This window comes from Buteo buteo, chromosome 26, assembly GCF_964188355.1.
Source record: "Buteo buteo chromosome 26, bButBut1.hap1.1, whole genome shotgun sequence".
NCBI classification, from domain to species: Eukaryota; Metazoa; Chordata; class Aves; order Accipitriformes; family Accipitridae; genus Buteo; species Buteo buteo.
Genome location: NC_134196.1, coordinates 12,486,911 through 12,549,656, shown reverse-complemented (window position 1 = coordinate 12,549,656; position 62,746 = coordinate 12,486,911). Strand labels below are relative to the sequence as shown.

At 45.5% G+C, this 62,746-nt stretch overlaps 3 protein-coding genes across 4 annotated transcripts; 2 read left to right on the top strand and 1 right to left on the bottom strand.

The window, feature by feature from the left end:
* Positions 1–2,470: 2,470 nt before the first annotated feature.
* Positions 2,471–8,891, top strand: LOC142044877 (glioma pathogenesis-related protein 1-like). The gene is made up of 6 exons (XM_075057825.1): positions 2,471–2,858; positions 4,841–5,086; positions 5,494–5,606; positions 6,378–6,460; positions 7,754–7,780; positions 7,869–8,891. Exons 1-6 carry the CDS (start codon positions 2,679–2,681, stop codon positions 8,153–8,155), a joined length of 936 nt encoding a protein of 311 aa, XP_074913926.1. The 5' UTR covers positions 2,471–2,678; the 3' UTR covers positions 8,156–8,891.
* A 1,855-nt stretch (positions 8,892–10,746) lies between these two features.
* On the top strand, positions 10,747–21,536 carry GLIPR1 (GLI pathogenesis related 1). The gene is made up of 6 exons (XM_075058250.1): positions 10,747–11,146; positions 15,844–16,089; positions 18,028–18,137; positions 19,363–19,445; positions 20,595–20,621; positions 20,706–21,536. The coding sequence occupies exons 1-6, from the start codon at positions 10,967–10,969 to the stop codon at positions 20,855–20,857; spliced, it is 798 nt and encodes a 265-aa protein (XP_074914351.1). The 5' UTR covers positions 10,747–10,966; the 3' UTR covers positions 20,858–21,536.
* KRR1 (KRR1 small subunit processome component homolog) lies at positions 19,531–31,366 on the bottom strand. Of its 2 annotated transcripts, XM_075058249.1 has the most exons (11): positions 31,263–31,366; positions 30,506–30,681; positions 29,859–29,993; positions 29,503–29,628; positions 29,324–29,407; positions 28,631–28,687; positions 27,968–28,138; positions 27,721–27,798; positions 27,504–27,597; positions 25,721–25,873; positions 19,531–20,472 (listed from the first exon to the last, which is right to left on the bottom strand). In XM_075058249.1, exons 1-10 carry the CDS (start codon positions 31,333–31,335, stop codon positions 25,734–25,736), a joined length of 1,134 nt encoding a protein of 377 aa, XP_074914350.1. In that variant the 5' UTR covers positions 31,336–31,366; the 3' UTR covers positions 19,531–20,472; positions 25,721–25,733. The 2 variants fall into 2 exon arrangements, with proteins under 2 accessions (XP_074914350.1, XP_074914349.1); XM_075058248.1 differs by lacking the exon at positions 19,531–20,472 and having other exon boundaries at positions 25,227–25,873.
* Positions 31,367–62,746: the final 31,380 nt, after the last annotated feature.

Sequence of the window (62,746 nt, the reverse complement as noted above, 5' to 3'; positions counted from 1 at the left end):
ACTGCAAGATCACTGCACTGCTAAATTAGTGGTGCAGTTTTAGTGTGGTGATAGTTTTTGTGCAAATTGCATGTAGTTGTAATATAATCGTGGCTTTACAGTAAGTCTAGCTGACCAGAGGCTTTAGATTCTGATAGATTGCATGGGCATTATTAGAAAAGAAAAAGAAAGAGAAAACGTACTTACTTTGTAGTTTCAAGGGAATATTCAGCTGGAGAAATAACTGGCAGCAAACTGCCCTCAGCTGCCCTGGTTTAGGAAAGAGGCAAGATGACTTCCAAAGGACCAAAGCGGTGGAGAAGCCGCCAATGTTCAGTTCAGAAGCAGGGGAGAGAGTCATTCACCATAAATTTTCACAATTTCATCTAAGGATCCACCCCCCCACCACTGCCAATGGCACCTGCATGGTGCCTTGTGGGTCTCAGGAGTGCCCGCGGTGGATCGGAAGGTCCTTGTACCCCCCGAAGCAAGCAGCCGACAGGAGAGACCAACCTCTGTCCTCTGGCAGGACAGAAGGTAACGGCACCCACGGGAAGAAACCTCCCTCCCAACATCCCCTTCGCCATCCCAGCCTGACCAGCAGCCACCAATGCCAGCAAGAGGCCATCCTCCCGTACATTTTAAAATGTCCCACCACAGCGGAGGGTCCCACCGCCTTCGCCAATGTCCACACGCAGTTTCTGGGCTAGAGCGTGACAGCGGAAGAGAAGAGAAGAGAAAAGAGAAGAGAAGAGAAGAGAAGAGAAGAGAAGAGAAGAGAAGAGAAGAGAAGAGAAGAGAAGAGAGAAGAGAAGAGAAAAGAGAGAAGAGAGAAGAGAAGAGAAGAGAAGAGAAGAGAAGAGAAGAGAAGAGAAGAGAAGAGAAGAGAAGAGAAGAGAAGAGAAGAGAAGAGAAGAGAAGAGAAGAGAAGAGAAACAACGTCTGCTGGACGAGGGACCTTGGCGCTGTCGGTGGTACACCAGGAGGCAAAGTCAGCGGGTGGATCTTCTAGATGTAGGTGAGATCATGACCATTGCATACGTGTTCTGGAAGCAGATGGAGCCACGGCCGACCCTTGATAGAGGAACGGATGAAGCGATTAGTGCTAGAAGTCAATGGCTGGGCTGCAAGCGTGTCCACCGCCTTGGACTGGGGTTGTGTCGGCGTTGGTGCTTCACCTCCTGCTTCCCTTTACTTGCCAAGGGAGGCGAGAGGTTGAGATGGCTGGTAGTGCCTCCTGCGCCTTTTCATCAAGGACACGATGGGACCAAAAGCGTCTTGCAGCCGGCGTGCTGTGCCTACGGAGAAAGCGGCCGGTCTCCTCCCACTGACCGCTTCGGCTTGGTCTTTTTTAAACAAATAATTGATTAGAGAAAGAATTGGTGATCTTACTGGGAGAGTTTCAAAGCACAGGAAGCCTTTGTAAAAGAAAAGGAGAAGAAAAAATACTTGCTCAGTTCCCTCTCCATCCAGGTCTCTTGTGCCTCTGGGGGCTGTTTATTGGTAAAGGCCGTGTTAAGCCTGTCCAACAACAATAATTGGAGACCCCCTTTTTGTTTCTTTCCCAAAAGATCCAAAACTCCCGGTGTGTCCCCCCACCCCCAAACTTTGTTGCCTTCTACAGCTGCCCCTACCTTCATGAAATTGGTCGGCAAATCATGGCAGGGCTAAGAGGAGGGTATGGAGAGTTAGTAATGCATGGAAATCCTTAAACACGTGCACACAGAGAAATACTTAATTATATGCTTCCCGTTAATAGCCTAGATAGGTACAGCTGTGATGGTGTTGGAGGGCTACAGCTCCTTCAGCCTATCTGAATTAGGTGTACAGATTGTTACAAGACTCTGAAGCAAATCAAGGGTATTATTTAAGAGGGAAAAGCCATCGTGCAAACCCAGAAGGCAACACCAGCATGGTAATTTCTACAAATGTTCAGCAGGGTAAGGCCTGACCTGCAAAACTGAGCAGGGAATCAGACCCATGAAAGTTGTTTACAACATATTTTCTCTGTAAACCTACGTAAATCTGAGTTACAAGACCTTAGCTCTTAAACATATGGTTGTTCTTACACTCTTGCGTACTTGTGTTACACATCGAACCAGGTCAGAAGGTCTGTTCTGCAGCAAGCTGCTGTTCAGGGACTTTTTTTTTCTTGGGGTGAGGTCGAATTTCAATATATGCAGTTTTCCTAATTCTGTTTATTCCTAGAGTAATTCTGAAATGGAAGCAAGGTCCTGCAAAGTAATTTTAATTGAGCTGGTATGACTAAGCTATACTGTAGGAAAATCAGCTGAACAGCAGATTTGTATTTTGTCAAAGCTACGATTTTTGTTGTTGACACGGGTTTTAGGAAAGCTGTTCTGCAGCATCTCTTCAGATAAGACCTACAATCACAGCATGGTTTGGCAGTCAACCAGAATGGAGCACACTCAAAGAAAAGACAGCACTATACCTGGAGTGTTGCTCCTTGCTAATATGCATGGCAGATGCCTGTTTCACACTTTACCCTTTGATGGCCAGTATGATGTCAGATAGAGCTGTACCTTATGAAGCAATTTCACTTCCTTTTACTTTGACACTTTCAAGTGCTTCCACACCCAGAGGAAAACCTCTGAAGAGCTGCTTGCCAGTATTATCTCCACTTCAGAGATTTTTCTTTTAAAAACTTAAAAAAAAAATACTGAAAGCATTGAAGGATTATGAAAATCACATTTTTCTTTGCTGCATTGTTCTTACTGGATCTCTTCACTTGCTGTCATGCTTATCCGCAATATCCCTTGCCTGACATAGATGATGCAAAGTTCATTGAAGACTGTGTGAGAGCTCACAACACATTTCGATCCAAAGTGAAGCCACCAGCCAGCAACATGCTTCGCATGGTAAGGAGGCATTCATGATCTGTTTGAAAATTAATATAGATTGTGCTGCTGATTTAGCCCATCTTATTCTTCATTTGCTTTGTGCTTTTCTTTCCCTTTCTGTCAATGATTTCTGTACTATATATGTTAGTTCTTTTTAGGAAATAGAAAAGACATTAATTTTCACAATATTGTTTAGTTTTAATAATTTGAAGGGAATTCCTTGTTTAGGGATGGATTGCTACTCTAAACTTCAGCCAGAGCAAAGGGCTGTATTGCAAAAAACAGTATTCAGTTCTCAGCGTTTCATTTACCTCTTTCCAAGAGAGATAGTAATCTGTTTTATGTTAGTCCAGGTTTCATACAGGGAAGCTGTTTGGTATTAAAAAGCTCCTGAATAGGCAATCTGCACAATAGGATTTGTTCTATCATCTCACCTTGTTCCTTCCAATCTCGAACACGTGTTGAAGAAAGGGATTTGCCAGGACGTCTGTTTAGATACCTGATCTTCGTTTGCTGTAGCAGGGTTTGAAGAGTAGGGATACTAATATCTGGGCTGGAAAGCAGAGCTTCCTATAAATACAGTGGGTATCAGAACAGGCTGTGGATAGGTCTCAGCTTGTTTGGTGGAATATATAAGGAAAAAGCTAGCTAGCTGAGGGAGGTAACCCCCCTCAGTTCATGTCATTACTCTGAGCCCTCCAGCAGTGCTGCATAGCTGGAAAGGAAGTTAAATGCGCAACTGCATGCACAATATGAATCATTTCTATGAAAGGAAGTCATGGTAAAGGGGTGGTAAAATTCAGACTGCTCGTGATTTTACTTTCTTGCCATTTTAAAAAACAATGTTTAATTTAAAATGCAAGCGCACAAGAGCAAACTCAGCTGCTCAGACCAAATATCCAGCAAGCCTGGAATAACGGCAGGACAAATATATAGAAACCTTTGAATCAAAGGTGTTGCATTGTATTTAAAGGCTGTTGAAGGATTTTTCTTGTACGCCTTTTTTTCCGCCTTGAGCTCATGCAAGTTTTTATCGTCCCTAGCATCGTGTAGCAAAGAGGTGCACTGCCTAACCACAAGTTGTGCGAAGATAACTCCTTGCGTGTGATTTGGACCTGTTATTTCCTAGCTTCGTTTGATAGCCTCTGGTCTTTGTCTTGGAAGGAGCAAGTAATTATTGCTCATTTACCTGCTTCACAGAAGATGTCCAGCTGTCTCTGACCAAGGCTGCAGAGCACTCTGTTGCTTTATGAAAGCCCTCCAGTTCTAGTGTCCCCTTCTTGAGGTGGGCTGCTGCGCTGCACGCAGCTTTTAACAGGACTTCTACAGCAGTCTACTTATATATCTGGGTTTATTCTCCACTCCTTCTCAAGGAACTTCTAACACTTTATTTGCTTTCTAGACTGCTACTAAGCATTGATTTACAAGTGGTAATAGCCATCTCCAAAGCTGTCTTTATGAACACAAAGTTAAAATTTGGTTTTTTTCTCACATCCCTTAACTTACATTTCTCTGTACTGAATTTTACCTGCCATTTTATTGCCTGGACATTCAGTGGCATAAAATCTTTCTGCAAGTCTCCCAGGCTGGTTTCTCAAATTATCACTTGAGCCCAGCAGAGATGAGCAAGCCTTTTATTTGCTTTGGCCGACAGCTCCGAGGCACAAAGTCCCTCAAGCCCCTCTACAGCTGGGGGTTTCACGCAGTTACCTCCTCTCTGGCGTAGGAGCTTACAGACCGCAGTCCAGCTCGAAGTATTTTAACAAGTCAGATACCACAGGACAGTGGATAGATACTACGTGTCCTGCAATATTTAAGGGAGAAAGAAGAAACAAAATTTGCTATGGGAGTAGAAATGTCAAGTCAGAGAAGGAAACTGAATGCAGGGATGGGAAGCAGAAAAGGGGGAAAGAATCCTTAAAAGAGTCTGTTTAAAAATGTTTGAATTCAGCAAAGTCACTGCCGTGCAGGTTAGATTATGTTTTCTTCCTTTCCTACAGTCCTGGGACGCTGCTTTAGCTAAGACTGCCAAAGCATGGGCAAAAAAGTGCAAGTTTGAGCACAATAGCTACCTTAAAGTTGCAAGGAAGGTGCACCCCACCTTTACTCCTGTTGGAGAAAACATCTGGACTGGCACAGCCACCATCTTCTCTGTGGATGCAGCTCTCAGTGACTGGTTTAATGAAGTCAGCAGCTATGATTTCAACACCAATAGCTGTACTGGCATGTGTGGTCACTACACCCAGGTGAGTCTTACATGTCCAATGGTTTATAATGTAATGGTTTCACAGAAAGTCCAAGGGCTTGGAACAGACTGCTTTGGAACAGGAATTACAGCAGGAGTTTTCACCCCCCAGTTTATTGCTACATGAGATTGGAAAGAAATATTCCGAGCCCCAGGGATGTCTGAGTCCTATTTCCAGTAATGGAGGAAAGGCATTTTCCCCTGACAATTTCATGCTTCCAGGGGAGCCAGATAAAAAACGCAAAACCATCTATCCATCAGTCGTTTGTCTCAGCTGCCCTTGGGATGTTGCTCCTGTATCAGCTGTTTTAAACTTCCACAAGATCCTTCCCTTCCCCTCCCTCCCTTAATGCTGTTGCTTTCTCAGTTTTTGAACTCATGGATTACCTATTTCCCTTTGCCCTCCAGGTCGTTTGGGCAGAGAGTTACAAAGTTGGCTGCGCCGTTCATTTCTGCAATACCGTTGAAAATTTTCCTGGACTTTTCAGAGCAGCACATTTTGTTTGTGACTATGGGCCAGCGTAAGTTAATTATGGCATGGGGGGGTGGTATTTTTTAAATACCCTATAACTGGCCTGGTATCAGATGCCAACAAGCACAGGAGCAGTTGTAATGAATTTCAGAAGCAGCTGCATCCACATGTCACCAGTCCAAGGGAAACTTCCCCCGGCCATTGAGAGCAGAAGCTGCTGGACATAGCCACAGCTGCAGAAAATCCCTTTCTAAAAAAAGCAGGTGACCAAATCATAGCTGAGAGCACTCACCATAAGCAAGATGGTGGAATAAAATCTGTTCTGGCTTCAGTCTCTGCATGAAAAGTGGGGAAGGTGCAAGCTTTCCGCTTGAGAAAGATTACATCTCCCTACAGCCCCACCCAAACTTCAAACAAAACATTTTAGAAGACAGTCCTCTAGTTTATCTCATACCTTGCAATTTCTGGACTTACCTTTTACAGATTTGTCTTTAAAATACAGGTGGGTAATGAGGGACTAGAGGCAGATTCCTGTATGCTTGTAGTGAATAATTACACTTGAATAATCAGTATTGCCTGAGAAGTCTCATTAATTTCAAGTGGCGAGAGTCACCACGTAGCTGCTCCCCATGCCGGTGAGAGCTTTAATCTCATCTAAAAGGAATTTCAAACAATTGCAATGATCAAGTTTGGGATAAAGGGACTTCCCCTCCCATAATAGCTTTTCATGATAAATTATTCTAACAATCTGATGGAACTGTGTATTTAAAATGCTTTGCAAATGACCGAGCTAACAAAATATTGTTGTTCTACTTTGCAGGGGGAATTACCCAAGAAAACCATATAAAGCAGGAGAAGCATGCAGTGGGTGCAGTAATGAGAAGTGCGTGGACAAGCTCTGTGGTAAGACCAAAGTGACCAACTAAGAAAATTGCATAGAAATAGAAGTGGCGTAATTATCAGTAGAAATAAAACAACGAGTCAACTTGCACTAAATACATAGTGGGCCTGTAGCCCACCACACAGCAACAGTACCAAATCCTGGTAAGAATAGTGTACGAAGGAATTAATTGAAATACTTTGCTGTTGAAGGCTCTCAGAGGTAGAAGCCAGAGTTTCTGATGAAGAGAAGTACCAGTTAGACTTCTTCCTGCCTTTTATCTGAGCAGGAAGTCAAATCTAAAACTTTAGCCCCAACAAATATTCCCCATCTGTTTCTTCTTTCCTAGCAGAAATAGTATATTTAACTTCTGCCTTCTTGCTTGTTTAGTATGTCCTATCACATTTTCCAGACAACTATAGTTCTGAACTAATAAGAAGACTATACTGAAAAGCACACTTATTTCTAACTTCTGCAATTTTCTGAAATACAGCAGTGAGAACTTGTTTTTTCCACAGCAGTTTGCAGCTGTGGACCTTTATGTCATTACAGCTAGTCCCAAATTAGTCAGAAATCGTGTTTTAAATAAAGAGAGATTAAAGGACATGCAACAATGTCTTAAATCAAACATGAATTTTATACAGAGGTTTAATGGGGATGGTCTCTACTAGCCAAGCTCTACATAGCTTCAGCTGTAGAAATAATTGAGCATTTCGTACTCTATTTTCCTTCTGTGATATCCTGCCTGACTCATCTTGAAGTCTCAGACTGACGCATCACAGGAAAAGTAGAAACATCTCAAAGACTAGGGGGCGGGAGAGGAGGAAGAGAGCTTTTAAAAATTAAGTGCTAGATCCTACAACCCATTTTACCATATTGTCCCACAGGGCAAATCAGCAGTTCCAATAGGATGCACACAGGCAATCCTGCAAATGCATCAAAGCCCTTAGTAAAGGTGTACTTCTGTGATAAATTTAGTAGTTATATTTGTCTGTAATTACTTAAAATTGGTTTGTATATAAATTTTAAATAAATTCCATGTTTTGTTTTTCTTTGCTATTCCCTCCTCCCGATGACACAAATTCTTCCTAATACAGCTGCTTCTTTTCTGCTTCTCTTTCAATTCAATAAAAAATACGAGCCCCACACCAGTTGGGAACCTGCCCTTGCTGGCCTGCTTCCCCTTGCAGGATGTTTTAGGCACTGACTGGTATCGTCACTGCAATCAGCCAGGCACAGCAATGGCTTACCTCTTTATATTAAGAACCACCACTGAATGATACTCACATTTATATCCTCTTCTGATCTCTTTACAGAAAATACAGAACGCGAGAAGCTGCTAGGTACGTATCAAATTGTTCTCAATTGCCTTCCTATAAGCATGGCTAAGTTTGATGGGTCTTAACACCTCTTTCTTCACTGTTTTTTTAGATTATACCTACTGGTACCCGGACTGGGATACACAGCCCCAGCCACCGCAGCCCCGTCCCCCCAAGCGTCCCGCGCCGCAGCCCCGTCCCCCCAAGCCTCCCGTGCCACGGCCCCGTCCCCCCAGGCCTCCCACGCCGCCGTACATCCCCCCTGCCGAGCATCCGCATCCCTCTTGTGACCGATACTGCCTTAGTGTTTCCATTTTAAGGCCACTGCTTCTGGTACTGAGTGCTGGTGCTGTTCTTTTAGTACAACAGCGGTATCCACACACATTTTTTTATGAGTAATGATCAGTTCAGATACTGATAGTGATCCCACCGCTGTCTTACTCTCAGAGAATTGCACACATCTGAAAAAACATTTGGTCATCTCGCCATTATCCTCGTGGTGTTTATCCAGCAGAGAAAAGGCTGCGTCTTCACTCAAGGCAAGATAAAAGTGACTGTGCATAGAGTTAGTGTAATTTATTGGCAGTAGCTGCAACACGCTTCTATGTCTGTACGAGCCTCTCAGCTCTGGCTCAGGGGTAGATTGCTAGGGGGACCACGTAGACTATGTATTACTATAGATGCTAACAAGCCTCCTGGAAACCTGGGGCATCACAAAGACATGTCTGAAGCAGCACACTGTACCCAAAAAAAAGCAATAACACATCCCCGTTAACCTTCAATTATCCCAGACATTGTTTTCCCCAGACAATGGAGATTTAACTGTATGTATTCCTTTTTATGAACAGAAGGAGTAAAGCTTATCCTTTACTCTATTTATCCTATGTGTATCAGTCTCCATTAAAGTTACTCTATTGTCAGTTGTACTATTCTGTTCTCCTCTCAGAGTCAAGCTTTGTCCTCCATAGCTAGAAGAATACCAGGGAAGGTTGATAGAGCAAGGATTAAGATGGGGTGTCAGTGGGCAGAGCTTAATTTTAGGATGTGAAATGGTGACCAAATCTGAAATGCAGAGTAGAGAGATGATGGCCATCCTGTGCTTGCAGGCAGGGGAAGGGGGGAGCAGGGAGGAAAAACAGGAGAGGGAAGATGAAATGGGCCCAGGGCAGATTCTGGTTCAGAAATAGAGGATCTCAGCCTCATTAAAAAAGCCTAAACTGTTGATGGATTCAGTTTGTTTTTAGAGACATTGAGCCTTTGACCCCTATTGTTCTTATATATATTTATTAGGAAGGGAAACAAACCTGTCTTTCAAGCTAAGAGATACCACCTGATATTAGCAATGCATAACTGTGCTAGCAATATTTAAAGCTGTTTCTCCTCCTTTATCTTAATCCTAATGTTTTGAGAACACAGCGACTCAAATTCTGAGCCACATTGCAGCTCTGAAGGAGCACGGCATCCCACGGGATAAAAATGAGCCCCAAACGTTTGGGCTCTTGTCATACGCTGCAAAATGTCACCACGTAAGAAGATACATATTTAATTTCCCAATTGTCAGTTCTTGTCTGCTGCTATCCTTTATATGTAGCAACAGCGAGCAGGCTGGGGGTGGACAAGTGGCTGGGAGGGCACACAGCAGGGACAGCTGACCCAAATTGACCAAAGGGATATTCTATACCATATAACATTGTGTTCAGCAAAAAAAACTGGGGTAGAGGAAGAAGCAAGGGGGGGGCTGGCTTCCAAGGGTGGCTGGGGCTGGCTGGGCATCGGTCTGCCATTGGGGAGGGTGGTGATTGCTTTGCATCACCTGGGGGGTTGGTTTGTTTGTTTGTTTCCCCCCTCCTCTTTCCACACATATTAAGCTGTCTTGATCCTGACCTGTGAATTTTCTCACTTTTCTTTCTGTTTTCTCCCCTCTGTCCTGCTTGGAAGGGGGAGGGAGCGAGCGGCTGGGTGGGTGCTTGGCTGCTGGCCGGGGTCAACCCTCCACATTATTCTCCTCCAGAAAGCGGTCCGTAGGGGAGTTGTGAACAAAGTGGTTCTCATCCACGATTCCCTCGGGGGGCCTTTTCTCCTGTAAGCAGCCTCCCCACGAATAGCCGGAGGTGTGCGACCCGCAGGACCTGATGTGTGCTGGTGGGGCTGCGGTTGCAGGCTCGCAGAGTGACCCCGGACCACCAACCCGAATGTGGCTTTGCCACCAGCCCCAACACCTACAGGACTTGAAGCGAGAGCTGGGACCTACACCCAGGCGCTCAAAGGATGCAGATTCCTAAAACGGAACCTGGAGTGGGAAGAAACCCAACCTCATTCCCACAGAGATGTCCAGGTTGGGACTGTGGGGAAGGGTCTGAGCTTGACGGGCAGCTGAGAGGTAAGGACAGCGTGAGGAAGAGGGTGGTGATGGTGGTGGGTCTGAGCAGGGAGTGTTGGGCACCCGAGGCAACGTGCGTGGGACATCAGCTCCCAAGTCCGGGCTGAGAAACCCAGTGTGGGTGCTGGGTGCCCGGCACGAGACGGCACCAACCTTCACAGCACCCAACGCTGCTGGGGGCTCGGGTGGCAGGGAATGAACCACAAATTGCTAAAGCTTGGGAGGAGAAATTGGTAGCGACACATAGCACAAGGGTGTGATGACAGGAGAAACCCATCCATAACTGCAGCGTATTTAAATGGCAGTTCTCAGCCAAATTTACCCCTCCAGTAACTCCATGTACAAGCAAAGTGACTGTTCATACTGTAGTAAAAGTCACAGTTCAAATCAATTATTTCTCACAGCATCTTGGCTCAGAATAACAGCCTTAACAGCAATGCTATTTTCACGAAAAGCAGAAAATTTATCCCAAACTTTACTGCAATCCATAGTGATTGCTACGGATGAGATGGTGGGGGCCAAAGACACAAAACCGAAGCAGCCCAAAGGACAGGAGAGAAGCAGCTTGCCCACCACAGTTAAAGAAGCGAAAAAGAGAGACAAAGCTGCCACAGCTCCGATGTGAACTCGTAGCTTAATTTCCTTATTCTCATAGCAACGCTCCTGAAACATGACTCGTTTCCTGTGACCAACGCCACGCTCAATTAGCACGGCTAAGATAAGTCCAGCCCACAAGCCCTCCAAGAAAAAACGCTGCTGGTGAAGCGAAAACTATCTCGTACAGCTGAAACGCTCCGCTCTTAAAGCTGGAAGATCAGAAGCTGAGAATCATGACAAGCAGATTTGCTGCTTGTGTGCTGGCTTTACTGCACTTCTGTCGTTCCTCTGACTCCTATGAACCACCGACGTTGCCTGATGCTGGAGATCCAAAGTTTATTGAGGAATGTGTGCAAACCCATAACAGATTCCGGTCTGGAGTGAACCCACCAGCCAGCAACATGCTCTACATGGTAAGGGGATCTTCCCGACTTACGTGCAAGTGTGTAGTACTGTGATGTTGTTTAGGATTCTCAAAGATTGTTTTTCTGATCAAATGCAAAAAAAAAAAAAAAAAGAAAAAACACCCCAGCTGCTGGGATCATAAGAGCTACTTCTTTTTAAAGCAGAGAAAAAGGCTGTGATTTTCAGACGGTTTTATACAGTCAGGTACGCGGATAGTTTTGGCTGGCTTAATTTCCTCATTTGAAACCCACGATTTCAACCCTCAGCCTAACGCTGTCGTTTTGCGCCGTGAAAAGCCTCCTCGTTCCAAGGCACCGCAGCTCAACATGCCGGAGTGTAACTGATATGCAGACCTAAGCGCAACCTTTCGTACTTGAGTCATCGAGGGCAGAGACCGTTGCCAAACGAGAGCTTTCTCTACGCTTTCTTGGCAAGGCGCTCTCAGCCTGAGCCAACAGAGCGGCTGCTCCTTGGTGCTGGGGCTGCAGGGGAAGCCAAAAAAGCAACAAGTGCAGCGGGAGCGAGCGCTGGAAGCATCAGGTCCCGCGCTGCTCTGTCCCTGCCTTCTCCCTGGCCACATCACGGGGAAGAATCTGCACCCACCGTGCAAAAGATAGGCTGTCATGATTCAAAATACACCCCAAAGCGCCCACCTCTCATTTCAAACGGCTCGTGGCGCTTGTTTCCCTGCTGGGTGGCACATGGAAAAAAAAGCAACGGGGAAGCCGTAAATGCGTGCCCAACGCTGGGCTTACGGCTGAGAAGCCCATCTCTGATTTGTGACACGTTCCATTCCGGTAGCTTGGGAGCTCTCTCTTGCAACATCCACCACCTTTTGTACTTTGCGTGGGTAATATTTGGGATATTGTGTTTCTTCTCGGGATAATCTCCACAGATCTCTCAGATGGGCCATAGCAATTGCCCTAATTCTGCTCTCTTTCCATTTGCGCCTCTTTCTTACTGTCTTGCATGGTCACCACCAGAAAAGGACATAACCATGTCTGTCATTAGCAACATCCCAACCAAAGTTCTCCCCACCAAAAAAAGCTAATTTTCTATATTTGGTTGTCAGACATTTAAAAAGAAGTGCCTATTAGTGAAGGGGAAGTGAGCAGTGAGCAAGCTCGAGTTGCATGCCTGACAGGAAACAGTTCAGTTTCTCTTCTAGATGTATCTTTTATTTAACTTTCTTCAGCCAGGAGTCCTGAACTTCCAGTACATATCACTCCAGGCTCTGTTTTCTAGATTGCTTTACTGGCCCTTCATTAACAAAATCTTGCTATGATGTCTTAAAAAAGCAGTATTCATCTTTTTAAATTATGCCTAATTTTTCCTTTTGAAAAATTAGAGAACTGAAACTTGAAAAAAATGGCTTAAGAAACAAAAAAACAAATAAAGATGATATACAAATAAAACAAGAACATGGTAAGTTTCTTCTGAAACTCTGCAAAACCCCTACTCTTAAGTAAGACCTCTCCCAGGAAGAATTTAATGTGGGGAAAGCAGTACAATACATGATAAAATCTATTATGCAAGTAAAAGCACTGGAATTGAAAGCAGCATATTTCTTAATTTTTGAATGGCCTTTAGCACTCCAGAAATGAGGAAAAGATGATGATTTATTTCACAGGGAACTTCTGCTTGCTGTAGATAACTGTCCACCTAGATATGTAAAAATGAAGAGTATGAACTCAGGGCATTTCCACCTTTTGGAAAAATAGTTTTTAAAAGAAAATACAAGACAGAAACTCCTTTAACTGCAAGTAACAAAGCCCACAACCATCTATATTTGTAATACATTTATTATAAAATGAGAATGCTGATCTAACATTTTTTTACCTGACAAATATGACCCCTTCACCCAAAGCCTTGCTTAGGTCTGTTCCACGGCTCTTCAAAACCAGCAGAAAGAGTCTCACCATCAGGGCTTCACAACAGTGTCCTCCGACTTACTGCTGCTTTGCATCACTTTTCACTTATTATACGTTCAGTTTTCCCTCCCTAAATCAGCAAACAACTCATCTAAGTTATAAAACCAAAACGGAGAAAGAGTTCACGGGGAAAAAAAATTGTAGTTACTATTTTCTCAAACAGCAATGATATCTGTATGCAAACCTCCCTGTCCTGTGCATTTTTACCCATGCAGTTTAGTCCAATGTTTTGCATAAATGCAGTTTCATAAGCAAATAAGGAGTAGAACTATACTTAAAGATCATTCTGAACAATCAGTTTCTGCACGTTGCTTTTTCAACTGTCAGCCAGTTTAAGCATTCACACAAACAAAGGAAAATACATTTAAATGTATTAATTTACCTTTAAACTTATTATTACATATACCTTTATGGAAATTTAAACTTACTATTAATACTATTATAGGATGAAGGAGAACAGAGATGTGCAGACTCCTAAAAAGCAGAATGTGAAAAACAAGACCGTGAAGCACTAAGGTGCATCCACCACTGTCACACATCTTTGTACTGGGTCTGCATGGCAAGGTTTTGGTAGCGGGGGGGGCTACAGGGGTGGCTTCTGAGAGAAGCTGCTGGAAGCTTCCCCCACGTCTGACAGAGCCCATGCCAGCCGGCTCCAAGACGGACCCACTGCTGGCCAAGGCTGAGCCCGTCAGTGATGGTGGTAGTGTCTCTGTGATTATAATGTATTTAAGAAGGGAAAAAAAAGTGCTGCGGCACAGAAACTGCAGCCGGAGAGAGGAGTGAGAACATCTGAGAGCCCCAGCCCTGCAGACCCCCAGGTCAGTGCAGAAGGAGGGGAGGAGATGCTCCAGGCGCCGGAGCAGAGATTCCCCTGCAGCCCGTGGTGATGAAGACTATGGTGAGGCAGGCTGTCCCCCTGCAGCCCAGGGAGGTCCACGGGGGAGCAGATCTCCACCTGCAGCCCGGGGAGGACCCCACGCCGGAGCAGGGGGATGCCCAAAGGAGGCTGGGACCCCGTGGGAAGCCCGCGCTGGAGCAGGCTCCTGGCAGGACCTGCGGATCTGTGGAGAGAGGAGCCCACGCTGGAGCAGGTTTGCTGGCAGGACTTGGGACCCTGTGTAGGGACCCACGCTGGAGCAGGCTGTGCCTGAAGGACTGCAGCCCACAGGAAGGACTCACGCTGGAGAAGTTTGTGGAGGACTGTCTCCCGTGGGAGGGACCCCACGCTGGAGCTGGGGACGAGTGAGGAGTCCTGCCCCTGAGAAGGATGAAGCGGCAGAGACAAGGGGTGATGAACTGACCCCAACCCCTATTCCCTGTCCCCCTGCACTGCTGGGGGGCAGGAGGGAGAGAAAATCGGGAGTGAAGCTGTGCCCAGGAAGAAGGGAGGGGTGAGGGGAAGGTGCTTTAAGATGTAGTTTTTATTTCTCATTACCCTATTGTGGTTTGATTGGTAGTAAATTAAAATAATTTCCCCAAGTCAAAGTCTGTTTTGCCCATGATGGTAATTGGCAAGTGATCTCTCCCTGTCCTTATCTCGACCCACGAGCCTTTCATTGTATTTTCTCTCCCCTGTCCAGGTGAGGAGGGAAGTGACAGAGCAGCTTTAGTGGGCACCTGGGGCATCCAGCCAGGGTCAACCCACCACAGTGGGAAAATACACCCTCCCCCAAAACGTTAGCCATAGGAAGAAATGGAAGACATAAGTTACAAAATATTTTCAAATCTCTGTAGATGTATTTTGGTATGATCTTGCAGTTTTTCATTACTTACTGGTAGCATAAACAATACACCAATTGTTTCAGACTTATCTATGGTACAAAAAAGTTATATTATGTAAAACATAGCCATAAAATCTAACAACCACCTTTTCCTTAGTTACTGTTACTGATCCATTCAAAACAATTCTCTAGTGATTCTATTGTTTGCAGAAGCAACTAAGATATTCTAATCCATACCAGAAAGGACAAATAGAAAAAGTTTATTTAAAAAAAAAATCCAACCCAAAATAGTTCAGCAGTGCTGGACAACTTCATCTACATGACATGAAGTGTAACTAGGTCTACAGGCATACACTCGTGGTACTGCATTTTCCAGGAGGTACAATACTGTATTTGCTGAATCAAGTTGTGTGCACAAGAAAACCCAGCAAAACCAGACACCGCCTCCAGTGCAAACAAAAGACATTTATAAAACTCAATTCCTTAAATAACCACTTTCTATAGGACTGAATAGCAAGTGAATGAGTGATTCCACAAATACGAATTCAGGACTAACATCTGAAGCCACCAAACACAAAGATGCAAACCAAGGGGTTGACTTTAAACAGTCCCCAAAATCCCAACGAGTCTGTGAACTGACCTGCAAGCAGCAGCCTTAATGCATGAGGCTGCACGAGACTCCAGTCCGATTCCTGTAATTCACTGTTGAAATTATATTAACATTGTCTCATGACTGGCACAGCCTCGAAACGCACGTTGTGCCCCCAGCACTGTGTTTGACTGATGTACAGCTCTTTGTGTCCAACAAACCCGTCAGCCAGGATCACCCACCACCCCAAAAACTCCCTCAAGTTTAATGAGTCACTAAGTTCAAATCAGAAATGAACCTACAAGCCAACTTACCACATAGCTCTGCAAGTCTCAGCGGAAGCAAAAACCAAATGAACCTGAAGCATATAGACTACTGAGACCCAGCTTCTCCGAAAAGTCGCTTAGAATTACTGCATTGCTAAGATACCAAAGTGATTTTTAGTTGTCTTTATTTTGCAGACTTGGGATCCGGATTTGGCGAAGACCGCGAAGGCTTGGGCAAAGAAATGCCTGTTTAAACATAATACGTACCTCAAAGAACCAGGGCAGGCTCACCCCAAATTTATCCCCGTTGGAGAAAACCTCTGGACTGGCTCACTTTCTATTTTTACTGTGCAAAGAGCCATCACCTCTTGGTACGACGAGGTCAGCGCCTACAATTATGCCACCAATAACTGCAGAGGAACATGCGGCCACTATACACAGGTAGGCGTTGCACTTCTCCGTCTAAACCATGAACCAGCGTTGCCATTTTGGCACAGAAACTCTAGATTCAATGAACTGTTTTCCAAGTGCTGTGGTCTGATTTTATGTCTGTGTGCACGAGATGTCCCCATTTTAGGGAGGAAAAGAGCCACTGCATTATAATTTTAAATACGCCAGCTGTATTTTCTTTCCAGGAGGAAAACAGGACAGCCATCAAGTAGTCAGATTTAGCCAAACAGTGGCCAAAAACCAGGCAACGGCAATGGCTGTGGGCTGCAGCGCGTGGCGGGACAAGGTCCCAGCTCTGGTAGGCAATCAAGGGCTGCGGAAATACCGGCACCTAAAGAGATGTCTGCAGCTCTTCAAGCATCACGTCTGCATTTTTCCCAACCACGATTCCCAAAGAAAGAGGGCAAAGCGAGGGAGAGGAGTGCCGCTGCCATGCAACCCTGCAATCGCTAACCACAGCGATGGGAGAGCAGGATGGCTTGCAACAGGGGCTCTAGGGTTTAGATTTTGACCTGAGGCTATTTAGTAATTTCTGTGGAGATACACATATGCATTTAGGACTTGAAGAGATGAGCTGAAGCTGGTGGGGTGTCTGAACGGCATGTGCAGGTACTCGTGTGCAGAGGAGACATTTGGACGCAGGAGCCACGAGAGGTGACAGCGTGTTGCTTTTTGACCTTGCTCCCAAGGACACGGCAGGAGTCAGCATCTGGAAGCTGCGGTAAAACTCACCTTACCTGGCACTCAGGCACAGTGGTGCTTACCGTGTTGTTTGTAAAGGAGCAGCCCAGGCAGTTGCGTGAGAGAGAATGAGAAAATAAGATGATTATTCTCCCTTGGAGTCAGCGGTGATAGTGACTGTAGCTAGAAGCTGCCTGTCTGCCAGCTTTGGGAGGCATCCCGGGGTCTGCACCTTCGGGGAACCCCTCATTCCTCTCCCTCCTTCCCAGCTGCGGAGAAATTTCCCCCGGGTACAATTACTACCGTTACCACAACCACATCCCCAGCATGTGCCTCGGGCGATGGCCGCCTGGGATGGGGAGGGTCCTGTGCTCCGGTCCTTCACCATCCTCAGGGATGCAGCTGTCTGTGGCTGGCTTCGGAAGCAGCCTCTGCTCTGCCGCTGCACTGGGAACACGCTCAGGAGCTTGAGGATTGTCCCCTCTTCTCGGAGCTGGCACCAAACAGGCAACAGAAAGCGTGTTTCTTCATCTCCTGTGCCGCCAGGATCTCTCCACGGCTCTCAGGTAGTCCGTCATTGCTGCCGCTGTATCGCCCTCAGGTACCGCCGTGCCCTCGTCTCCTCTCTGCTTCTGTCACGGGTTTATTTTTCCAGGACTGCAGCATTTGGCTGCACTGTAATCTTAGAGGGAGATATAGGATGCTGGATTGAACCGAACAGCTTCTGGTAGACAGAGGATCGCTAGACGATGTAATGCCCTCGCCTCTAGATTATTTTAGTCATGGCCATGATGCTAAAAGGCAGGACTGCAGCCCAGACACGCTCCTTTTCCCTGCTCCTCCTGTAACACCAGCGCCTTCCAGCCATTTGCCTATACATCCCTGCTGGATTTAGTACAGGGGCAATCAGCCCTCGCAGGAGCTGTAGGAAAGCTAATGGATTGCCATGAAGCAAAGGAGGCGAACTTCACCTCCTTCTCAAGAGAGGAAAACTACCTGTTACAGCCAGTCATTTTTTCTTTCAGAGTTGTTTTAATGAACACCTGCTGAATTAGGCAAAACCATCAGGCGTTTTTCAGAACAAACTATGATTTCGATATCCATCACTGCCGCTTTCCCCCACGAAGCCTGCCCAAGGAGTGCTCCTTGGCCGATTCATTGTCGTGAAACAGAGGGCAGGTCCTCCCCGTAACGCTTCAGATGCCGAAGCAAAGCTTTTCTCACCGGTGTACCCGTCTGTCTTTGCAGGTTGTTTGGGCTACAAGCTACAAGGTTGGCTGTGCTGTCCACTTCTGTCCCAGGGTGGCATACTCCTCCATGACCAACGCAGCACACTTCATCTGCAACTATGGGCCGGCGTAAGGTTTTTCGTTACAAATATTTCACAGGGTTTGGTTCCTACCCCTTCCCTCCCGCAACATGCAGCTTTATTAGATCAGTCCGTCTATTCATGTGTTTTGTGGGAGGAAATGGTCCCCAAAATAGAGAAAGAGGTACACCTCTCTCCAACCAGCTTTTTTTTTGCTAGATGAGGGCTATGTATTGGAGCCAAAAAGCAGTGGCACTGGTAGAAAGGGTAAAATATAAGATGCTGACATGAAAATACTGAAGTGATCATTTGAAAATTAAACCCTTGCTCCTGAGTGCCAAGATGGCCCCAGATGGTTGCCAAGGTGCAAGGCCAAAGTCTGAAAATATTTCCATGTGTGCCTGCAGAATTAAGCCTCTAGGTCAATGGTTTGGATAAATATTGAAGTGTGTAATGAGTGCAGCTGCAGTCTTAGCAGCTGAGGGCTGTTTGTGAGGCTGGGGCTGCTCAAGGCAAAATTTTATCCAGAGGTCCTTCATGTGCATAGTCAGTAGGATATCCACCTAGGATGGATGTTTTTTACCCTTCTCCAGCTAATTAATGCCACCACAGTCTAAATACAGCTTTAAAACCTTTACATGCACACCGTGTGGAGCCACGGCCAGGCCAGTGCCAAAAAAATCTCACTTTGGCCATGCTCTAAGCAAAGCGAAGCACTGAGCTGCTTTTGGTGCAGTATCAGATTTGAGCAGGCAATATATCGAGCCAAGAGCCTGGACAGAGGTTGGCTGGTGCCACTCATGCTGCTGGTAGAGGGAGGGAGCAGGGGGAGACGCACATCACTTCTAAAATATTTACCAGCAAAGAGATGAAATCACTACCTATGAGAGATTCTCCAGCACCAGAGATCCCTCTTCAAGACTGATTACGCACATACATACACAGTAACTGAATCTGCTTTTGCTCCCATAGTTAGAGCCAGCTTTGGGAGCCCACAGTCTCCACACACACAAATTATCCAGCATCGAGACTATTTTAATTCCCAGGTTTGCAATACTGCTGTGTCCAGGTTCCTAAACAGAGCGCCCCATTACACTTAACCTCTTCTGCATCGCTGCAGGTCTTGGGCACAGGGCATTCAGACAGGGACCGTCCAAAAACCGTCTCCCTATCAACACAAGTGAAGCAAAACCCAGGTTAAAAACTAATTAGCGGTAGGTATTAACGTTCTCCTTCCAAGGGCGGTTTGAGAGCAGTGTTACTTTCCTTCACAGTGGGAACTACCCAGGGCGCCCGTACAAGACGGGAGCAGCGTGCAGTGACTGCAACGGCGAGCAGTGTGCTGGCAAGCTGTGTCGTAAGTAGAAGACAACCAGCCCTCCTCCCCAAGCACATGTAGAAAGGGAAAGAGCACACAAAAGATACTGGCGGGAGGCAGGCACGGTGCTCTCCTGTTCCTAAATATAGCCTGAAAAACTGCAGTCAGAAGCCAAGTGAGCAGTGATGCACAAAGAGAGGGGAAGAGGGCAGAAGGAGCCTGTTTTCTACCCTGGGGAGTGATGGGATGGGGTCTGCTCTTCAGGTGCTGGAGGGTATGGTACAGGAGATAGAGCGGCTGCAGTTTAAGGTGTTACTACCCCTGCCAGAAGTTACTGCTTGCAGAAATGGGAAGCACAGCAGGGGATACACGTCCCCTCCCCGGGGCTCCAGGTTATTACCTGGTGCACGAGCTGCGGCTTGAGACGGTGCAGGTCCAAGGAAGCCTTGCCCCTGCCATGCTGCTGTGGGAGGGGAGAACTGCCATGGCACTGCCAAGGCTGCTCGCTCCAGTGAACATCAGCCAGGCCATCTGCTTTCCCCTAAGCACCGGGAGAGAGCCACGCTGACATGCGAGAGCCCTTCACGGGGACGCGGTGCTCAGCCCGAGCCCCTGCCAGCCCACCTGATTCTCCTGCACTTGGCTTTGCAACGGCTGCATGGAGTCAGGAGGGAGGAGACCTTCTGCAATTCCCGTAAGAAGGACAAGGCACCGTGCTGTGGACATCAGCCCAGGGGGAGCTGAGCCTCCAGTCGTACTTTTCCCCAGCACTCGACCTCGGGTGAACTAACGGAGCGGGAAGGTGGCATTAAAACACCAGCACTGCAGGACCGAGAGGGAGTCCCTGATGCACAGGGCTGTTTAATGTTAGGTACAGGCCGAGGATCTTAAATGCAAGGCACTGGGCAAAAGCCAAAGTGATGTTGGAAAGCACACCTGGGGGAGCGAGTCCTCTCTAGGCCAGCCACTGGTGGGAGAAGCCAACATGGTGTGATCAAGCGCTCCTCAGCAAAGGCCCTGGAGTTGCTGCAGGGCTCTCCCGAAGTCAGCGGGTCTTTGTTTCTTCCTGGAAAGAAACACAGCTCCCATAGCTGTATTTGTGAGGCTCACACTTCATTCCCTTTTGCTTAGACTCAAACTGTTTATAAAGTGCAAGTCTGCTTACGTTCACTTCTTTTCTCTCTCCAGAAAATGCAGAGCGTGACAAAGTCATTAGTAAGTACCACCAGAATTAACTGCTTCCAGTTTTTGCCCCTGGTGCAGTTATACTTAAAAACAAGTAACTTGTTTTGTTCACAGGTGATTCCAGGTGGCGTCCAGACTGGGACAGACCTGCATGTGATGAGTACTGCATCACCATTATTGCTTTAAGGCCATTACTCCTTATACTGACAATTTTGGCCACCTGGCTCCTACCAAAATACCGGTCTGTAGCACCTGCCAGTGAGTGACACACATGCAGAAGACCACGAGAGCACTTAGGTCAACTCATCCCTTCCCTACACAGAAGTTACTGGCAGCACAAAGATCGGTAGAGACATTGTTTGGATCCACAGGTGATTCAGAAGTACAGAAATACCATCTTTGTTGCAGAGAGCAGCTAGGAGAGCTGATAAGCAGCTTTCTCATTGCTCTGAACCAATAACTGTCTTTAATTTACCCATGTATTTTTTCAAAGTGGAGCAGTGTGAGCGGGATCTGGTGGATTAGGGAGCACACTGCCCAGGCAGCACACTGAGGCGCAGGCAGCTGCCTGCTACGCTTTCTTAGGAAGGGCTGGAGGGTGCCCAGGCCAGGAGCCTGGCCCCAGCCCAGCACGCACCTCTCTCATTCCTATTGTGCTCTTTCCTCGGACACTCCTCCAGCAAGATGCAGAGTAGCCTGAAAAGGTTTTTAATTTAAACTTTTTTTTTTTAAGAATTTTTGGACCCCTGTGAGCTCTGGCATTTACACCCTGGGGCAGGCTGTGCACTGGGGCCACTGGTACTTCTCTTTGCTTAGAATTTGGTTTTAAACACACGTCATCTCTGCCAAGACATAGTTTCACCTGTGTTTACACATGATAACGTATCACTGCAATCTTTCCTGGTTTTGTTTTGTTTTCTGAGCACACAGTTTTTGACTGCTGTTTCAAACAATAAATCATTATGTCCTGTTTCCCATGTATGGCAATCATGTATTTGCAACATGAGGTAAACCTTAACTGCTGGTGCACAAAAAAAACCCACATTCACTTCCAGCCTGCACAATGGTGCTGTGCCCATAGTTATGCCTTCGGTTCAACAGCTGCCAAGGGATGAGTCTTCCAGAACCTGCACATCTGGAGCTGGCAGAAAGCAGTGAGGACAGCTGCTGTGTTCAGCTGGGCACGTCCTCTACTGACCGCAGTCGCTCAGCTTGAGTGGAGGCTGGAAGGAGCAGAGGTGCACAAACTCACAGCTGGAACATAGCAATCCGTATCTATACGGAGCCGGGTTTAGATGCCTCTGCACCGTGCCCCTCTGCAGGGCACAGACACACACTGCTGTAAAGGAAGCCGGGAAGTTCCCCTCACCACTTCATTTCTGGGGTACTGCCCCTGCGGTACCTGTCAGTGTTTCTGCATACCCACTCCTGACCCCACTACTGGGGTGGATCTTAACTGAAAACACTGGAATTGGGACCCAAAGTTTCTCTGGTTATTCTTCCAGGTAGTTAACTGCTTGCAATAGAATCATCTCAGCATCACAGCATTCCCTGAATAAATCATTTTTCAGAATGCAAATATGGCTGGGGACAAAATTACAAACTTTGTTTACCCTTGATACATCTTTGCCCTTGATATATCTTTATATTTAGTTTGTTGGCTACCAGAGCCTCCATAGCCAAGACATCACAGTTGCAGACAGGAGATGAGCGGTTTCTTTTCCGCACTCCAGTCACCAGGGTCCCAGTACCCATGCTGGCCTGCTTGTGAGAGAGCCAAGCTCAGTTCTGCCTTCCAAACTGGGCAGATTAGGGTGTTTAAAAAAAAAAAAAAAAAATCCCCATTGCAAAAGGCAGGCCATGGGTCCATCTGTAAAAAAAGCAGCTATTCCCCTCCCCACTGGCCTTTTTGCCACTCTTTTGTGCAAGACCCAAGCCTCAAGCTCCATGTACTGCGAAGTCCCATCTGAAAATGGGACGGCAAGCGGCACTTGGGCAGCAGGACTCACGCTGTGTACGCTCTCTTGCACAGGGCTCCCACCCCAGCACGGAGCCTGGCACGGTGTCTGCCCCACTGAAGCCATGGGCAGTTAGATTCCACTACTGCAAAGAGAAATGCAGGAGAGGGAGGAGCATACGCTGCTGTGTCCAGGGAGCAAAAATGAGCTCAGCAGGAATTCTCCCCTGCTTAGTTTAATCTACACTTGGTCTCCAGGAGAGTAAACAGAATGAACACAGAGCCCTTAAAGTTCAAAACATTCACAGCACTATCATTTAACTATATAGTTCAGCAGCTCTAAGTAAATACCATAGAAAAAGCATCATTAAAAAACTGTAAATCACTGGGGCTTAGGGGAAAAAAAACCCCCAAACTTTACAACATGGTATTTTTCAAACAAGAAAGCCTGAAAGTCAAGTAGTCAAAACTAAAAAAGTACTGCATCTCATTTTAAGGACATCCAGAAATCCAGATATTTAACTCCAGATGATCAAACCACTTTGAATTGTCCACATTTACCTTATGGCATATGCCCATTAATTCCATATGATAAATGCACAACACTGATAAATAAATACAGCTTTCAAGTACTTTTTTGGAAGTCTGTAAACTCTAAAATCAGTTTAAGGAGATAATTTGCAATAGTTCAAGTTGTTGTGAAAATAGCAAAAAAACTTTTTCACCCTTCCAAATACACCTTATTTTCCATTCTTTACTTTTTATACAAGTGTTAGAACTGGATAGCCATATTCTCTCAGAAAACAGGTGCAAAAAGCACCAACAGTGAGCTCATGCAGCCAGTGACCATCCAGATTTGGACTCTTAAGCAGACAAATCCTTTGGTTTAACTTGCCTACAGAAATATGAGTAAGCTTTCTTGATTTTCCAGTTTAAGTAAATAAATCTCCAACCTGCAATCCTTGAAACCTGCCAACCATAACAACTCAAAAAGATTAAACACAATATAAAGCCTTTTCACCCTATAACCACAGAAGGAAAAGACTTCCTGAGGTCTGTTAGGAGTTTTACTATGGATAGGGATTTGATGCAAAAGCTACATAGATGCCTCAGCTGTGGGTCCTAAATTAAAAAAAGCACAGTTCCATGGAAGTATATTTAATTTATGGCCAGGCTGCCACCTAGCTGAGCTACGTTTTCCTGCACTGCAACTCAAGCAACCAAGCAGTTAGCTGATGCAGCCGGAAAACACTTTTTTGTAGGTTGATTACAGCTAGATCAGCTTCCTGAAATGAAATGCCAGCCTGCAAGACCAGTCTAGGGCAACCAGCCCTACACTTGTTTTTAACTTTTTAAACAAGAAACGGGGACACCTGTGCCAGTCCTCTGCAGTGAAAGGGGCCTCATCCAGTCCAGATTAGAACCAAGGACTCTCCCTCCCCTAATACACTCATGCTCCTTCCCTGGCTACAGTCAGACTTCTTACTGGCTTCTGCAGACTCTTCCGCTGAAGCACTCATTCATGGGATCACACTGTGAGAACAGGTATTTAAACTCAAGTATTGCAGTGCCTCCTGTTGAAATTAGCCCTTTCACTGCATGAGAGGTCTGAACTACCTGACTGGTACTGAACTTTAGTCTCCCCTTTACACCATCAACTGCTAAACTCCAGTTGGTGTTCCTAAAAAGTTTTTCACAGTGCTGGTATCACTAAACCCATCAGCTTGCTACAGTTTCCGAGATGGGTATTTGTGACTTACTGATCATATTCTCAGTGAAGCATCTGTTGAAGTAGTATTTTCCTGCTTGATTCCACAAGTAATTAAACTGCCATTTATGAACAATGCAATCCCTAAAAGGATTGAGAGCATTTTTTCCTTAACAACTAAGTGCCAAGAAATGATCACGTAACTGAAAGGCATACTAAGGCTAATGTTGTCTCCTACCCTAAAGGGCAAGCATCTTAGCTATTTCTCAATATACATGTACTGGCTATTTAACCACATATATTCTAAATTCTTATTCTTGTTTACATATTTATATATGTAAAAAAGGAAATGGCTATGTTTTCACTTACTATTTTCAAATAAAAGGTCACTAACCAAAATGCAGCAAGCTGCAATGTTCTAGCATAATCATTTCCACTGCATGTGCAGGTGATCAAAATTCCAAAACCTGGCAAAAGCACTCCAACACAATACTGAAATTGGTGTGGCTCTACCACCTCCTAACCATTACATTTGCTTCTTTAATCTCAGATGTGTGAATTAGGCAACATCTGCTCTTCCGGTGAACTTTATTTCATCACAATTTCAATTTCAGGAAACTAAAAACCTCTAAACTTCCTTTAAAAAAGGGAAAGGTCTCAAAAAAAACAAAAAAGAAAAAAAAAGAGGAACACAATTTCTTAGACTTTCTTGCAAGCAAGAAATAAATTAAGAATATATTTAAAGAAAGATAACAAGACTTTATGCTTTCACTGCAGCACTTTCCATGTGGAAAGACACTTGCTTTGTACCACATTCTGTCTAACAGCCTCCAGGATAATGCTAATAAATGACAGTATATTAATGGCATTCAATTAAGATTATGGTTTGTCTAATTCTCACATGAAGCTGTGAGCTTGTTTCCTGGAAAACAACACATAGGTTGTGCAGTAGATGACTAATTAAAGGATATAAGAACAACGTATCAAAATAGTTTATTAACACCAAGACAAGACATGCAAAAATAATCAGCTTTTACAGAAACAAAAGCATAATATAGTAATAAATCTTGCCTGTTTTGCAAAAGTTATCAGCACAACTGAGGCTGCGTACAGTCTGGTAGTCTTTCACAGAAGAATTAGTTTAAACTCCCACTGAGTTCTCTGACCCTAATGTTTAACATCCTGCATCAAACTCCTAAATGTTTCTATTACAAAACCTTCCCTTTAGGCAGATGGATATTATCCAAATACACTCTCTTACTGTAATAATGTAGCAGCACAGATTTTCTTCACCAACCTTGGCAATTCTGCACAGCTGCTTTCGGTCCACTAATTAAACTGTACTTATGAAAAGAGAATGATCTTTCTACCTAGTCTTTTCTTGTTCAGATTGTACTGACAGCAAGAAGTCTCAAATCTTCCAAGTGTGAAAAATGTTCATTAACGTAGGAGAAAAGTAAGTACCTCAGGTGGTGAATTACTTTTTCTTTTTTTTCTTTTCATCTGCTGCCATTTTTAACTTGACTTCTTCCACAGGAAGTGCTCCTAATTTCTTCTTCTTTGCATTCTTTACCTTTTCCTTGATGGCTTCAATATCAATCTTCTTCTCAGTGGAGGCTACATAGTAAAAAATACAAAGATAACAGACATGAATTTTACTTTATCTAAATCTTCAGTCTACAAGATGACTTCATATATAAACACAAGCAGCTGCATCCTGTGGCACTGGTTAGGACTCATTTTTTGTTCACTAATGATTTTATAAACTATTCTAATCATCATTTTTGTTGAAAATAGTATTATCCACAAACCTCTTTCAGCAGAATTCAAAGGAGAACAGTCATATAAAAAATACACCTATACAATTGCATTTGAACACAGATGCCACACTCTGCACACAAACAAACTATTCTCACCCACTCCTCAGACCACAGACATACTCCTCCAAAATTAATACATACACACTCTCTTAGGCATAGGCCTATTGGCTTGGTTGGTCTCACCTAAGAAGAAAAGAAATTAACTGTTGAGTTCTTATACCCTGAGAAGCTTTCATGGTATTTTGTCCTTCTGCAAGCAAATAAGGTGGTAAGATCCCAAGCATGTCTGTCCCATCCTTACACTCTCTCCCTGGCCATCCATCAATGGCTGCTGTTGGAAACAGGATGGGAAAGGGTGGGCTGGGGGAATGTGACACAGATCTTTGACCCCTGCATGATGACCTTTATAAGAGACTTCTACTGGAGTGCCAGAGTACTTAAATTAAACATTTAATGCTGAGCAACATGAATAACCTACTCTTATGGTCATCTAGGTGATGGTATTTTCTCTTTTGGGCACGAGTCATGAGTTTGGATCCAACTCTCTAATCTCACACAGTTAATTCCTATACATCTAACAGTGGGTACCAGCTGTCTTCTCTGGATCTCAGTTCTTCTCTACATACAAACTACTGCTGTGATTTATTTAGGATTTCAGGTCAAAGCACAGCATCTAGAAAAGAACAGTATTTGAGATACACTACAGTCAATAGCAGGATCATTGAAAATTTACTGCCAACAGAATAAAGTACTGTATCAATACTGCAGAACACATGCTTTTCGAGACATGTGAACTTTTCAGTTCCTAAGAAATTGTGTAATATATAGCGTAATAATATGTAGGTAGTATAGCTAATACGAAACATACACAGTATATCTAATACAATGAATGACTATGTAGAATAATAAATGAATCCAGAAAACCGAAGGCTTGTTTCTCTACTGCGTGAAAAACAGATCATCTGAGAACACAAGTTCTTACTCTGCATATAACGTGGTTTTACTTTAACTTTTAGAAAAGCTGTTTACCCTATCTTATACCAAGACTTATTTGTGGCATAAGTTTTCAAGTAAGTATTGCTTTGGTGTTTCTTTTTCTTAACAGAAAAGACATTTGAATGCAAAAATTATGGCAGCTTCACTACAAGACTGAAAGCCAAAAACTGATGTAGCCATGACAACCAATTGAGATGGCCATCCCAGTATCTCCATCAGGAATATGTTCTACAGCCAATTGTCATTGTATAGGTATAGAATTATGGGCTGCATGATCTGGCTGTCTCTGGCAACTCCAGGCATGGATCTAACCACTAGGATTTTTTCTGCATGACCTTTCCTATTTCCTATAGCTGTATCTCTGCAAAATCACTCAGCCTAGGAATCAACAGCAGAATATTTTAGAACAAGAAAAAAAAATAAATGGTTACCTTTCTTTGTTTTCACAATTGGCTTTTCCTTTGGTGGGATGAAAGCTTTATTTCTTTCTTCTTGTCTTTTCTTGATTGCATCTGCTTGCTTTGCCTGAAGTTACCAATAAAAAGGTCAAGTATCAGTAGAGCAGGGCAAAAAGGGACAAAAAAAAAAAAAATTCCAAGTCAGCAGTCAAATGCTTTTTAACTGAACAGCGGGTTAGAACAACTTTACCTTTATCTCTTCTACTCGCTTTCGTTTCTTCTGCCTTTCTTTCAAGAAGTATTCACCACTTGCCAATTCTTTATCAACCTGTGTAAGACAAATACCAAGAAGCTTTAGATAATTATGCATTTTAAGCCAGATGTATAGCATCAGGAAACCAGAACTTGACAGAAAAGGCCTCCCAACCTCTTGTTAGCAAGAACACGATTTCAAGTCATGCTATATTCCTGCATAACCAAATTAAGTTCCAGCTGACCTGGCTTTCTGGCTGTGGAGGTGGGAACGGTGTGTACTCCTTCTTAGTATTTTTCTTCTTTGGCTCCTTGCGTTTTTTCAAGTTCTTCCGCTTGAACTTAGGCAAAAATCTTTCCCAGCTTTGTGATCTCAGTTCAGGATCTTTTGATAATTCCCTTTTGATCATCAAAGTCTTCAGTAGTGTTAGAATGTCACAAAGAAGTTATTAAAAAAAAAAAGTATTACAGTAGTAGCCAAGAGCTCCAAACTACGAGTTTTACTAAACTTTCTTAAAGTGAATATGCTACATCCGAAGCTTCCATCTCCCACGTCAGCAAGAATAGAGAGGTTTAATAATGAACAGCAGAACCAGAAAGATACGTATATCTCACAACACGGACAGAATGCACTGGAGAAGGTGCCTCAGTTTAAATGAGCAAGTATCAACCAAACAATTGAAGGGAGGAAAGTTTATACACACTTCTCCTTTGATGTCTTCTCAGATACTGCTAATGATATTATGGCAAAATGGAGGCTATCAAAGTAGTGGTTTTTTAAAGCAGCACACTACAGAAATTCTCAAAAATAGATTACTACACAGAAACATGTAAATTATTAACATACAATTCTCTGAGAAGAAACAGTACTTTCTTGTAAAGAAAGATGCACAGTGGACCACGCTAACCTTAATGTTATATATGGGATGTATATTCTTCATTGTGTCCAGAACAACTTTTCTAACCTGTGTTTAATAAAAAAGAAAAAGAACAGAAAACTCAGCAAGTATTTCATATTCTAATCAATTAAAATACCAGGTATATCTTGCTTCCTCTCCCTGACCCTGCCCCCCAAAGTAGGTAGATTTAAAAAGCTAATGCACATGGTTAACTGGAAGGCACAGCAATATCAATAATATTGTTGTGTTTCTAACGCACTCCAGCACACCCCACAAACATTACTTTCACGTTACCATGGATTTTATGGTGTCATGAGAAACTTACTTTTGACAAGTGTTCTTCTCCCACATAGTTATTAAAAACGTTAAATGTTCCTTTGGGTTATATATCATTAGATCTGCAGTATTTTCACTCTTACACCTCTTATCCGAAACTACAAAAATTCTTGCTAAAACCCACCAAAACCAAAGCAGTATTTCACAAATACTTTTTTTACCTCCAAGACAGAAAGATCTCGGAGTCTAAACAAAAATCAGCAGCTAAGATGCTAAGACTACGGACATTCATGTAAATGGAGCTTACTAACACATAGCTGAAAAGACAAGTCACGTACTCCTGAGGTTGCCAGATCTTGCCTCTCGTCTGCCCTCAAGCTGGGCATAGAAATATGCTATGCAAATGGCTCACCTGCCTCCCCTTACCTCTTTTAGCCCACTAAAGGGTCCAAGAGCTGAAACAGTGTTGCCTTGCACCATAATATAACAGTTTGTTAACAGTTCCAGGGCCTACACCAAAAAAAGAAATTAAATAAGTGTAAACTGAGGACCCGACACAAATTTGGGTCTAAGAATTATCTGGTTACTACACCTATCGGAAATACCTTCAGAGTAGATCCTTTTGGCCCAAGAAGTCGTCCTCTTCTTTTTATAAAAGTGTCCCTCTTCCTCACCAGAGAGCCTATTTTAATGATGTCACAAGCAACATCATCCTGAAGGATACGAACTGCCTAAAGAGACAAGAAGCAGGCAATATCATCTGAATGCAAATAGATTATTCAGAAGAGTCAAGAGAATACTCGAGTTTATTCTTCTCACTTCACTTTCAGATACATTTACTTTAAATATGTATTTTATTTTATTTTAGTTGACTTACTTGAAAATCCCACATTTTGAAAACGTTAAATTTTCTAGGTATTATGATAGAATTTGATACAAACTTCCCGGATTTAATACAGACCTGTTCAAATGGAACGCTTCTTGCCAGAAGTTTTATTAAATCTCTAGCCCTGATGATTGCATACGGATCAAAAGTCTTCTTAGTGGTAGTGACAGTCATGCTGCCTTCAATTAGATCCAGTGTTGCATTCACATACTGCAATATTTGAAAAGAAATAGTGAATCAATCTCTAAATAAGAACCTCAGAATTAATCTTTGGCAGTAAGAAGTTAACAAACAAGACACTACATACTGAATGCAGATCCATTTTCCAAAATTCCTTAACTGACTTTCAGCTTAAGGAAATCCACACACACAGGCATGCACAAAAACCACTGAATACATGTGTCACAAGCCCCAAAACACCACCTCCCTCATCTCCCTGCATTCAGGTGCATGAAAGTTGCCAGTGTCTGGATGACAAGACACTTGCTGCTGCAGAGAGCTTTGCTGACAGCATCTGTAAAGACCTTCAAGTCTGGCTACGCAGACCTTCACTGATTTTGATGCCAATAAAAAATGACACTACCAATTCTAAATGCAAGCACAGTAGAAATATACACAAACACAGTATCAGAAAAGCAACTTGCACTGTTTTTATAAGCTTAAAGAAGACCTGTATGTCCCAAAAGATAAAACATAGCATCACAATTAGTAAGTATTCATACATGTTCACTCAAGGCTTTCTGGACGAGTGGCCAGCACTCTTTCAAGTACGCTTCTCTATATTTTGGGAATAACGTTGCAAAACTGCTTTCTTCCAGCAGCCCTTTGGGATTATCCTCTCTTGTAAAGGCTGGTTCTTTCCATCCATCTGGCACAGTGAGAAGTTCAGATTCATCAACTGTTATAGGTATAAAAAAAATAAAAAGTTGTTTTTTCTCCTCTTTCATCAGTGACTATTACCTCTCCTCCTCGTTTAACTACAAAAGGTACAGTAACTGAAAGCAGGGACACCGTTTTGTTTAATGCTCTGTTGAATGCGTTCTGCACCCCTTCTGACCTTAAAGAAGTTACTGCTTTAAGCTATTTATTTAACATAAAAATCCCACAACTGAGACATGCGTTGCGAATAGGATATTATACAAGAACAAGGGACAGGCTGAGGCGAGAGACCAGAGCGCTGTGAGGAGAGGGGCTCCACCACAAGGCACCCCTGGCCCTCAACAGCCTCCTCCATCCCACCCAGAGCCGCAGGCCGGGAACCAGCCTGCCTTCCCCACGCCGCCTCTCCGCCTACACGAAATGGCGGCCAAGCTCCTCACCCCCAACTTGTTTTGGGAAACCTCCGGGACCCCCCCGGCTGCAGACCGGGACGGAGCTGCAGGCCCGCGGCCACCGGAGAGGGCGGGAGGGGACCCTCAGCCCGAAGGCTTTCCGGCGAGCCGGCTGCCAGCCCCGCACAAACCCTCACCGCGCCCCCACCTGCCGCCGTTTTCTTTTTGTTTTTTTGTTTTTCTTTTTGCTTCGGCTCGGCCGCCTCGGCAGGGTCCGCCATCTTGGCCGGCGCGCCGCCTCCCCTCACCCGGAACCGGAAGCGCCGCGCACCGGAAGGAGGGACGGTGGCGCGGTGCACGCCGGGAGCCGTAGTCCCGCCGGGCCTGAGGGGAGCGGGCGGGATGGCGGCGGGTGAGAGCTGCTGGGGCTCTGAGAGAGGTTTTACCGTTTGTATTCGGAACAACACGCGTTTTCCTACTGGGTTGTCCTTCCCTGGGAGCAAAAAAAAGTGAAAATAAAGCTGGTGCAAACAGGCAGGGATGCCTGCTCTGCCTCAAAGTGAGGGGCAGCGCCGGCCTCGGGTATCGCAGGCCGCATGTCGCACCTCCTTGCTGCTTGTCAACGCGGACGGTTCCCGCAGCTCTCCGTCAGGGTTACTTTATCTGAAGGTGTGTCAGCACCCGGGCGGCAGTGCCTGCTGCGGAGATGGTGCTGTCTGCCTCAGGCTGGCAGGGTCTGCTGGGGGGTCACGCTGCTGGAGACCCCAGTCGCTTCCCCAGGGTGGTTCTGCAGCCCCTTTTGGGCTCCGCGCCTCTACTCTGATTACAAGCATGGGCTTTTCAGAAATTTAATGAATGCGGTTGAGGTGAGAGGCATATACCGAGTGTCTTCTTTCCTGCCTCCTCTTTCATGTGAAACATCTTTTCCAGCCGCGTTCTCCAGCTTTGAATTTTCTATTGCTATCATGTAACATAAAGGAAGAAAGAACCAGCATCATCAAAATGTACGCTGAAGTACATTGATAAATACTCAAAGTACCTTAATGCTCATAACTAAAGAAAACACATTCCTGATGAGACCTAATTATTCAGTTGAACAACGTAATTTAAGGTTCTCGAGGGGGATGCTCTGCATCCTCCCCTTCCTGTACCTGTAACTGGGCATTTTCTTCAGTAAAGGAGCAAGAACATGCTCCCTTCACTCTCTTTTATGGGGACCATGAAAAGCCAATGGAGGGAAGAACTGGAAGAGGCCTTTAAGAGCAAGAACACCTGCATCTCTGAGGCAGGACGGCGTTGTCCTTGGCAGGTGCTCATCAGACCTGTTCATAAAAGCCTGCACTCTAGGGTGTTTAATTACCATCATGATGAGAAAGGTAGATATTCCTATCACCTGATCTACACGTAAATAAAATATTAATTAAAAAAATAGGTTTTGACCCCCCCCCCCCCCCAAGCTTTTCTTTGAACCGGACTGCTATCCTTCTTAGCCATCTCCCGCCCCTGCGCCAGCCCCGTGTCCCACAACAAACAGAACACCAGGATCCCTTCCACATGCATATTTGCCGTCAAGTCGATGTGTGCTTTCAGCCATTTATTTTAATTTCTGTCTGTCCACATCCTTCAAACAGGGAAGCCGCTGTGGGAGCACTTGCGGGCCTGCGAAGGACAGAACGTCCCTTCACGGGGGGCTGCGAGGGGCTTGGCGGGGCGCACCGTCTCTGCTCCGAAACGGCACGTCGACTGTTCGCCTTCTGCTCGGAGGACAAAAGGGGGAAAAAAGCAGGAAGGGGAATCTGCGAGGCCCCACAGCAGAGGGATGCTGCTGGATCCCCCCAGCCATTTGGGGTGACTGGTTCTCCATCCCCCATCCCACTAGATGGCAGTGACCGCTGCGCTAAGTGGAGCACCCCAAACGGAGCTGCCGCCCGCCCTGTGATTTCTGCTGGAGAAGGGAGATGGGGAGAGATGGAGGCGATGGGGAACGTGCTCCCCTCTGCCCCCCCAGCCCTACCTTGCCTGGAGAAGCTGGGGTCTCGCTCCTGCCTCGCCTGACACCGGGCTTTGGATGCCGTATGCCATTGACGGAAAGATGCATTGCCCCTGGGCGAGCACAGGGAGGCAAATTTGCTTCTCTCTGCTCTCGGACACAGAAGTCTTCTGGGGCTGCTTGCTGGACTGGTATCCCTCTGTGCTGCATAGCCTGTGAGCACAGGACGGGGGTCCTGCCCGGGTGTAGGCACCCGGTCAATGCAAAGGCAGGACTGGGGGGGCCGAGGAAGGCATTTCTCCACAGGGAGGTAGTGCGTGAAGTGCACGGTGCGTGTCTCGCCTGAAAACTGGCCAGGTGTTGTGGAAGTGCAGCAAAGCAGATTTGTGAAGAGTTTGAGAGAAGATAATTAGTTTCATTCAGCGCTTGTTTATAGCCTGACTCCTCCTATGAGTAAGATGCAACCCACCAAAAAAAATCACAGGAGTGGGCTGTGGAAGGGGCATGCTGGCAGCGCTCGGTAGTGGGAATCAGCTTCCTGACCAGGATGAGAGGGGAGAGGTGGAGAGGCTGCAGACCATGGGGTGTTGAGAGTGTGAAAACAAAATACAGGCTGCAGCGAGAGAGAAGAGGGGACCCAAGGGAGAGGCACGGAAGGGAGGAGGCAGTGGGTGAGGCAGAGTATCTTTGTGGCAGGATGCTCGCTGGCTATGAGCAATTTTGAAGGTCAGAGAAAAGGTCTCTGGTGAGATATACCTTTTTCTTCCACCTGCAGACCTCTCAGGCCTGCTCTGGGTATACATCTCATGCCTCTACATTGGCAGTGGCAGACCACTCGTGTGCCTGCTCCTCTCCTGCACCCTGGTCCCTGTGTCAACTGCTGCTGCATGGGGGTCACCGAGCCGCCCAGGCCTCTGTGCTGGAGAAGAAAGAGGTGCCCAGTGAAAGGGAGCAAGGGACTGGCACCCTGTGGCACCCAACTTCTCTGATTCAAAGGATGGATAGCCCTCTCCGGTGCAGTGCCACTCTGAAGTGTACCTTTGCCCAGTCAAGACAGGTCCACTAAAAATAATAGGAAACAGAGGCAGTTGTGCTAACAGACTTGGAAACTGTGATTCAGGAAGGTCCCTCACATCCCCTCCTGTCTGATTCTTTGAAGGAGACAGTAATTTCTCATCTTTCCTCTTACCTCAGGATCTGTGGTCTGGTCAGATACGAGGAAGCCACTTCCCTAATTCCTGGCAGGGACAGGATGCTCCCACAGACCGGCTCTGCTTCTCCGGGCAGCCTTCTCAACCTCCAGACAACAGCATGTTTATATCATTTTTATTAGTCACGGCTCAAATGCAATAACCAGCCACTGCTCGTCTGGCGGGGTTAGGAGGGTGAGGACAGCTAGCTGAGGGGACAGCGGCTGCCGAGGGGACGGGGGACCGAAGGCTGGTGCCCAGGTGACTCCGGCTGGACTGTGCCATGATGGGGATGCTGCGGCCCCGCAGGAGCGGGGTACCCCACACGCTGCCTTGGCAGCTGAGCCGCCAGGCAGAAGGGGCAGCACGAGTGCCAGCGCGGTGGTGGGGCACAGCTACCGCTTGGCCGGTGGGATGCAGTGCCGCTGGGATTCCCTGCCCTCAACCACCCCAGCCCCCCGGGATCTGCATGCCCTCCCAGCTCTGCCAGCACCAAGGGGCAGCGTGTTTTCTGAAAGCAGCTTTCGCTGGCAGCACATACCGTCTTCACTGTTATGAAAGCTCAGTATGGGATGGAGAGACCCAGGTGTGAAGGGCTGCTCTGAAGACCTTTGTCTGAATCATACAGATCCCAGCCTAGCAAGACCCCTGCGCCTGCTGAACCCATCGCTGGGCTTTGGGGGGACCTGGGTCAGCTCTGTGTGTGTGTATATGTGCAAGCATTTTTTCCTGTTAAAAACAAAGCAAAGGAATGAAACAGCACAGCTGCACAGGCTCCCTTACATGCGTTTCAGGCTACATGATATAAAGGGCAGAGTACTGCTGTTAGAATGAAGGTGCCTCTTTATTATGCAGCAAAGTAATTATTTCCCAGTCAGTAGATAGGACTCCAGCCACTTGGCACTTTCTTGCATGCCATTTTCCAATCCAAAAGAGCAACTTGGGATTTTGTGATAATTCAGGCAATCAGATGAGCTCATGCACATGGCATTCATTCACTAGAAACGCCACACAGATCCCATTCAGCCTCAGCACTCATAAATCCATGTGACACTTTTATCTATTTATAAACTTTTAACAGCAGGTTATGATTGTTATGCAAGCCATTTTCCAGGGATTAATAAGCAGCTTGTGTTGATGGCAGTGAGAAGGGCCATTAACTGCTCTGGGACAGTCATTAATCTGTAGTAAATGCTCAGCATCTGGATCATTTCTACGTAATTAAATAATCAATACTGCCTTTTGATTCAAATAACTGGAGAATTGTATTTCAAATTTATCTTGGCTTAGGGTGTTCTTAATTTTTTTAGTTTACAACACAGCAGGAGACAAGCACATAGGTAAGTGAGAGCTTCTCCTGGTATGACTGGCTCTTAAATTATCAGCTGTTTCATACAAAACCTCTCAAGTGATCAAAATATAGTTCAAACTGGCCACCAGAACCTATTAATTGGACTGGACAGAGAAAAAACAATCACAACTGTGTTGTCCTTTTTCTGTTAATATAGAGTTCTTTCATTATTGGAACAAAACTATGTCTTTGAGTGACCCAACACTGGGAGGTAGCCTGGCAGAATTAAAATAATCAAACAGAAGCTCCCCCTGCCCAGCCACCTCCAAAGAAGTCCCTTTTGATTCATTCCCCATCTGGCTAACATGACCTCTGTGCCCTCAGGCGGATGGGGTTGTGGTGTTCATTTCTCTTTCCCCTCTCCCCCTCCCTTTCTCTGGGCAGTGACGTAAGTCGCTTCTCTGGTTTGGTTTTGTTCTCGTCTTTGCTGTCGAATCCAGTGATCTGCAGAGGTGCTGATAGATGAAGGTAACGGTGCCCGTCGCAAACCCAGTCAGGCAAGAACCACACCACAGTGGTGCTGCTTCCTTCTCTGTGGAGAGCTGGGGAAATGCCCAAGCAGGCAGAGTTCATCATAGGTGAGAATAAGTAAATGGGAGTTGAAAACACGGATTTCAAAATAAAGAAGGAGACTTACTGTATTGTCACAGGATGATATGCTAATTCCCATTCTTTTGGGCTATCTTTTCACCAGATAACAAATCTGCATCTTACCATGAGGACGTGATGGACAAATAACAACTCACCTTCACTGTTAGTGGGGTTAAAACCTAGACAAAAAAGCAAACACTCACACAGTCAGATATCTATTCATATTTTGAGACTGGAAAGACAGGAAGAAGATTTTGCAAGTAACAGAGAGGAATATCACTGATCCAATAACAAAGCTTTCAGATGTATCTACCGTGAAGACACTTGTGAAGTTAGGCATGAGAAGATAAAGAAGAGGGAACAGTGGCCATTATAAATTCAGCTCAGCTAAGGGATAGCTGAGTGTGAGAGCAAGGGCTTCCCTTTGAAAAAGAGCAGAGAGGAGAGCACGTGCTGAACCCTAAGAGGAGCAAGGAGCTGGAAAATGAGAGGACTGCAAACCATAAAATCGTCTGAAAAGACTAGCTGGAAAAGCAAAGCAAGGAGAATCTGTGGCAGGAAGAAGAACCCAGGATAAGAAGGAAGAACCGATGTGTAAAAAAAGACGATAGTGTTGTCTGGAGGAAGACTTGCTTGCAATAAAATTGCTGTCAATCTGGGGACAAGAAAGGGATGAGAGCCAAACTGGGAAAAGAATTTAGTTTCATTATGAAATCAAAGCAGCAGGTTTAGATCAAAAGGTCTTTGGAGCAGGGGATGTGCCTAATCATGTATTCATACAGTGACTGACAGAATGAGGCTTTTGTCTTGACTTGAGCCTCTGGGAGCTGTCAGAAAGCAAACACCACACCACGGCAAGCTGCACCAGGACCTCCAAGATATACACAGGAGAATAAAAAATGGGAGGGTGAAGGCGAGTGCTGGTCGGGGTAGGTGTATCGGAAGCTGGGGAGGATCAGGGGGCCGAGGAAGGCGGTGGGAGGAAATGCCTAAATCGGAATATTGGTCCAAAGCCTCAGAGGGGAAGAGAGTCAAGCGGGGATTAGAAAGTGATCGCTCCTGTCTGCTTTAGAAAGTCTCCCACATAGTGCAGAGAGCAATCACACGTTCCCAACGGCCCGGCAGGGACGGCTAACAGATTTCTCCAGCTGTCTCAGTATCCATCCTATTTAGGTAATGCCTAACGCGGGCTGTGCCTGCCAGGGCAGAGCTGGTCTAATGGCTCTTGGCTCCCCAAAGGAGGAGGTGTCCCTTGTCACCCGTGGATAGCTGTGGCAGGAGAGCACTGCGTGGGGACCGGGGTGCTGGGGGGCTCAGGTCTGTGGCAGCACTGCAGGGTCCCCTCTGCCAGTGCCTCTCCCAGCCCCTCTGCAGTGGGTGCCTGGGGAAAGGGGCTGCTCCTCTCCGAATCGGCAGCAAAATGGGATCCGCTGTGCTGCTCCCTGTAAACTCGCAAAGAGCAGACCCTTTCTCCAAGGCGTACGGTGCCACAGGGCTGTGGATTGAAGCTGGAATTTCCCAAAAAAAGGGTGTTAAAATAGTTTTGAAGTCATACCTGAGCAACCAGAGTTTGAGCACAGCTTTTCTTTAGGAATTTGCAACAATGCTGACGTGCGTTATTCTGAAACACACAGATAAAACACTCCCTCGGTCTATTTTTCTCTTGTACTAGAATCCGGACATTGTTATGCAGATTTCCACTATAGCAATATTACAGCAGAATAAATAGCTCTGCTATACACTAAGGGGAATCCTATTACATCTTCAGTAACTCTCAGTAAGCATCATCGCTATTATACCAATTGAAGAGACAGAAAACAATTTTTAATTAAAAATATTTATAGCAGGCATAATACCAACTGCCAGTTCCACTATCCAGTGAATGCATTTTGCAGCTGGTACTAATTCTCTCTTATTTCCACGAGGTTAGCCAATATCAGCTGTTCATTAAGCAGAGGACATTTCAGGAATATCCATATTATATGCTGTAACTAACTGAGAAGTTCTTCCTTTGACAGATTTTAGGAAATCAAGATTGCTTTGCCATGTTATTCTGGGACTTCATAATAGAGAGGTCATTTCCCAGTGATCTGAGTGGGCTGCATCATCAGTTTTATTCAAATCAATCCTACAAACTGCTTTCCAGCAGATACGAACATTTTAATTAGCAATATATCTTTTGTCTTCTATCTGCAGTGGAGTAGGGGGTGGCAAATTGATTTCAGCAAACCCTTTATTTTACTGGGAGAGCTGCATAATCAGAAGGTGTCAGCAGAACCACAGGCAAATTAATTTCAAGATACAGAGCTTCGTACCGCACGGCTACTCCTCATGCTGGGTCCGGCCGGGCTGTGCAGGCGAGTTCGCTGCTGCTGACGGCACCGGCCGCTCCAGGGGACTGAGTCTGATAAGGTTCCCTGAAACACTCACACTTTCTGTGCCAGAGAGCGCATAAGCCCTCAGTTCTTGTCCTGGTTAGATGTATATATCAGTAACTGTGGTTATGTGTAGCTGTAGGTGACAGCCCGCTGGCCCTAGGAGTGGTAAGAGCAGCTACAAGCCTGCAGCTTCTGCTGCATCCATCACTCAGGCTCAGACAAAACCAGGCAGAGGATGGGGCACAGAGGAGCCCTATTCCCACATATCTCCCTTCTTCCTACCTCTCTGTGGCAGAGGACGTGTCTGAAATCTGGAGCTGGAGCAGCGTCTCCACCAGTTTTGTGTCCGCAGGGAGCTCTATCCCCATAAACGCAGGGATTCAGCGGAGTCAGTTTGTCCTTGGTTCACATTTATGCGGCTCAGAGGGGACTCGGCGCGCTGAAGGCTCCAACTCATAAAATCTAAAATGAAATTTCTTGTTCTCTCTATTCACCCCAGGACATCCAGCAGCCCAGCCAGCGAGGAAATCCCCCAGTGATTTATCAAAGTAGCAGCTGGGAACTGACAAACCAAGTGGCTCATCATAACCTGGCTTGTGACTTGCTAAATCCCATATGGTTATTGTTTTTCACTTTAAAATACTAGCAGCGAGTTTCAAAACCCCAAATTTAGCAAGCTGCGTTTCATAATTGGAAAGATCAAACCCCATTTGCATCTGTGAAGTCATTTACAACGTGCTTATCCTTCCACCCGCAATAGATTTTACAGCAATTTCCCCTGGCCCGGATCCCCAGTGGCAGCAGAGGAGCCCAGGGGACCCAGCTGGAAAGGCAAGCGATGTGAAATGGTGGAGAGGGGCATGGGCGAGGGGAGCAGAGGTTCTCCCAGGAGGTGATTCAGAACAAGAGTTTAACATAGGGAAGTGCTCTGAGTCGCTCCTGCGGGACCTTCCCTCCCTCCACTGCCTGCAGACCGACCTGTGAAGAGCAGCCGCTGCCGCTTATTTAGCCTTTATGAATATTCTGCTTTAATCCATCTTTAAAGCTTGTGAAATCCTAGCGTGTCCGTGTGCTGATCTTGCTCTAGGCAAGCATTTTGCCAGCCATCAACAGCTTCAAGGAGCCGACCTCTCCCAGCTCCGTATAGGAATGTCCAAGCTGTTACATCCATTTTCTTTTACTTACAGGGAAAGAAGTCTTTCAGTCAACCTAGGAGCGAACCCTTTCTTCTTGCACTGGTGGTAATGAAGGCTTCCAGAGCACTTTGGACTGAGCATATGGAATATAGTCACCACAGCAGTCGCAGATCTGACTTTCTGAGTAGTTATGATGTCCTGATTTTAGCTGTTCCCCTCAGTATTTCATGGAGGTGAGCAGTGCGCATTTGAGTGATGTGTTGTTTATTTCCTAATGGTAGCAAGCGAAGTTTCATTGAAAAAAATGGATACCAGTCAACCTTCTAGACTAAAGGCAGCCTCCAAACAAGTGGAGCAGCAGCACGTGAAGCATTCCTTCTGCTACTCATCTTTTTGGTCAGCTGTTCATGAAATGGCATATGGAAAAGCAAACCGTTATTTCCCCCAAAGGTTTTGTCTGGGTTTAAGTAGAGTTCATAGGTTGAATAACAGTGAGTTTGCACCAGCCCTGGCAAATTATCATTATCACGTTACCTCAGCAGGGTTGTAGATCTCAACCAAATAATTGGTTTTATTTAGAATATGATGTCCAAATGGTGAATGAGTCAGACAGCGTAGTCAACTCTACCATGAGCTTGAGGACCCAGGTATCCATTATCAGAGCTGCTAATAAGCTTGACCAACCACTTTCCTTGCCTAAACTGTAAATTTTTAAGGGCAGGAACTTTCTCTAAGTATGTGTTTGTACAGGAGGGCAATTTGAGATGATCTTGTGTGAGGTACAGCTGCAATGCAGACTGCTGGCTGCTGAATATTGAGTTTGTCGTAAAGTCATATCCGATGCAGAAGGAAATACAACGGAGCTGGTGGGTGGCTAAATAGCTGTTAAAACAACCATTTCAAATAAAATGTCACAGACTGAAGTTTGATTGATAAAATTTCATTCTTGCATGCCACCGGGAGGAAGAAAAAGAGCCCATCTGTTCTCCAAGCATTGCACATTGTTAAGCAAACCGCTCGCAGCTTGGCAGATCAGAACATTAGAAGGGGAAAAAAAAAAAAAAAAGCCAACCATAGATGAGCATGAATACAAGATGAGTCATTGAAGTTTACCCAAAAGCAACATAAAAATGATGGTTCTTGCCAGGAAGTTATGCCAGGGTATTCTCACGGGCTTGGCTCGCCCAGAGGGGCAGGCAGAGAGGGAAAGCGGTGGGGAATAGGGGTGCATTCTTCTGCCACCGAGGCTGGCGAGGGCCTCTTGGCTGCTCGCTGCGGGGAGAATGTGTGTGTTTGTCTTAGCAGACAAGGGGCACCATTATCACATACCTCAGCAGGGTTGTAGATGTCAACCAAATAATTGGTTTTATTTAGAATATGATGTCCAAATGGTGAATGAGGCATTTTGGGTGTCCTGGAAAGATTTTATATACGAACCAGCTGGAATCCCATTGGCAGGAACAGCCTCTTCCTTTCCCTCGCCCCCCTCCCCATTACTTGCAGTCAGACAGAGCTGGAAGTGACTGAGAGGAGCTCCAAGAAGCCTGCGCCTTTGAGCAGTAAAGTCTGCTGGTGCTAAACATCTGACACTTGTTCATTAAGAGAGACCCGGGCAAACATTTCATCATTGAGATGAGTATTTAATACATGAATGGGTAGCAAGAAAACATATTTGTAGCCATTTCAAAAGACTGTCATACAAGGAGACTCCAAGTCTGAGCAGGTTTGAAAAGCTGCAGGGCGCTTTGGAAATCTCTCAAATGAACTCACGCTTGTAAAGCACAAAGTTGCCGTTGCAGCTTCCAAAGAAAAGTGAGAAGTAGAGTGAGCAGGCAGGCGCAGGGCTCTCGTCTTCCTTTAGCACAACTGCTAGGTTAGAGGGAAGGGGGGACGTTACACAGGTTCCCACGCAGAGCATCACATCTGCACCCACCCCAAAGCAACACAACGTTAGTCCCATCGCTTCGTAGCTGCATGAGTGATGTGCCAGGTTTTTGCAGATACTCAGGGAAGGACAGCCCACCCTGCTAACTCTAGTACATCTCACGGCCAATACAGGAGAGATGCATTTTCTTACTGTGGGAATCTACCATTTGTTCAAAGAAAATTATTGAAAGTAAATATATTCAAATCAAGAACTGAAAATGAGTGAGGACCTCCAATAGCTGGAGGTAGAAGAATGTTTCAAAGGAGACCAAAAAGGACAGAAGCATTCAGCAAAGGGCTTTTTCTCTGCTTTTGGAAGATGCGGGATGCTGGCTTCTGTAACAGGAGCAGAGCGCATATTGTGCATCCCAAGTGTCCCAAAAGAGCTGGCTGAGAAGGGAATGATTTTTCAGTAGCTTCTTAAGTATCAGGGGAATTACAGAAATTTTAAAGCAAGATGGCGATGTGCTAATTGGACAGGACAACTAGGAGGTCACTGGTTGAAATCTGTGGACTGTCTGGCTGATTTCCATCCTAGGTGAAACTGTGGAGAAGCTTGATGTGAGATACAGGGATAAAAAAGGTGTACATTTAATCACTGACACCAGTGTTTTATAAGAACAAACGGGCACTATTTAACATATCTTTCACTTTTCCAGTTTACAATTTTGGCTGATAAAAAGCAATTATGGACACAAACCAGACTTCTAACCCATACACATTTTAACAGGCTGGCTGGGTGTTATCTCAAGAACACCCCATCAACATTATCCAAAAAACCCCACTACATAATACAGGACACAGCCAGCGTATTAAGACCCTGCTGATTAACAATGAGGAACTGTCATGAAATCCACAGCCAGATTTCGGATTCAATCCATGTAGGACCAAGGCAGTGTTTTTGTCAAGCACCTAAATCAATTACAAGAACACAGCAAAGCCAACACGTGGAAATGCCCAGGTTGTGAAGGAAGTATGCAATGATATGACAGTCACACGGAGTGAGCTGGGGCATTTGCTCAGCTCAAGTCATCCAAACGAGAAGTATTTTAACACGAGGCAATGCAAAACCACACATGTAGGAAGGACGAGTGCTGGCTGGACCCACATGGTGGGAAATAGGACCCTGGAAAGAAACAACTCTGTGTGGCGTTTGGGAATGAAAAGAGAATAAGCAGTACAACTGAAGTGCTCAGAACAAAAAAATAGATATATGTCAAAAAAAAAAGGTGACAAAAAAAGATACATGTGACACAAAAAAAGATATATGGGTATATGGACAAGAAAATAGTGAGCAACACGCTGACACAAATGCTTATATACAACATTGGTGAGGTGATTCTGGAAACCTGTGTTAAGTTAGTGACTACATTTCTTACAGAATAAAATTGACTTGCAGAAGAGACCCACCAAATAATTGGAAGACAGGAAGATTGCCAAAAGCTCTGAGAAAAATGTGATTTGCTTGTCAAAATCTGTAGAGAATGCTTCTATAGGGCTTCAAAATACCTAGTATTAGGAATGTATGAATTCAGATAAAGGTGCTGGTGGTAATACTCAAATTATCAATAGATAATAATTATCAGTTTTAGGTAGCAGTAATAAGAAATGCGATTTTTACACAACTACATTTTTCAAAAAGAAGAATGATTGTCAAATAGTTGAGATATAAATGGTTTCTCCACTTCTTGATGGCATCAGCTGAAGATTTGGTGCCTTTCTGGATGATATGCTGTAGTCTAAGGCAAGTTATTTAGTTCATTATATGGGCATTCAAACAAAATGTAATGATCTGTTCCCTGCAGGCAACTGTGCTACATCTAAGGGTCCTTTCTTGCCTTCAGATCTGTGACCCTCCCAGTTCTCTCCCCACATTGCTCTGCGCATTAAGGCTTGTGCCGTGGAAACCACAAATAGAGTAGAAAATATCCTTGCAAATCACTGTGGTTAAGCAGCATTTCTTATTTAGGATTTGAGACCATTTTCAAATCAGGAGAGCGGAGACAAAGGGAGTCGGCAAGAAAGACAAGATGTACCAATAGCGATAGTAAGCGCTGGGATTATTGGGGCCATGGGCACCCGGCAAGTTCACCGGGACTGAAGGACACTGCCAATCTCATGGGTCAGATTTCGGCGTGTGCTGGACTGAAACATCCCTCCTACGTGGTCTCAAAGCCTTTTACTGTAGGTTTGGGCTGTGTGCAGATCCTGTTATCGGGTTTAAGAGCAGGAACTGTGGTCCTGCCAAAATTAGATAAGGGTTAAAAAAAAAGGGCACCAGCAGACACTGCTATCAGAGTGCTTGCTTGTGCTCTTACACTGTTGGAAATCATCAGCAAATTAGGTATAAAAGGAACAGGCAGGCAGCATGTTCCCAGCTGAACTGCTATAAATGTCACAGTATTTGTACTGACACCACAGGATGCTTCATCACACACAGACGAAAAAAAAAAAAAAACACCCCAAAAAAACACAAAACAAAAGAAAATGAAACATACACAACCCCCCCAAAAAAACCCAAAACCAAAGAGGAAAAAAAAAAAGGAATATAATATTGCAAAGAGGTTTGATCTTCATATGAGAAAAGTCAAACGTACTTAGCAATATCTACCCTGCAGGAATCTAATAATCAGACTATAACTAGGTGATTGTCAAAATATGATAGGAGCCGAATGGCTAAATAGTAACTCTACATCACTGATAAAAAATACTTAAAACATGTAAAGTGTTTTATATGAAAGAGTAAATGGGAATGGGATAAAGACGTGAGAGAGTTTGAACTGTTTCTTTAAATCGGACAATCCTTAGAACTGAATGAAGGATGCGCAAAAAAAAATTTGTAGTGCAGGGCAAGGTACCGTATTGCTTTAGGGTTGATGCTCTTCCATTATCTTAAGGATCTCCTTATTCCCTGCTAGCAAACAATCAACACTTCCTATTAAGTCACAAAACCCAGCAGTTTCTCTCTTGCTGCTTCCTCAGCATCCAAAAAAGCAGTTCGCCAGGAACTGTAAGTGGTAGATATTTCAGCTCATCAGTTTTAAAGGGAAAATTCTCCTTCAGTAGCTTGGCTGAAACATGGCTTTCTACAGACAGCCTTATCCAAAATGTTCACAAGCACCTGCTGCTTCCCAAACCAAGGCAAAATTCTCCTGGTTTCCCATGTGATCAATTCGACAATTGGGACAGGTTTGCAAAGCTCTCGGTGCCCCAGGTAAAACTCCAGGAGAGCATCGTGTTTCAGGGCAGACCCTGGGTGATGCACAGAGACTCAGGACTCATCGTGGCTGCAAAATCAGAGGGATAAACACCATGGGAAATACTGGCAGCTCAGGTGAAATGGTGTCCTTGACAGCCAGCAGTATTCTGCTGTCACTTGAAAGTCTCCAGAGTACTTCAGCATCTCGTGGTCTTTTGGGGAACAAAGCAGCAGGATGGGGCTGGTTTCTGTATACAGCAATGCAAGTCGGAAAAGGGACCCCAAGTTGCTAAAGGGATTTTATGAAATCTCAGCGAGGCAACATCTGCCCACTTGACAAAGCTCTGCATGGTTAGAAAGACTCCTACGATGTTTTGAATACTGCAATGCGTCATTTATTCCTTCTCATCCAGGAGGAAACTCCTCTCTCTATAATTTATGAAACTGTGTTTGGTAACAAGCAGGCTGTGACATCTCTATGGGGAATGAGGAACCTTAGAGCAGATACCACCTCATGAATAATTCCTGTAGCACACGAGGAGCAGCAAAGACATTTTACGTACCCCTTTAGTCATCCGTTCCAGAGGGACCACAGCTTTTATCTCTGCCTCAGAGAAGTAAAGTCAGGGCGTACATTGCAATGGGACAACATTTTGGCGCAGGAACTTTTTCATACCAGGTCCTGAAGCTAGGAGAAGAGAATGTGACTGTGGCTGCCCACTCCTACAGCGGGAACATCTCCTCTCATGAAGCCCAGTTTGGCTGCCCTGTGTAGCCAGCAGGTCCTGCTTCAGATTTGGTCTTCAGATTTATTCCATTTGCATCGGAGGGCTCAAGGGCAATTGTTTTTTCTTCAAAGTTTCTGTCCACCCAGATCTGTGACTTCTAGCTGTGGGAGACAGTGAGAGGCATCTTCAAAGGGCAGGGCATATGAATAGACTCATTTCAACCAAAGTGGTTCTAATCAGTGGCTTGAATTGCAGTATAAATTAGCAGCAAGACACTTTCCTTTAAAGATTTGATTTGAATCTTGTTCTGCATTTCTTCTCTTTGATTCTTTTGCAAGGGAGAGGTAGACCTGGCTGATTACTAGCCACAAAGATGTGTTGATTTGGAGTTGTATATGGTCTTTGCACAGAATTTGGCATTTTGTTTTTGCTATCCGGGAGGACACATGGTGAACATATTTAAGCCATTACACAACTTAACATGCCCTGCTTAGGTTCTTCATTTTGTATAATGGAGAACAGCAAATGAAAACTGAAAGCCAACTCGTTCTTGCATCCTGCTGTTTCTGGATGGGAAGTGGGATTTAATAAAAGTGCAGAAATCTAAAGCTAGGGTAATTTGTTTCATATGTATCATTTACTCTTCTCAAATTACATTTTGCACTGGAAGTGAATGGCTTGGTTACTGAAAGCCTTATCCATAGTTAAGGATTTTAAACAATTAAAGCAAAGCAAAGCGAATTTTCCTTCTGTACTTGGAGAAGAGGCTGCTGCTGCCAAAAGCTGGTACATCTCCTCGGTAAAACCCTGGTTCAAGGTGGTCAGCTGTGACTCTCCTTCTTCTAGAGCTCCAACTGTCTCAAGGCCTTTGAGAGCAAACAAGTATTGTTTGAATATTATCTATCAGTGTTTATTCAGTTCATGCTTTTTTAATACCCTATGGTAACCTTAAAATAGGCCATCATGATTGCGAATTAAATTTCAAACCTGTACTTGTTTTAAGAAAAAAATAGTGAAGTTAAAAATAATATGTGAGTTTGTCGGTATGTAAATTGAAAATTATATTTAATAATACTTGGTAAGCAATATGCCATATTTGTTTAAATCATAAATCACATTTAATTTTACTTATTATCCCTCTGTGGTAGGCATTACAGTGCTGTGTACCTCCACTGCATCTGCCTGAGGCCATGTAATGAAATTCATGACCCAGCGTGCGTGCTTGGGGAACGGAGGAGGACAGGGCTCGGCTAGCAGAGGGTCGGATCCGCAGTCACGGTAGCGGCAGGGACCGCGTGCAGGATGCTGAATGAGTCGGACGCGGGTATTTATCACGTTGCGGGGGGCAGCAGCTTTCCCAGTTGTCCCACCTCTGGAGCTGGGCACTTCTGGAGGGGGAGTGGGGTGCTTCGGGGCGGCAAGCACCCCATCCTGCCAGGTGCTGGGGCACTTCAGGGGATACTAGCTGCATCCAAGGCTACTACTACCCACCGAGAAGCCTGATGGCCTGGGGTTTCTCTGAATTACCGTGCCAGATATTGGCATGGTAGATACCAATTCATGTTTATGAAATCCGGGGCAGACTCACAGCTTTAGTACTGAGAAATCATATTCTATTGTCTTATTACCCTTTTGGTCTTGACATTTACAGTCCCCTTTCACCAGGACTGTAGGTTATAACTGTGCTGTAGCTGCATAAGGGATCGTGTAAGCACCGTGCCATAACAGCATTTTATTCTGACAGTCATTTACTCTCAGCTGTAACCACAGCTATGAGCAGGAGTTAGATCTATGCGCTATGGAAGAGGATGTTTTTCTTTCAAGCAATCTCTGAGAAAACACTGGAAATGAGCCTCCACACTTTGTACACGTGGTTAATATAATCTTTAATTTCTGCTTAAAAAGCAATGGCAGCAGAAGTCATTTTCTTCCTTGTAAGCTTCAAATCCAAATACAAGAGTAAAAATAATAGCATATGAAGAGACGAAAGCCCCATCCAGGACAGTTTATATGCATTGCTGTTCTATTTGAGAAGGTTTTTTAGGTGTCCCTACTTCTAAAGCTGTCAGTTAGCTTTACTGCTGCATGCCCTTAACCTTCCCCTGAACACCAACTTCAAAGCCTCAGTGCTTTGCGAGTGCCATCGGTCTTTCACATACAAGAAAATACTGCTTTTTGCTAAAAGATGTGCTTTGTTCCTTTTGTTGGGTAAGCAGAATGTCCCGGCAGCCTCAGCACTTCATCATTAACTGCAGACCATAGTTCACACCCAGCTTGGGAGAGAACTGGAGCAAAAAGAAAAATGGTTTTGCCTCCCTGCCCCTGACCCCACGCCACCGTGTTATTTTTCACAAGATCACTAAGACGTTCATGAGCATAAATCAGTATCGTTCAAAAACCAGACGTCAAAGGAGACAATAAAAATCCCAGGGTTTTATGAACGGGAGGGATTGTCCTGCTCTGCTGGGCTCGGATCAATGCGAAGCTGGCAGGGGATGCCACCGCAACGCAATAAACGCTGCCATCTGTTATTCCTGAGCTCCCGGGGCATGGAAAAGGCACCGGTGAAAATCAGCCCTCACCCGACACGAGGTGCTCGGGCAGCTCCTTCCCACCCACGAGGGCAGTGGGCGAAGCCGGCGCGTGGGGGCATTGGTGAGGCTTCGCCTCGGTGGAACTGCCCCGAGAAAAGACGCTGAGTGGGAGCGGGACTGTTGCGGGGCATCCCCACGGTGGAAAGCCTCCGTGAGCTCCGTGGTTGTCTGATGCTCGCCCGTCCGACAGCTCTGGCACAGATCACCGCCTTGGTGGCATCTGGGTCCTCCTTCTCCACCCGGGAAGGTCCAAAGCCCAGCTCGCTAGGAAACCCTTTGTGTAGTTTTGTACACACAAAGCCACCACCTCCCTTCCAGCAGCTCATCCCAGGTCTGAGGCTCATTCAGGAGAGCGAGGGGGCTGATTCCCTTCTCTCTGATCTATCTCCAAGTGCATGGGACACGTTTCCCGGGAAACTGGTTGTGGAGGGTCCTGCCACCCCTCCGTAAGCATCTCGCCCCCGTTCCCCCCTCCCTGCACGGGGGACGAGGGCTGCCTGCCAGCAATCACCCCGCCGAGGAAGCAGAAGGCTTCTCACGTCACCCTGATGCTCATCTTAAGGGCATTTGCATTGCTTCTGCAGGCTGGGGCACAGTGCGTTTGGGATAATTTATACCCAAGATACCTGCAGCTGAGGTCTTAAACATGGAGGCACTCCCAAAGATAACAGGCCATTGTTCTCAGCTGTGCAGAGAAATCCGTGGAGCCTAACGACAGAAGCGGAAAGGAAGAGGAGACACCCACATACGAAAGCAGTCTGCTGAAAAACTACCCTGTTATTTTTAGTGCAGAGTACTACTGATGTTTGCAGACGTATTTTTTTTCTCCCGCCCTAAGTCCATGTGGAGAAGGGGATAAATCTCTGTAACAGCTCATCATTTCCATTTTCTTTACGTTCAGATAATGTATTTCCAGGTTGAAAGACTGGGTGGACAATACTGGGTACACTTGCAACACTGTTGGAAAGGAGACTTTTGTGCTTATCTTTGAAAATCTGGCCCCTGGGGGATGTGACAATTTCTCTCATTATTTAGCTGGTTCTCTAAAATGCTTTTCCCCTCCCAGGCCCACGGCAGCTTGGAGCTGTGGCTACAAACCCCACGAACACACAGGGAGCTGCTGACCATACCACCTGGGAAGCTGCAGAAGGGACCAACTGTGCCTAATTATGGACAGCAAAACACCAGTCCCACAGCAGGGACAAGCATGCAGATGAACCTCTCAAAAGATTTAATTACGTAGAAGTGATTTCTATTTTGAAATCCCACAAGATTTCTATTTCGAAAATTAACTACTAGAAAAAATGCTTTTTCTGTCTATTTGTGTCCCTCCTACCATCTCCCCTAGTTTGCTTTATATTTACGGAAAACATTGCAGGCATCATGATGCTGTACGTATTCTGAGCAGCCTTTTTCCTCAAAACCAGATTCAGTGACCATGATTAAACTGAGATGTGTCTGAGTTTCTCTGAATGTCAATAAAAGGCAGTTAGGGCTTTACCTTTGAGCTTGTCCAGGAAGAGTGATCAAAAACGTGCAGCTAGCTGGAAAAAAGCAAGATAGAAACCTGTGAAGTTAAACGGAACAGCGTCATAAGCTGATTTTTAGCTTAACTGGTTTTCATCTAGCAAGAACTTCACCAGGAGGAAAATAAGACTAATCAGACAAACAAAAAAAAGCAGTTCACATTAAAAAACCAATTTATTTGCTAATTAGGACTCAAAACAATGTTAGCAATGACTGGCAGGTGCCTGGAACCCAGCTACCTTTGCTAAGCGATCACTTATACGGTGCTGTGGCCAGCAATTTTTTACTACATTAGCAGATAAACATGTTTGACCAGAGCTATTAACTAATTTAGGTAATTCACATGCAGTTGTTACCCTATCTGAAGGCAGGAACAGATTTACAAAGTGCCTTTGTTTGGCTGGGGACACTGCAGTACAAAATCCCAGTGTGAAATACAGATGTTGTAGACTACCGGTCATGGGGGCAAACGTTTAGAAATGCCTTTTTTTTTCCCCCATCAAACTGCGGCCGAGGTGGTTTCCTTTTGCAACACAGTTCCACGAGGAGACGGGTCGGGTTAAGAGAGATGAGCCGCAAGCCGAAACCTTCCCCACCCGACACAAGCCCACTGGGCTGCTGTGGACCGGTAACTGGGAGGAGGCACAGTGGGCATGCACGGGGCGATGGGCAGCGAGCCGTGTTACTGGTGGGGACGTGTCTGGGCCGGGAAGGCTGTGAAGGGGCCGGTTCAGATGCCTCCTGGCGTGGGCGGTGGTGGTTCTCCTTCCCCTCGCCGTTCCCGCAGCAGCCGGTGATCAGCACAGAGCCACTTGTCTCCTTGAGCTGTGGGGTGTCCTCCAGAGGTTGTCCCAAAAAGGGGCTTTAAAGGTCAGCATCACTGCCTGATGCTCATATGTCTAAAAGTCACCTGCAAAGGAAAATCGGATTTTTCATCCCCCTCCCAGCCATTGGATGCGGGTGCCAGCTCTTCTCCCGCGGGCGCTGGGTCCTGCCGCGTGAGCAGGGACATCCAGATCCACAGTGGCCGTTCCCAGTGAGCCCCATCTGCTGCTTCTCCACAGCAGACACCGTGCTGGGACCAGCTGAGGGGCACGAGGGGACCACCGGGAGGAGGAACGATGACATCGGTGCGGAGATGGGCAGTCAGAGCACTCGGTCTCCAAGCTTCGTGGCCGCTGGCGTACTTTGGGGTTGGGGAAATGGCTCACCAGCCCATCTGCACAACGAGGTCGATCCTGGACGTGTTACTTTTGGCACGTAGGGAGGAATGAAGACAAGTGAAACGACTGCGCGGGACAGGCGGCGAAAGCTTGGATAAGATGGATGGGGGATCCTGCCAAAACAGGCAGCGCGGCTTCCCAGCCACTGCGGAGGGAAGGGTGCGATGCCGACGGACCCCAGGCTGGCCGGGAGCTCCGCTGTGATCCCGAGGACCTACGTGCCCGACAGCTCACAGCGGCATTACCACGGCCTTAATTCTGGTCAGGAGAGGGTAGCCACAACGGTTTGTGCCTTGGGCAGCCACGTGTGCCACGCGGCAGCATCGAGGACAAATACTTGGGCTCCCTGAATGCCTCTTGCCCTGGTTCTTAAGGTTTCTTAGGACAATCCTGTCTCTCAGATTTGGTAGCACATAGCAAGTCTGGATCGCAAGCTGTAAAAAATCCACCAGAAAACACAGGCTTGGATCATTTCCCTAACCCCAAATTCTCTTTTTCTTTTCTGCACACACCCAGGAGATGTAGAGGAGCGGGGCAGGTTAAGTCAGAGAATGATTACATAGGTTGAAATGCGTGGCCAAAAGCCAAGGCTGGCAACCAGCCAGAGAGCCAAATGCTTGACTCAGGCAAGTGAGTGCAAAAGCTTGTAATCCTGACCGGTCCTGGACTGGGTTAGAGGATGACAGGGTAATTCAGGTAGGAAGGGACCTCAGCAGGTCATCGTTGTAGCCCAGCGGAGCAGGATCAACCCGTTTGCCATCTGCCTTTGCCTTTCCCTACTTCTGCTCCTTCCCAGCTGACCCCCAGGAGCAGATTGTCTCGCAGCAAACCGCAGCCGGCGCATCCCCGTCGGTGCAGCTGCTTTCTTCTGCGGGCGATAAGAAACGGCGTTAGGCTGCTGGGGGGTACATCGTGCAGGGGGTAGGGGATGCCTTCAGCCGCTGCCTCGAGCGCTTTGCCACCACCGTGACCTGAAACTGCTTTGCAAAACCCTTGCAGCTTTCAACACCGAGAGTCGTACAGTCTTAAAAATGGAAAATACTATTTTATTAAATACACCAAATATAGCACAATCTAGTGTCATTATTGATTCGATCTGAATGTATATATTTTTACATACAGCATGCCGCGTGTTTGTAGAAACACCGTTTTCCTAAGGCTGCCCGCAGAGGTCGGCAGGGAGGCCAAGAAAGAGATCGGAGAAGCAAACGGGAAGCCAAAGGCAGCCCTTTATTTGGATGTGGGGCTGACAGAGGGCTTGGCTCTGCATTAGAAACGGTGAATTGCTGCTACAGGAACCTGTTTTGTTACTAAGACACTTTACAAGTCAGCAGACAGCCACATTTTTCTGACTCATCAGCTGGTATTAATTAACGACTTGGGAGCACACCAAAAATTCCCATTGGCCTTCCTTCCTTGAAAGGCTGCGGTTGTCTCTCTCCCCCTCCCCCCGGCTTTAGAAAAAAATCACATCAACAAAGCTAAACATTTTAAATATGGGAAATGACCAAAATAGCTCACCCTCATTTTCCTTGTAAAGCAGTGCCCTGCCTGCAGCAGGGACCAGTCCCAGATCCCCCCCCAAAAAGGTGCAAAACCCTTAGAGGGCAGGACTCAAACCTAATAAGGAACATAAAAGATAACACCTATCATTTTTTTCCTCTCTTTCTTATGAAAATCAGCTTTCTGTGTGACCAAAACTGCCTGTGACAAAACAAATGCCCATCTCTGTGGGCTGCTGCAGCTCCCTGCCAGCCAGGCTGGTAATTCAGAGCAGCAGGATTTCAGGTATATACATACAAAACGTCTTCATTTCTCTCAAACAAAGGAATGAGGCAACGCCACCGAACTAGCAACTGCAAAAAAACCCAGCATCCTTCAAAGATGATCCCCGTGGTCCCTTGTGTCTCTGGGGTCTGGCCACCTTTGCCCGTGCCACATCTGCATCCTCACCAGGGCCAGCATTCATTAAAACCCAGCCCCTGAGAATCAGGTTTCCAGGCTGACTCCCAACACCTGCATTTCTCTGTCCTGGACCACTGGTCTTACCTTTTTCTGGGATCCTTTATCGTTTACTGTAATGTCCAGTTCTCATTTATATAGTCTGCATTGGTATGAAACCAATTTTTCCCAAATCCCCTGTAAATATTAATCCTCGGAGGACCATATTTAGACGAAATGTAAGTAGTTTTCTTTATATAATTCTGTTTGGGCAGAACAACTGCCACCAAGATATCCTGCAGTCTCCAGAGTATCATGAATAGTGCTTTCATACTTTTCTGTCACTGGGGTGTAATTAAAAGATCCTTTTTTTGTCTTAAGTCATTACTGGATAAATAAAGCCTCCTTGTGAATTACCTCAGCCCCCTTCAACACAAATGCAAACACAGAGCAAAGCTGTGTTTCTGAATTCTGTATGTTTTCAACAGATACAACCCTCTTAGTAACAGCTTAGCCATGTCTTTATGGACACAGATGCTCAACCACATCTTTACTTTGGTTCTCATACTCCTATTCTGATTTGTGAAGCACCAAGGAGCATTAAATGCACTTTCCACAATTTTAGTGAGCGGTAGTCCTGAGGAGATAATCCCACCTTCGTCACGTATACATCTAACTCCAAATGAAATATTAACAAGTCTTAGAAAGATACAGCTAAATAAAAGGGGCTGAAAGTCTTTCCTCCCATGGGTACCCTCGCAGTAAATGACAGCATCTCCACCGGAAAGTTTGGTAAGAGCAGCTTTAGTGACTTGCATGTCTGCAGAACAAAGTGCTGTGCAAAAGCGTACCTCAAAAATACATTCATTAATACTCAAAATGGGGTTTCTCAAAATGGACTTTCTTGGGATGGCATTTTTGTTTGCTCCTGCTATTCTTCCTGCTTTCACATTACAGTGGCTGGAGTATACAAAAACCAGTTACAGGCATGGCCTGTTCTGGCATTTTCTTCTTCTCCTGGACACAAGGGGACAAATGCATGTTTGTATAATGACTTATACGCATTCAACCTCAAAGCAGGTCTTATCATGGCATTATGAAGACTATAAGAGCGGTCGGCATAGAGCCGCCTGCCCTAACAGGGACGCTGAGAGGGCTGCTGAGTGCCCAGAAGCAGGGAGGCCAGCTGGAAGGCAGGCTGAGAATGAAATTACACATCCCCAAATTTCATATTCAGAAATATGAACAGCTTCTCGTGCAGAGCTCAGAATGTAAAAGCTGATAAATTGCAGAATGAACACAGGCAGTTATTTACTCTATCCCTTACCCTTGTTAATTCTGCAGTGTACCCTTGCTCATCCAAAGCTTAGCATTAATTTAGCCTCAGAAATTCAAAACCATTTAAATGGTTAGACCTAGAGAATGTTTACTAGTAAATTGGATTGCTTATGAATTTATAAGAGCACAGAATTATGTTATTTATTTTAAGTTCCCAGTGGGTCAGTCCTATCCGGGGAAAGAGCATTTGATGAAAAACTCCAAATCCTTATCTATCTGCCTTCCTCACAGGATGGCCATGCCTTTCCTTTTTCTCACTGCTGACCTGTAGTGGGGAGTGTTGCTTTGAAATACAGCCATGGACATGAGCACCTTTTATGAAAAGGAAAGAAAAAAAAAAGAAACAAAAAGAAGGAAACAGAAGCAACACCAAAACCACATCTGCCTTCATATGACAGGACTGAGGAACCCAAACTGGACTGGCTACTGACCTAACAAAACCAAACTGATTTGTCTTTTTCTGGCAGAAGACTCAATCTCAGGCCCTACATGTCTGTAGGCCAAATTTGCCTCAAATTCTGATTTTAGGGTGTGCATGTTTGGAATACGTGAGTTTTCTCAGAGGAACAGAAATGCAAGTCTGAGCCAAGGCTTTGGGGTGATTTCTAAAGCAAGCGTGGAAAAAGGGTCTGAAGGTTTCTCTGTAGAATTTGCTTACTGGTGCCTCAAATTATTGTTATTTAAACACAGAGGGTTTGTATTAACCACGTGTTTGTGCATGGTAAATCCAAAAACAAAGTTTGACTTTAATAATGGAGTTGATAACACTGAAACACTGAATCTAAAACCCTGTAAATAGCAAATCCTTTTGTGGGTGCCCTCAAAGTCCAGACGGTAATCCATGCTGTTTGCATTGGATTTTCCCCTCTACTTCCTCCATTCCGGTTGAAAAAAATACAAAGTTAGCCAGTCAAACAATTGTGCCTGCCGCATCCAAATTCATGGAGAAAATGTGTTCATTTGAGTTCAGTGCCCCAATTCATCAGCCTGATCTGGGTTATCAATCTGTGTCTGCACACACTAGACTATTTAAAAATGGAAACTAGAAAAGCTTCTGACTGTTCCACGTCAGGAGCAGAAAAGTGAGTTGTACAAGTCATTCGAACAGATGTCTTAAACCAACTGAACACCTTGAACTAACTCTAATAAAAATCTTCTTCCCTCAAATTTTACATGCAGCATTTGGCAACATTATCTCCTTAAACACAGCTGCTTTTTTATTATTGCTTTAACATATGCATATGGTCAATTCATAAATGAATGGTGATATAAATGCTATGTATTATGTGTCCACATGCTGTGGCCGTGTAAACTCTTTGGGTAATACCAACAATAATAGTTATTAAAATATCATTGTAATAAAATGGTGACAATGATATACTGAAACCAGCGAATGGTCTAACGCAGAAATCCCTCAAAAGAGGAAATTTTAGGTGTCTTAAACACAAGGCACAGACAAGCTGTGGCAAGCAGTAGAATAACTGAGCTCAGATACTTGCTCTGCTCTTCCTCCCCCAGAAAAATGAATGTAAAATATTCATCCTTTAGCGATGTTGAACTTCCAGCGCTGTAACAATGTGGCTACTGGAAGAAAGGGATTTAAAGGCTTTGAAGAATTAAAATCTCACACAAACTAGCAACGGAAGATTTGTTTTTTTAAATTATATACTCCTAAATTATGTATATGCAATACACAAGTGCAATAAAATAGGGTTATAGGTGATATATGGGGCTCAACCAGTTGTTTTTTCAATCCCCACACTGCAAGCCCTTGGTAAAAGGCCTGACTGTTCTTCTTAAAAAAGGGTGGGATTTTGGCTGAAACTCCCTCAGGACACAGAAGCAGATTCATAATCTAATCATTTGTTTTCATAATTGCCTGCTATGTTATGGAGTGCTCCTATGAAGCTTTGGATATTGCAGCCCGATTGTGAAACAAGTCCTTATCCATTATCTGCCAGCAATGTTTATGCACACAGAGCTAAAGATCAGCCAAAATTTCATTACAGGAAATTGAAAACACTGGAAGATGAATGCAAAAAGCATTTGGTAGAAATTAAAGATACTGAAACGAAACCTTTTTCCCATATTGAATTAGGAACAGAATACGTTACAAGATTCAAAGGCAGAGCTAGAAGAGATGACCAAGATCATTTGGTTTGACATTTTGCAGAACATGGACCTCAGACTTCCATCTCTGTCAGCAGGAAAGAAAATGCAATCTACAGTAGTTATTAATGAGGTTAATTGTTAATTACTCTTTTTGTTAGACACTTGCGCCTTATTTTTAATCTGAATTGTTCCTGTCTTCGGCTCCTTTTGATGGATGATGCTATATATTTGTCTGTTAGGCTGAAGAATTATCTGCTAATAAAATTTTGTTTCGTCTGTAGATATTCACAGGCTGCACTAGCCTTGTTTTTGATAAGATAAACGGACTCCTCTCCTTGAGGCTTCGTCATGTTTTCCATTTTTTTTTTTGTCATCCTGGTAGTTCTTACTTGAAGCCTCTCCAATTTTTCAATATCCTCTTTGAATTGCTGACACCAGAAATGGACTCATTCGGCCAGTGTGCCGCTGCCAAACATGAAGGTACTGTATCCTACTTACTCCCACTCAATATTCCCCTGCCTTTAATCACTTGGCAGAAGGGCTGGGTTAGCAGCTCGTGTTCAGCGTGGCCGCCAGCTCTTTTCCAGTCTGCCGCAGTTTCCTGGGAGGAAGCACTGCCCTTCCCCAGAAGGATGCTCTGCGCCCCATCTCCCATCTCCTCGGGTGTCTGGGTTTGGGCTTGGCTGCATTAGGTGCGTGGTTTTTTAACAGCAACCAGACTATCAGGTGCTGCCGTCTGCTGTGTGCCGCTGCCCCGTCTGTGCCTCGTTTGCCGTTTCTCCTGTCTGTACATCGCTGTCAACCTCCAGGAAGATGACAAAGCTTTCAGATCTATTCCTTGTTCCTTCGAAGCGGAGGATCATATTTCTGTCACAGGCACAAGCACAGGCTCTTTGTTCAGGGATCTCTTCTCTCCCAATTTCTCTTTTGTCTAACTGCAGGTCCGTTGCTGCTGAACTGTATGCTGTCACCAAATGGTAATCAGCAAACGCACCAGGTTACGTACAGATCAGGTTTAGCTCTGCAAAGGATCGATTCTAGTTACTGAGAATGCTTAATCACAAAGAAGTGTCTAGCAATCACTTGCTGGGAAGTTAAAGCATAAAAACACCGCAATGCTTTGCTCCTCAAGGGATGTTGGCTACTTATTGACATTTCATGGGAAAGCACTGTTACGGCCTCCCCACCGTGATTGCAGCAAATGAGACTGTATGTGCTTATTAATAATTACTTTATTCTGGTTACTTCTTATCCTTCTGGCACTCTTCTGTGAGCCTTATAATTGTGGCTTTCCAAACTGCAAAGAGCAGTTTTAAACTTGTCATTTGCCTCTACACCCTGTAATTGCACTTAGGCATGCCCGCTCACTGCAAACCTGCAAAACCATCTCCACGTTGGCACCAAACCGCAATAACCTGCCAAATCCCACCGCGGATCCCCCAGTCAGCCTGATATCAGCCTGCACCTGACAGATCGCCAGCCACGGCACTGCCCAGTGCTCCCGTCGCAGACCCCGTGCATCAGGCATGGCCGAAACCCAAAGGGGGACTGTCACCTCTTCCAGCCGGGATCCAGAGCTGGATCACCCTGTGCCACCACCCAGCTGTGCCGCTGCCACCCTGCGTTCCCAAAAGCTGGGATTCCTGGAGACGGGTGGCCTGCTGTCCCTCCAGCTGGAGGCGAGAAAATTCTTATGGAGCGGGATGAACCCGGTGGGCTGCGGCTCTCGCTACAGTTAGTGAAAATAACTCAGTAACGGTGATAAGAAAAGCAGGATTCGCCGTGGCATGCCAGAAGGGAGTCCCTGCTGAAGCTTGCCTGGTGCCTACAGGTAGGACACGGCACAGCGTGGGCAGGAGAGAGGAGCCAGCAGGACTTTGCTCCCCAGGTCCGCATCGGAGACGCACGGGGGGGCTCGCTCCACGCAGCCGTGGCCACGAGCGGCGCGGAGGGCAGCTCCATCAGCCCACCGAGCAGCTGCGCCCACATTCAATTATTTCTTTTTTCTGTTTGGCTGGCCGACAGCGAGCAGGAGGGCTATTTAGCGTTAGGGGCAATTTGTGTCATATCTTTAGGCAGCAGCGGTGCATCGCATCCCCGCGAGGTGCTGCGGGGCTTTCGCTCTCCCCTTCCTACCCCCCGGGCAACACGTGCACGGCACCTGACGTCACTGGGGCGAGCTGCTGGCCGGCAAGGTTTTTCCAGCTGGTGCTGGTTTAAAAGCGTTAACTGATCCTATTAACTGCCTTGGGAGAAACCCACCTTGCAGCCCCGATGAGATCACGACATCCTCAACGCCTCTGGACGCCAGACGTTTCATTACGGGATGACTAATGGAGCAAAAGGGCTTTTCTTCTCTGCAGACAAAACCCACATCCCTGGAGCTCAGCCCTCCTGCCCTGCCCGCCCCACCCCCATGTCATTTTATACGGGATTTTAAACTACTGATTCTTGGGGGGATAAACCACATCTGTTTTCAAGCTCCAGTGGAAGCCCTGGAGGCGATGCTGATAGGAAGCCCTGGTCCGATGGGGTACCAGCCGTGAGCATGATACAGGAGGATGCTCCAGAGGTGAACCCAGAGCTCTGCAGCCACGACAGCGAAGCAGCCTATTGCTTAGCCTACTCTAGGCAAGTAGAGCAGGAGACAGATGCTGGGCTATTGCTCTAACCTGGCAAGAGAAGAAGGAACCGAAATTTCTCAAGCCTGCGTGGCTCCACGCAGTCCAGAGGTCTGCTTTGCTGGCAGCACCAAGATTAAGGCCATCTCCAGCCGATCCCAAGGTGAGTTGGAGGCTGAAGTGGCATAAATGCAACTTACAGTCTTCTCCACGGACACCTGCACCCAAGTAGGGCTTGGCTGGGCTTCGGCAGCCTACAGCTGCAGAAGCCGATGGCGTTGAGGTTCATCTGCAGGGACTTTAAGAAGCCAAGACGTCTGCACCTTCCTCACATTTCTGGTCCTGCTGGGCCTGCGTCCACACAGTGACACGGAACAGCAGTGACGTTTAAGCCAGGATTCACAGCCACATGTGTCAGATCCCATGAAAAAAGAAGAAAAAAAAAAAAAAAAAAAGGAAAAATGAACTGAACAGGGTGCAGTAAACCTGAAGTCCCTTAACGTAAAACAGGGCTGAACAAAGTACTTGAGCACACGCTACCGGGAACAGCCCTGGTGAGGATGGAGGAGACCAGTGCATCAGCTGAGACCGTCTGTGACTTTCAAGCACCACATCTTATGCTTTGTATTCCCTCCAGAGCTGAGCTAATAACTACACAAGCTCGCCTGATCTTTTTGCCAACCCTATTTAATGCACATACCGTTCCACCTCTCCTCATTTTTCCTGCCATCCCTGTGAATCCAAAACCTGAATTATTAATATTTAAAGCATTCAAGTAGCAGCAAAACTGCATTATAAAGCAGATTCATTCTTATTCAAGTGATACTGATACAATACTACAAGCCTCCTTCATCATAAGCTCTGAGATCAGTGCCTGGGGAGTCCTGGACAAGAAGGGCTGCTCCAGTTGGTGACAGCACAAGGGATGCTGGAGAGCCATTAGTTATTTTTTGCCCTCACAAGGTGAATGCGTTGCTCTACACGTACAGTAGTTTTTAACTGCTGGCCTGCATGTGCTACAGTCACAGACACTCCCAACAAGCCTCTATTCAAAACCTAGAAAAGGCCAGGAAGTGTTTTAATGTAATTATTCTCTGCTTTTAAAAAAGCACACAGAAGAAAGCAGGCTGCTTTCTTCCACTCTCTCCTTCCATCTCTACTCAGCTCCTTTCCTTGTCTGGTAGAAGGTTTAACACCCACCTATCTTAATTAGGGGAGGCTGAACAGCAGGTTCAGCCAGATGAAAATGACCGAAATACTACTAGAGCTACAGCAATTTTCCGTTCTTTTTTTTTTTTTTTTACATTCTTTCTCCTTTGCCACTGTCCCTTACTAAAAGCCTGTATTGATTTTTGTTATCTGTCCCTCTGCCTGCTCTCCCCCTGGTCGCTCAGATGCTTGCAGGAATTTAAAGAGACTTTCGGAAATGGCACTCCCAGTTCTGAAGATTGTTTAAAATGACACTGTCAAGACATTTCCTCTGTTTTTGTTTTAATGGCTTGCTGTCTTAAAATTTGAATATATTTTATTTTGACAAGATTGATGTTTAGCCAAGCATAAGTCAGATTCAATTTTCACTTATTACCTGGGTTATAATTGAACTAATATTTTTCCTTCATGGGAGAACTTCTACCAATATAAACATTCCTCACACTGTAACATAATAAACTCAGGTCTTCTGCAGAAAAAAACTAAAAATTAAAAAAAGGATTGTGGCATTAACTTGCTGTTTTATGTAGTTACAGGAATTGGTGCTGGAGTCTCTTTTTTTGATTATTCCTTTGATACCAACCAAGATGCATGGGGAGAAAGGAAATATCACCAGCAAAGTCAAGCTTTCGTTTCCTACACTTACTTAAACAAACCCACTTTTTTCTGTGAATATTTGTTTGGAAATTGTACTATGAAAACAAATCCCAACTGCATGCTACCTTCTCGTTCTTCGCTGTGGAGTATGAAAATTGTTCTCGGGGAAAAAGAAATTAAAAAATCAAGCATTATCTTTGACACAGCCATGTTGAATGATACATCTTTCTCCTTTCTGATTTGTTTTTGTTTTGTTACCAGGGTAATCTTGCCCACAAAGAAAGGTTCCTGACCAAGAGAAGCATATGGTAATGAGATAAGAGCCATCAATGGCTGCAGCAGAGTAGAAGGAAATTTAGAAGGAGATAACTAGATGAATAGGTTTTACACAACTGAATGAAGTGTGAAGGAAATGAAATTGGACTACAAAGCTTGCAGTGTGTGACCCCATTATTCAAGTTTATCTACAACATATAAGACCAATTCCCCTCTTCTCCGTACTCATTATATATTTCCACAGCATGCTATTTATTTCCTCGATGATCCAGTTGCTACTGCACATCTCAGTTCTTCTCTTGGGTCCTAAAAAAACCCAACAGAATAATTGTAGCATCATTTCTTCTCTCTCCTCTCCTTCTTTTCCTTTCTGAAATTCCTCTCTCCACCATTTCCTCAGTGCACGCACCAACCCAGCCCAACAGCCTGTAACAGAGATTTTAACAGTCTGGTCACGGATGTTTTCTCCTTTGTCCCATGCTCCGAGAGCACTGTGCTGCTGTGGCTCGGGAAGCGATGTCAGGCGCTGCTGACATGATTTGGAAGTATTTCATCCCTTTAGCGATGCCATTTGTACAATGATGGGCATCCCAACAGAGGGAGAAAAGAACTTGCGCGCGCTGCAGAGCTGACCCGCGCCGTGATGCCGGACGCCTTCGGCGGGCTCTGGCTCAGGCGTCCGCACAGCCACGCTCTCCGGGACAGGATCGCGAGGGGCACACGGGCACTGCCGTCTGGTCCCCAGGGTGCTGGGCAGGGTGGAGGTCCCCAGCGTTCCCCCTCCGTTCTTCTTTCAGCCTCGGAACCTCCAGGCTCCCTCCCAAAGAGGATAAAGCAGCCGACTTGCAGGGGTCTCCCATGCTTCCCAAGATGGCAAGAGAGAGGAAATAATTTTCTCTGAGAGTCCCTAAGCTACGTCCTCTGCCAGCCCTATGCTGGGGACATCTCTTCCACTCGTCCAGCTTGGCGGTTTCTTCCTTTTGGGGTGCTTGATCCCATTCAAAGTAATTTAAATACCTCGTTATGGCAGCAATGGGTTTGTACATCGGTCCTACCCTCCTTTCAGCAGAGAGAAGAAAGATAGTACAAGTATCATAAACATAGGCTTAAGCAAAACGTAAGACGATGGGCTTTGGAGCTAGCCTGGACTTTTCTTTGTGACTCAAAAGACCTAAACAGCAAACAAAATGTAAACACCCCGAGCCCACTGACAATGGGCCATCGATCAGGCTCAGGAAAATTAAGGACTCTCCTTGCAGATAGCTGACTTGAAATTGCTACCAGCGAAAAAACTAGGTAACAAATAGGGTTTGAGGTGTTTGTGCTCTGGTCATCAGGGCTGTTGATTAAGAAGCTGTTATTAGTTACACACAGTCACCCCTCCAAAACCACAAAATCCTTCAAAATTGGCTGCTCTGCTGAAGGGGTGAAATGCCGCATGCACGTACATCAAAGGGTAGAATCTCCAATCTGCCCTGGGCAGAGAAAACCCGCTTTTTGCTATAAACATGCAACTACAGCAAATGTCTGTGTCTGGACCAGCAATTACCCGCCCCTGCCCCGTCCACCCCCAAAAGAAATGAACTTAAAGTGCTCACTGCTCACAAACATGTAGGAATTGTCCCAAAGAACTTTGTGTTGATTTGTAATTTTCAGACATGAAATGCTTTCCTTAGGCAGAAACAGAAAGTAAAAGAGAATCTGACCAAATACGGTGGTAAATAAACCCAGAGGTATTTTGGATGAAGACACAATGTTGGTCTTG

What these genes read in the sequence shown, in the direction of transcription:
- LOC142044877 (XM_075057825.1), top strand. Translation starts at nt 2,679, where the DNA reads ATGAAAATCACATTTTTCTTTGCTGCATTGTTCTTACTGGATCTCTTC. An exon ending in CCAGCAACATGCTTCGCATG is followed by an intron (nt 2,859 to 4,840) that starts GTAAGGAGGCAT and finishes CCTTTCCTACAG; the next exon opens with TCCTGGGACGCTGCTTTAGC. An exon ending in GTGCGTGGACAAGCTCTGTG is followed by an intron (nt 6,461 to 7,753) that starts GTAAGACCAAAG and finishes ATCTCTTTACAG; the next exon opens with AAAATACAGAACGCGAGAAG.
- GLIPR1 (XM_075058250.1), top strand. Translation starts at nt 10,967, where the DNA reads ATGACAAGCAGATTTGCTGCTTGTGTGCTGGCTTTACTGCACTTCTGT. An exon ending in CCAGCAACATGCTCTACATG is followed by an intron (nt 11,147 to 15,843) that starts GTAAGGGGATCT and finishes TTTATTTTGCAG; the next exon opens with ACTTGGGATCCGGATTTGGC. An exon ending in AGAGCGTGACAAAGTCATTA is followed by an intron (nt 20,622 to 20,705) that starts GTAAGTACCACC and finishes TTTTGTTCACAG; the next exon opens with GTGATTCCAGGTGGCGTCCA.
- KRR1 (XM_075058249.1), bottom strand. Translation starts at nt 31,335, where the DNA reads ATGGCGGACCCTGCCGAGGCGGCCGAGCCGAAGCAAAAAGAAAAACAA. An exon ending in CCTTTAGTGGGCTAAAAGAG is followed by an intron (nt 28,688 to 29,323) that starts GTAAGGGGAGGC and finishes TATTAAACACAG; the next exon opens with GTTAGAAAAGTTGTTCTGGA. An exon ending in AATTGTGAAAACAAAGAAAG is followed by an intron (nt 25,874 to 27,503) that starts GTAACCATTTAT and finishes TTTACTATGTAG; the next exon opens with CCTCCACTGAGAAGAAGATT.